The sequence below is a fragment of the Heptranchias perlo genome, chromosome 22 (assembly GCF_035084215.1).
Source record: "Heptranchias perlo isolate sHepPer1 chromosome 22, sHepPer1.hap1, whole genome shotgun sequence".
NCBI lineage: Eukaryota > Metazoa > Chordata > Chondrichthyes > Hexanchiformes > Hexanchidae > Heptranchias > Heptranchias perlo.
In genome coordinates, this window is record NC_090346.1 from 36,720,340 (window position 1) to 36,792,428 (window position 72,089).

At 41.4% G+C, this 72,089-nt stretch overlaps 3 protein-coding genes across 11 annotated transcripts in view; 1 reads left to right on the plus strand and 2 right to left on the minus strand.

Annotated features, from left to right (window-relative positions):
• Positions 1-450: 450 nt before the first annotated feature.
• dcun1d3 (defective in cullin neddylation 1 domain containing 3) lies at positions 451-31,941 on the minus strand. 4 transcript variants are annotated; one of them, XM_068003267.1, is made up of 5 exons: positions 31,538-31,938; positions 11,782-11,866; positions 11,547-11,687; positions 6,205-6,734; positions 451-2,964 (listed from the first exon to the last, which is right to left on the minus strand). In XM_068003267.1, the coding sequence occupies exons 4-5, from the start codon at positions 6,639-6,641 to the stop codon at positions 2,445-2,447; spliced, it is 957 nt and encodes a 318-aa protein (XP_067859368.1). In that variant the 5' UTR covers positions 6,642-6,734; positions 11,547-11,687; positions 11,782-11,866; positions 31,538-31,938; the 3' UTR covers positions 451-2,444. The 4 variants fall into 4 exon arrangements, with proteins under 4 accessions (XP_067859368.1, XP_067859366.1, XP_067859365.1 ...); XM_068003265.1 differs by lacking the exon at positions 11,547-11,687 and having other exon boundaries at positions 31,847-31,941; XM_068003264.1 differs by lacking the exon at positions 11,547-11,687.
• Positions 31,942-32,012: 71 nt separating this feature from the next.
• lyrm1 (LYR motif containing 1) lies at positions 32,013-56,158 on the plus strand. Of its 6 annotated transcripts, XM_068003274.1 has the most exons (6): positions 32,013-32,247; positions 40,746-40,907; positions 45,498-45,558; positions 45,668-45,699; positions 48,655-48,709; positions 55,930-56,043. In XM_068003274.1, exons 2-6 carry the CDS (start codon positions 40,746-40,748, stop codon positions 55,956-55,958), a joined length of 339 nt encoding a protein of 112 aa, XP_067859375.1. In that variant the 5' UTR covers positions 32,013-32,247; the 3' UTR covers positions 55,959-56,043. The 6 variants fall into 6 exon arrangements, with proteins under 6 accessions (XP_067859375.1, XP_067859373.1, XP_067859369.1 ...); XM_068003272.1 differs by lacking the exon at positions 45,498-45,558 and having other exon boundaries at positions 32,015-32,247; positions 55,930-56,158; XM_068003268.1 differs by lacking the exon at positions 48,655-48,709 and having other exon boundaries at positions 32,018-32,247; positions 55,930-56,158.
• Positions 56,159-64,199: 8,041 nt separating this feature from the next.
• Positions 64,200-72,089, minus strand: part of dnah3 (dynein axonemal heavy chain 3) — a 170,403-nt gene continuing 162,513 nt past the window's right edge. Inside the window, exons 56-60 of the mRNA XM_068003063.1 lie at positions 71,445-71,612; positions 69,560-69,702; positions 66,830-67,034; positions 65,615-65,752; positions 64,200-65,001 (exon numbers count right to left, since the gene is read on the minus strand). Coding sequence (XP_067859164.1) covers positions 64,648-65,001; positions 65,615-65,752; positions 66,830-67,034; positions 69,560-69,702; positions 71,445-71,612 — 1,008 coding nt within the window. The 3' untranslated portion in view covers positions 64,200-64,647. The remainder of the gene's footprint in view (positions 65,002-65,614; positions 65,753-66,829; positions 67,035-69,559; positions 69,703-71,444; positions 71,613-72,089) is intronic.

The window sequence follows — 72,089 nt, forward strand, 5'->3', positions numbered from 1 at the left end:
GACAGTTGCAGTCAACTAAGGTACCTTGGCTGTTGATTACTGTCATGTCTTCCTTCTTCCAGTGCCACTGGAGAAATTCTGTGATCAGGATGCCTCCAATGGAATTAGTCTGGCATTCCCATATCTTAGTCTTCTGTCCTAATGTTCTCCCCCTACACTAATTATCTGCCAGAGCAAGGTATTTTCACCTCCATCCCCCACTGCAGTTTTGTAGGTGCTAGAGAGTAGGCATAGAACACCTCTCTTGCAGCCTAATCTATATAAATGCAAGTCTTTCATTAACTTGCCTGGCATCCCACCATGAATCTTTTCTTCCAAACACAGCTGATGGTTATTCTAAAATATTTATTGCTTTCAGCATACAGAAAAAAGTGAAAAACACTTGTGAAATGGTGATTTTTTTTTGTTTAAAACTGAAAAAAACAAAGGAAGTTATTGATAATTGAAATTACTAAGGATGCAATTGACTCATTTTAATTGGAAAATAATCAGTACGTAAAACATACAAAGCATTTCAACTTTAAATAAATCCATTATTTATACAATATTTGAATACATAAAATGTACAGTTGATGGTAACAAGACAGTGCATTGGTAGAAACACACTATTAGCAAAAAGTTGTTCATTTCAGTAAGTTACCTAAAAGTGATGCAAGGTGAGACAGTAAATTTCAGAAATAGAGACAAGTATCTTAAGTATGGTAACACAACTAAACAAACCAACAAGACTCACAACAACCCCACAGACCACAGAATTGCAGCCCCAGAAGTGAAAGCACCAAAACTTATTCTATAAAATATACATGTAGCACAAGCTAAATGCACAGATTATATCAGAGTTTTAAGAATTAAATTTGTATTCCTGCTACAGAAAATTCAGTGTTGTTGGTTCTGTGTAAAATCCAAGGTAGGAAGAACTTGCAATCCAAAATGACAGTAGACAAGATCCAAAGTCCTCAAGTAAGTTTGAAGGAGGAAAATTAAAACATTAGAAAATGTCATTTTTTTAGTTTTAAGATGGAAACCATTCATCTGATGTATTCGTAAAAATCAGCAAGATACACTCAACAGATGTAACACACCCAAAGGTTGTAGAATGCAATATGACATGTACGGTCACAAGTACACTTTCCACATGTCACTCATTAACTATAAAATTCTTTGTAACAAAAATACAGTAAAGTGGACATTTTTGAATTTTCACAAAAATTTGAATGGACACTGGAGGAAAAAAAGCCAAACCTCATCAGATTAATAGAAAGCTGTAGTTCAGTAATAAATTCAAGAAAAAAAAATAAATCACATTTCAGTTGATTTTAGTTAAGGCAACAGTATTTGCAGGACTGATCCCATTCCTTTAAGCCCTGCTGCCTATTGCTTCTTGAATACTCTTGGTGTTAAACCTGTGCCAAGACTCTGAAAATAGTGCAATGAGCTTTGTGAGTAAGCCACCTTGACAAATCAGGGTAGCAATGGTGTTCCCTCTAGGTGAGATGCTAAGACAGCCATAGATTTGATTTTATCCAAAGGGTTGGTCTTTGAACTCACTAGTAATTGAGGCAAGAATCATCAATGGGGCTTTCATGGTACCTGCAGGTGCAATCTACATAAATGCACATTTTGTGCCCCAAAGTGAACTCGTACTGGTGAATATAATCACGACGCGCATGCTCCAGTAGCACAATCTAAATTGTAACAATGGATTGTAAACCTAACAAGCTGAAACATGTTCAATATTTTCAGATAGAGATCCAGATCACTGTGACTTTACCAAGGGGAATTCAAAAGAACCCATCTGTTTATTAGGGTGTACACAAGGAAACAAACTTCACAGAGATGAGCCCACACGTGTAATGTGTGTGCATGTACTGCAAACCCTGGAACCTTGCACAGTGTACTAGAGTACAGTGCTAACACAACTACCAATTAGATGTACTGAAAGACTGCACTGCCATTTGAATAACTGACAGGAGTCGTGCATTTTGAATATAGCAACACTTCTCCAATTCTTGATCAGTAAACTGGTAAATGTTTAATACTGTCTTATATTTTATACTATTTTCACTGCTACAAGCAGTATCACACACAGCAGCCTTTTACTAATTCAATTTGCAGGAGTGAGCTCTGGCACTATTCAACTTTTTAAACCAAGGAATTCCATAACACCACAATTTTATAAGCAAAGACAAAAACTCTGCAATAACGATGTCAAACTACTTCATACTAGTAGTGTTCAAAGGCTGAAACTGATGCTGCTTTTATTAGGGCAACTAGTGAATTACTGCATACTTTTGTGAACAAGCATTTTTAAAAAAGGTATTACCCAATTGCTTAAAAAGTGCCTATAAATTATTACAGCATCTTGGAGCCCTTTTAGCAACAAGGCAATTGAGGGTGGTGAGGAGCAGTAAACTACATAGGCTGTCATGTTCAGTTATTGCTCACTACTCATTATCTGTTACGTGGTAGTCTGTAGCAATTTGTCCTAACATTTCCACATTTGCAGCCTCCGTAACTAAATGCAATGCTTCTTCAGCCAGCCCCTCTTTTCTTCTTCTTTCCATTTCCCACTCTACAAATGTGTCAAACAGGCTTGGCCAAGCCTCATCCTCACTGTAGTTTGTTAGATCGGGACCTATCACCTGAATAAAATTTAAGAACATGTTCCACGTATCTCGAGAGATTCCCTTTATTCCAGGCGGATTCTCAGTTAAGAAGCTCAGCCACTGGTCCAAAATGAATGGTACGTTCTGCGTGAACACCAGTTTCCAAAGGGCAACAGCTATTTCCCTCCGTAGCGATCGCTGGCCTTCCTCAGAGTCTAGTCCAAACTGAAACGTAAACCGATACAAATCTTTGAACTTGTCCTCAACTTTGGCTTCATTCATAAGGCTTGGGAATCTGGCACGGATTCCTTCAATACTGTCTGCATTTAATGCTTTACATCCCTCCACAAATTCTTTCCTATATAAAAAAGGATTAAAAAAAAATCACAAGTCTTGAACCACATAACCAGCCAATACATGAAGCAAATGTTCTCAAGGTGAAAAGAAATGATCCTTCAGATGTATTTATTTTTTGAAAAAGTTAGAAACAGTATACTTTTATCTAATACAAGTGACAATCAGCTTTTTTATACATTAATTAACAATGATTTTAACCTAATATCAGAGCACCTTACCTGTGCAACATACATTCAAAACTTTATCAGCCCAATTTGTACAATAATTCATTAATACACAATGCGAATACATGTTTTAGTGTTCTGAATACACCTCTGGCTGGTGTAATGATTGAGCTCATTGGAAAGTCTACTGTATCATGCATGCAAGTTCATTAGCATCATAAATAAACTCCAAATTTTGTAAAGATTAGGATCACATGGAGAATAGTTTACACCACCCTTTTAACTCTCAGACACCCTATGGTTTCCTCATTTATGTTAAAATTATCAATTTAAGTTTTTTGGCACACCTTTAAAAAAGTGTCCTTGCATTGTCACATCACAAAACATGTGTTTGTGTTACAACATAGTGAATAAAAATGTAAAAACCTGGCAATTCTCTTCTGCCAGTTTTTGAAACTCTCTGGTGTGGTCAAAATAGCAGAGGCGAGAGCGACAGCGCCACCAGTGTCTCATGGTTTTTCACAGAGGGTGCAGTGGAGCAAAAAAGAGTGCGAAATTGGGAAATCCCAGTCCTGATACGATGACACCCGTCGTAAAGTGTACACGTAGAGATTGCAGGCAAGGACAGGATTATGCAGGACTTGGTACCCTGCCTGAACAGCTGACGTTCACAGTATAGGCTCAGGCACAAAAGAATGACCACTTGGGCGAGATACTGAAGAGCTATCCGTGGCTTTGTAACCATATTTCACTGCCTTCAGGAGACGACAGAAGAGAATTGGAGAAAAGGAAAACAACAGTTCATCAAAATGATAAACCATAATCTGGCCACCAATAAGCCCATGGAGAAAGCCTTACTTTTTTTTTGATAATTCACCAATTAATTTTGTTTACTGTAAACTGCACCAAAGAATTTCAAAAACTGGTAGACGAGAACAGCCAGGTAAGAACTATACTGGGCCTCATCTTAACTTGTGTGAAAATTCCACTATCTGGATGTAAGAGCCCCTGACTTGCACTGATGGGGGTGTGAGCATGAAGAGTAGCAGTGGCAGAAAATAAGTTCTATAAGTAAACCATTAGGGAGAAAGAGAGGAAGTGGCTGATCTCGCCCATCAATAGTAACAGCAGAAATATTCCCTCCCAGATCTCAAAGTTTGATAGAAACAGATAGCTCAAGAAAGGGGTCATTCAGATTGAACTATTAGGATCACCAGCAATTTATTGTTTTTTATATATAAAAGAGAGGCACTTGGTAGTGTTCTATATGCTTTGTCTGCTATTTCAGCTAAGTCTTCTACTTCTATTACAACAATTTTATCAATTCTGCTCTCCCTCTCCAGTATCCAACCTAGCTTTCCCATGTTCCAGGACTTGCTCGGGTACCCCAAGAATATGAACCCTACCCTCCTGCAGTGCAGTCATGCAATGACCGTCCTAATCTTCCCCTCCTTAACCTGACACATGGCACAAGACGCAATCCAGAGACTAAGATGTTGTTTTCAGTTTAGTGCCTAACACCTTAAACTCCCCCTGGAAGACATCAAACGTACTTCAATGTCACTGGTTCCAACATACAACATGACTTTTGGCTACTCCCCCTCTCTTCTCAGAAGCTTTCCAACCCATTCTATGATGTTCTTCACCCAGGCACCAGGGAGGCAACATACTATTTGGGAATCCTGGTCACAACTGTAGAAAAGGCTATAGAATCCCCAAATCAACCACTCTCCTATTCTTAGTATGTCTGCCTCTCATCTCCTCCTAGATAGTCCCTAGCTCTACACTGCCACAATGTTGCTCAGGATCACCATCTTCCAAGTTACAATCACTGCTGACCTCATACTTGGTCACCATTATGTATCTATTGGACAGCTGCAGTAACTCAAAGACTTGAAAAGAACTGTTTGTTAGGGGTTTTGGGGAAGATTTCTTTACAATGCATTTACAATTTTGCTACAAATAGTGAAGACAGAAAATGTTCTGCCATATTATTCTATGATTCTTTGCAAAAAAAACCTGAATTGTTGTTTCCTACATTACAACAGTGACTACACTTCAAAAGTACTTCATTGGCTATAAAGCACTTTGAGACGTCCTGAGGTCATGAAAGGCGCTATATAATTGCAAGACTTTCTTTACTTCCAAAATTGTTTTCCTGTGTCAAACAACATGGTGCTCTACCAGAGTATAAAATTAGCTTGAGCAAGATAATGCTATAAGCTTTAGCTCTCACCTCACAATCCAAAATTGTAGTATTATTCCTTCTTGGATAGATTTTACTGATTTTTTACTTGGGTGCAGAGATCAATCAGACTCTGATCCTTGTATAGGGCCAAATTTTCTGCTGTCTTCAGAAAACTCAAGGAAATGTAGCTAGTGGGTTGGCTCTTTCCATTTCATGACTGAATATAGTTAGCATTCTGAAGATGAACATACTCAGTGTCTGTTGTACCTTTTCCAAATGCTGCCAGCATGCAGACCCTGAACCGCTTTTAAAAAGCTGGCCTGCTTCATCATTCAATTTATTCAGAATCACAAATATCAGTAATTCAGTTAGGCTGCTTACAATTTTCTAGGAACTGGGGAAGAGGGGTTTGGTGGAAGGAACTGTACCCCATCAGTACTATTTCAATGGATTCACACAGCAAACAAACAATCACATGGCATGGCAAGTAATTTTTGTGGCAGAGATTTGTCATTGTGCAGATATTGGTATTTTCATTGCTTTCGGGACTTTCTAAGCTTAAATCATAGTACTTAGGTAGCAAATAGCACCACACAAGGGTAGAAATTCACAGGATGTCAAGCTGTGATAAATCACTTGTAGCGCAAGTGCTACTCACCACCAAGCACGTCTCATCCTTTCAGCATGAAGGGGCACACGAGACAGCCTTACTTTTAGTCCTTTCAGTCAGAGTAGAACTACTTTAGCTCTTTCATGTAGTTGATAGATAGATGTTTACATCTATCATGATGAATACAGCATTTACTCACAGTGTCTGCACTGGAATGAATACAATCTTAAAAAATACTTTCTGCAGTGATTATTTTCAAACTTTATCGGAAATTCTTACCTGGTAAACTTGCACATAGTAGCTGCTTGAAATTTCCACGCTAATAACAACACTATGAACTCAGTAGGATCCACAGAAAGGTCATTGCAAAACCACTCCATGCCCTCCTCTAAGATGGCATCCTCATGTGCGTCCTTATACCTGCTAAATAATTCTTCAGCTCTCTTAAGTGAGAACTCCTCACGATGTGAAAAAGGTTCTTCTTTTTTACTGTCTCCAGAATGAGCAAGTTGGGGCTGGGTTGATTCCAATACAACATCAGTTTTCTTTGTTCCATTGGCAAGTATATCTCCAGAAGCTTTTCCACACATCGAGTTAAATTCTTCACCGGGGCCGGCAGTTTTCTTAACATGTGATTTGCTACCAGATTCTTTGTCTCCAGTTTTACTGCCCAGAGAAGAAGGGGGGTTTTTGCACTTGGTGACACACTGGCCCATGTTTCTTAACTGCAGCTCTAAAGCAGTCCCCTTCCAGTCACGCTCCCTCTCTGCTCCTGTTGCTCCATACACTTCAACTTGCCATCAGGAATGCTGTTTAAAAAGAAACTGAAAAGATGAACATAACATTCCACTATTGCTTATTTTACCTTTAAGTTACAATTCTCATTTTAATATTGTAGTACAATTTCATAAGTAGGAGTTATTAAAACAAGTATCATGAGCGTGCTATTGTTAAAAATATAAAAAGGTATAAGCAATTGTAATTTAGTTTCAGATTTAGACCCAAACCCACGATTCTCTCAGCAAGCTTTGTTCTTCAAAGTTGAATCTTGGACCATTAGAAACTCAGAATTTTTTGCCTTGCTCATTCCCAATAAATATACATCACAAATAGCAAATTTTAAAATAACTGACTCCCAAACAGCTTGTCCAGTCTCAATAAGTAGATTTAAAAGTTGAAATGTGGTAAATGCTGCATAAAGAAATATAGTATATTTGTTGATTAAAGTGAAAATTTCAAGCAGGACAGCAACTTCTTTTAATGTGGTGTGCTTGATGAGAGTTTTTACATGTACAGCATCTTTACAAACATTTGTGAGGGTCTGCAGCATGAATTAATGGTTATCACAAGTTCCATAAAAGGATTTGGCAGCCAAAAACACACACCCAGATGTAACATTATAAAGTGTAGACAGTTGGCATAACTGTCAGGATTACACCACTAAAAACTATGGGATACCTACAATAGAGCCATAAATACATGCAAACAAATATGAACCACTTCAATAGGTCACAACTTGCATATCAATACCCTTTATACAATTACTGACTACAACCTTCCCTCAAAAAGTGAAATGAGCACACAGTTAGACTGCCTTATTCTTCAATAAGTATCTATATTTATAAAAATGCACACACCTTCCTGCTAACTTTCTATTATTTCTACAGCCTCTATTTTGTTTAACAAGAAATAACCCTCTCTCCCAATGGAAGCACGTGACTATTATGTAGGCAAACATGAGGAGATGGACAGTGAAAACTACTACCAACAACTGCGTAGAGTCCATGCCTCAAAAGTATTGCAAGTTCATCAGGAGTAGGCTATATTTGGAGAGGGGGAAGACAGACAGACAGACAGACATAAACAGAGAGACAGAAATTTTAACTCTCAAGAACGGGTGGGTTGGAATAGGGTGGGAAGTAAAAATTGCAGAAATTTGAAGTGCGACTGCAACCTGGCTCCAACCCGCCCACTTCCAGGTTTAATGGAGGCAGTTCGGGGGGCAGGCGACCAATCTGCTATCAGGAGCCGGGTCGGTCAATGAAATCTTTTAAAGGAGGCTGTGTGCCTAAATTTTTATTTTTATTTTTAATCCATGGAGGCTGGGTTTCCCGGGTCGTGGAAATCCTGCCAGATAAAAGGAGGCGAGAAGGGCCAGATTCATGAGATAAGTGCATTTACATCACTGCTTGTGGGCCAGGAGGAGCAGGAGTGCTTCCCCTGGCCACCCAAGCAAACCTCTTTACAAGCCCCGCGATTGGACCCCAACAATGTCCAACTTCGTCCCGACTCCCCCCCCCACCACAATCAGCCCCCCCATCCAAACCCCGAAGACCCCAACCTCTCCACAGCTTCCCACCCCACTCCTCACCCCCAATCCAAACCCTGAAGACACCACTTGCTCCCTGGCTGCTTTCCCTGTCAATCTGGCTGGCTGGCGGACGCAAAACCTGTTGAAAAAAATTTAGAAGATGTCCTACCATCAAAATCATCGTGGGTGCAGGAAACCTTTACTTCTGGGTTTCCTGTCCGAAAATCCTCCTCCCCATCCACCTCCCACCCCCCCGCTCTCTTCCTGGCTCCGAGTAAATATCAGGGCCAGAAAGAGACAGACACTAACAGCATCATTAAAGCAAGGAAAAGCTCAACCCCAGTGATCAAATACTTTGGCTAGAACCCTGGCAGCAATTTTGATATGAGCTTTAAAAAAAAAGCAGGATTGAAATAAAACACCCCAAGTTCACTAACAATGTTTCTCTGGCCAAACACAAAGGAATTTCACAATAAAAACTAGTTGCTTATCAACAGCCGTTTTAAAGGATCATTGGCTTGCTATGGTCAAGTGTCATCAGCATCCTGCTACAAGTAAATGGTAGACTCATTTAGGTGGCACAGGCTATATGGTCACATCTGCACAGAATATAGGGAGGGGGAGATGGAGGGTTCACATTAACACGGACAGCTTGGCCACATGTCTTCCTCCTGCAAAGCTAATTCCTAAAAGTTAACACTTAAACAATCAAAATGAGTAAAACTATGACAATTTCTCCCTTAAGTTTAAACTTTAGATCAATGATCTTACCTGCTCAACTAGTTGGTAACAGTATACCATCTACTACACTGTTACCCATTTGTTTGGAGTCATGTTTACCTTATTTTACCACACAAACAATTGAGTGGATATCATGTTATTTCTTTTGACATAATAACAAAGCCAAATTCTCACATCCACATGATGGAACTTGTGTTCCATTTCAAATTTCAGTAGATTGGGTCAGATACCAAACTAGATTGGAATCATGGATATCTAAGAATAGTTTCCTTATCCCAGGTCAGGTAAAGCTGATCAGCAACTAGCAAACGCAGCTCACAACACATTTAGACTGCAGCCTTCCATGTTTATAACCAATTCTACTCAAGTTAATGTCATACCATTGGTTTAAGGCAGTCTAACCTCTGAAACTCATCTATTCAAATTTAAAGGTCAAAGCATGTTCACCATCATAATCCTTTTCTAAGACGTAATTAAAATGGCAGTAACATTATTGCATACATACCGATTGATCTGGGTTTTAGACGATTAGTAAAATAAGTTGGATATTTTCTTATCATGAAATCAGTGGAGGCATGAAATGGGGGCTGTGCCTGCAATTTCCAATTGGCAAGTCTCCAGTCTTGGCATTTAATCCATGCGCTGTCAGGCAGCAACAAAGAACTTGCCTTTGGGGAATGAAGAAGCATTATTCTCTTATTTCTCAGCCAGCCTACCTGGCTAGAGTAATCACTAGTGACATTAATTGCATCAGGTTTGACATGGTGTAGGTAGCACCTGGTGTTACTCAATACACTTGAACAGTTATAAGTTGCTTTAATGTAGCCTTCGAAACTCCAACCATACACTCCCATTTTATTGTGTAATCTCACTCCTCACACAATGATGGAGGGAAGGTCATTGATGAAGCAGCTGAAGATAGTTGGGCCTAGGATGCTGCCCTGAGGAACTCCTGCAACGATATCCTTGGGATGAGATGATTGATCTCAAATAACCACAATAAATTTCCTTTGTTCCAGGTATGACTCTAGACACTGGAGAGTTTTCTCCCTGATCACCATCGACTTAAGTTTTACTAGGGCTCCCTGATGCCACACTCAGTCAAATGTTGCCTTGATGTCAGGAGTTGCCTTGATGTCAAGAGTAATCAGTCTCACCTCACTTCTGGAATTCAGCTCCTGCCCATGTTTGGACCAAGACTGCAATGAGGACTGGAGTTATCACTTTGCTGATGATTGGAAGTAGGCTGTTAGGGCAGTAATTGGCCAGGATGGATTTATCCTGCTTTTTGTGGACAGGACATACCTGGGCAATTTTCCACATTGTTGGGTAGATGCCAGTGTTGTAGCTGTACTGGAACAGCTGGGTTAGGGGCCCGGTTAGTTCTGGAGCACATGTCTTCAGCAATACAGCCGGGAAGTTGTCGAGACCCATAGCCTTTGTGATGTCCAGTGCACTCAGCAGTTTCTTGATTACATGGAGTGAATCAAATTGGCTGAAGATTGCCATCTGTGATAGTGGGGATTTCAGGAGGAGGCCGAGAAGGATCATCCTTTTGGCACTTATGGTTGAGATGTCTTTTGTACTTGTGCTGCGCTCCACCATCGTTGAGGGAGGGAATGTTCATGGAGCTTCCTCCTCCCATTAGTTAATTGTCCACCACTATTCACATCTGGATGTGGCAAGACTGCAGAGTTTTGACCTGATCCATTGGTTGTGAAATCCCTTAGCTTTGTCTATAGCATGCTGCTTTCACTGTTTAGCATGCACGTAAGTCCAGTGTTGTAACTTCACCAGGTTGGCACCTCATTTTCAGGTACGTCTAGAGCTGCTCCCAGCATGCCCTTCTACACACTTCAGTGAACCAGGGTTGGTCATCTGCCTCGACTGTGATGGAAGAGTGAGGGATATACCAGGCCATGAGGTTACAGATTGTGGTAATATAGAATTCTGTTGCTGGCCCACAGATTATCATGGATACCCAGTTTTGAGCTGATAGATCTGTTCTTAATTTAATGGTGGTAGTGCCACACAAATGATGGAGGGCATCCTCAATGTGAAGATAGGACTTTGCAGTGGTCACTCGTACCAATGCTGTCATGGGCAGGAGCATCTGTGTTAGGTAGATTGGTGAGGACGAGGCCAAGTAGGGTATTTATTCCCTTGTGTTGGCTCTCTGCCTAAATACAGAATTATGCAGCTGTAGCGTCCTGGTTTCCCTGAGCTCAGGTTTAAAAAAAAAGTCTAAACCATAATCAAAATGGGCATAAAAAGGCAGGACAAAATGGAGGTAAAATACAAAACGGCAGGCGGACCTGGGAGACTCGCAAAACAATGCCATCTAGTGGCCTGCAATTACAGCACGAGGCGCAAATGTTGGCTTGGCTTATCCCAATTGTATAATATTGACATAAAAAGCCCATGACTCAAAAATTATGATACAAGAACCCATATCAAATAGTACAAAGAATACCAAACCATCAGATATGTATCCTGGCTTTAGAAAATGGCTGTTGAGTGTGATGATAGATTAGCATAAGGGGAATGGACTGTTCAATATGCAACTTACTTGATGAAATTTGTTGAAATGCCATGTGGACAGGAGAATCTGATCCCTGCATAACATCAGTGAGTTGGCAAACAGGGACTGAAACTAGCTTTGTGGTTCCTTCATCCACTACGATTTCCAGTTAGCTTCTGCAGAAGTTTACTGGCAGACCAGAATACAATAAATTCCATTTTAAAACCACCTCAGGAGAAACAAGTTGGAAAGCAGATTACAGAAGGCACGCTGCTGTACTTACGGAAATAAATGCAGGAGTTACGGGTGGTCTCTGTAGCATATCGGTTTGTTGTATACACAGCGATATAGTGTTGGCACATGTAAATCTGTAAAATTTAAGTGGAAAAAACACTTTTCAGCAAGAAACCAACATATAAAAGAAATACATGTGCCCTATCCTTATTCTGGTAATGAGAAGGTACATTTACATACATTAGTTTTAAATCTGGGCATGCTCAGTTTTGCTGCTACAGAATCACTGCCACTGCAAGATTTTTTTCTGAGTCAAATGGCTAGTACCATTTGGACAAATGTACATATCATCTTAGTTTTCCACTTTCTATTCATTCCTTCAGCATTTTTTTTAAACTATTAATGGCTATAACAATTGAGAACCATTTTGGTGGAAATGTTTTAAACAACCATCCATGTATATGGAGAGTTTATGTCAATACTTCATGAACTGTTATAAAGGAGCTCAAATAGTGAGCGCTCCTTGGTATTTATAGAAAGACCATAGCGCCCACTATGGTTTGGTTAAAACAGAGATTAAAGATCAGGAAAGTCACACGTTTGATTCCCTGTCTATGCTGATTTAGTTGACCTCAACTGGGCAGTATGTGGGGAGCTAAAATTGGCTCAGCACTCCCAGTTTAAGAAAAGGAGGTGGGGGGGGGGGGGGCGGGGTGCGGGAGGGAAGCAGTCATGGTTCTGCTCCTAACTGCTATCCAGTGACCCCTCACTATAAGTGCACTGGGTGAAGACAATACCGTGCTCAGTTGCAATTGCCCTGCAGCTGAATAGCCTTCCGACTCTCACTACCTGGGCTCACACATGAAGAACAGCCACGGGGCGGGGGGATGAATACCAGAAGATGATGATCAATACCCATGGAACTACACCCCCGCAAGGAGTCAACATCTTCAGTAGGGTGGAGAGTTGAGGGCGGGGAGGGGAAAGAGAGGAAAAGAAATTGGCAACGTGAAAGGTTAAACTACATTTTAAAACAATAGCTCCAATATTGAACACAAATTATTTCACACAAGCTTGTCATTCCAAAACAACAGGCTGGTTGACTTTACATATACTACTTATTATAACAACAAACAATTATATAGCACCTTTAAAGTAAGAAAAAAAATCCCAGAGGTGTATGGAAATAGGGGGCTCTGTGCCAAAGGAGTAGATATTAAGAAAGGGTGACCAGAAGCTTGGTCAATGAGGTGAATTATAAGAGAGGGTCTTAAAAGTAGATGGAGGAGAGGCAGAAGGGAATTCCAGAGTGTGGAGCCTAGATACCGAAAGCATGCCCACCAATGCTGGGGCGGGGTGGGTGGGGTGGGGGGGGAAAGAAGGGCTGCACAACCGGCTAGGGTCAGAGGACCACATAGTTTTGGGGGGGGGGGGGGGCGGAGGAGGTGTGGGGCTGGGGGAGGTTAAGGAGAGACGAGAGCACGGAGGGATTTAAACACAAGGATGAGAATTTTAAATTTGTGGTGTTGGGGACCAGGAACCAACGTAGGTCAACGAGGAAAAAGGTGAACAGAACTTAGCGTGGAATAGGATATGGGCAGCAAAGTATTGGATGAGGTGAAGGATGGGAGACTGACCAGGGGTGCATCAAAATAGTCCAGTCTGAAGGGGTCAACGGCATGGATGGGGATGTCAGCAGCAAATGGGCTGAGGTAAGGACAGAGGTGGATAATGTTACGGAGCTGGAAGTAGGCAGTCTTTGTGATGGAGAGGATTATGGGGTCAGAAACTCCAATCAAGGTCAAATAGGACTCAGAGGTTGCAAACAATCTGATCCAGCCTGAGACGATGGCTGAGGAGGCAAATGAAATCGGTGGCAAAGGTACGGAGCTTGAGGTGGGGGCCAAAAGACAATGGCTTTGTTCTTACCAACGTTTAGCTGGAGGAAATTGCAGTGCATCCAAAACTGAATGTCGGACAAGCTGTCTGTCAACACAGAGGCAGTGGAGGGATCAAGAGAGCTGATGAAGAGGCAGAGCTAGGTGTTGACAGCATACATGACCTCAAGGAGCATCATGAACGTGAGGAAGAAGGGGTCGAATAGATCCTTGGAGGACTCCAGAAGTAATGACATAGGGGTGGAAGAGAAGCTATTGTTAAATATATTCTGGCTACGATCGGATAGGTAACAGTGGAACCAAGCCAGGATAGTTCCACTGGGCTGGACAACAGAGGAGAGGAGTTGAAGTAAGATTGTATGGTCGACCGTGTCAAAGACTGCAGAGAGATCGAGAAGGAGGAGGTGAGATATTGCACCATGGTCAAAAAGAGTGTCATTTAAGACTTTGGTTAGAGCCATTTCAGTGCTGTGGCAGGGGCAGAAACCTAACTGAAGAGATTCAAACAGGGAGTTGCAAGAAAGAAAAGCACACATTTGGGAAGTGAAAACATGTTCAAGGACTTGAGAGGAAAGTGAGATTGGAGATGGGGCGGTAGTTTGCAAGGATAGAGGGATCGAGGGATGATTTTTTGAAGTGGGGGATGAAACTGCTCTCTAAGCATTATAGATTATAGATCTGTTTTAGATTACATTAAGGGACATAGGCAACAATCATTGTTTGTACTTCAATACAATCCACAAATACCAGTAATCATGCAAGCTGCTGAAAAAAATACAATCACTAAGAAAAATTAGTGTTCTTACAAAATACGCACGAATACTTGATAACATATGTACATTGATTAGTGATAGATATCTTGCATGTCAATATTTTATTAAAATTGCCTCCAAAATCTCAGGTCACCTTTTACTGAACTCTTGACTTCCTTTCTGTGCATGTAGTACTGCTGGAAGGATCATGCACGGTATCAATGTACTTTACATTATGACAGACATTAATTTGATCAGAAGCAGCTCATATCCTATAAAGCCCCAGATCCTGTATGATGTTAAAACACAAACCTATTTAACACCATTCCATGCTATGTTGCCCAAACTAAGTTTTGAAATATACTATGAAATGAAAACCTATATTGCAAAGAAGACTTAAGATTATAAAGAATACAAGATGTCGGGATTTCACACAAAATGTGCTGGAATAATCAATTCAAACACTAAAATTTGTTTTAAAAAAACATTTGATTCAACAATTAGTACAAAATTCAAAATACTGTTGGGGTGTAAGGTTAACACCTCAGTCAACAACTCACACAATTACTGTTTCAGGAGTAGTTTAATATGGTATGGGGGCAGTGTTGAAGTTTACAGACCCCTCAAATTCTGGGTACATAGTATTTCAGGGCTTCCCAAACTCTTTGCAACTAAAAGTTAGCATTTGACAACAGTAGCTTGAGAGTTTCTGTACCATTTTTACAAGACAATTTGAGTGAGGCGAGTGAGTGTTTAAAAATATAAATATTTTCTTGAACTTTCTTTTGAACGAAATATGCAGATATGCTTTAAAATGAGAAAAGGGCTCCCCTGATATCTGAGGTGGTTAAGGCAATGAGTAGCCAAGCTATGTAAACAAGGAAGGTCCTAGGGCTGATCCCAAAGATGTTCCAAGTTAGTTGATCGTGGCCACAGCCACATTTGGGGCACTAAAATTGGCCTTGGCATTTCCGAGTTAGGGAAAAGGAGGAATGACTGTTAGGGTTTCCTCCCCTGATCATTATCCAGCAGTTCCCGTCATTAGAACTGGGGTTGGCAGTGATTCACCCAGCAGTTAAAAAGTTTGCTAACACTCAAATTGGTTTACACGTGAAAAAAATTTCCATTTATGTAATGTCTGATCCCATCTCTCAAATATCTCAAAGTGCTTCACATACAATGACTTAACTTTGAAGTTCGGTAACTTATTTTGTACATGGCAATATGCCACAAATAGAAATGTGTTGAATAATCAGTTAATTTGCTTTTTAATAGCGTTAGTTGAGGGAGAATTGTTGACTATGACATCAACAAAACTCTGCTCTTCAAATAGTATCATGGGATTTTTTAACGTACACCTGAACCAACAACAGAGTTTACATCGCATCAAAATGATGGCACCTCTGGCAATAAAGCACTCCCCCAGAACTGTCCTGGAGTGTCAGCCTAGCTATGTGCTGAAGTCCTGCAGTGGAGCTTAACTCACAGGCTTCTGAATGAGTGGCAAGAGTGCTATCAAGTAAAACTAACATTTGGGTGAGGTACCAGAATACAACCAGCTCTTGTGGTACATTATCCCATCAAGGAGCCAATACCTTTAGGAGAGAAAAATTGACAGAAAAATTATGAAAGGAAAAACCCCAAACGGGTCACTGGTTACTCAAAAGTAAGATTACTGCTTTCCGGTTTCTCCACTCCCCAAGTCATTTACTGTTTGTCGCCATTTATGGTAAATATCAGAAGTGGACCTACAGAACATACTTCAATATCCTAATCACTTTACAGCCTCAGCATTTCCAGTGATTTTAATATGTTTTATAAACAATTTTTTCGTTAATTATAATTCATTCATTCATTCATTCACCTCCACATAACTATTTTTAAATGATATATCAACTAGCAATGAATTTTAAAATATTTATCTTCAGCTTTACATAAGCTTTCCATAAATTGACAAAATTTAGGCTAATACAATTAACTGATGAACCCTTTTACAGTCAGTCATAATTCACTCAAATTTATGGCATTTTTTTTGTGGGGGGTGGCTTTTGCATTCGAGAATGAACACTACTGTGATATTCTTCATATACACCGTGAATTGCTTGGTTATAACTCATTTGCATACAGTGCAACCATCTGAAATATGGCTATAGACCACAATGGTTCCAGGTTTTAAAAAAAAAATTCCCCTCCTAATCCAGATTTTCAAACCTAATTATCAGTTTAGAACAAAAAAATGCACGACTATAATCTGATTCAAATATTCTGCTTACTTGGTTAAAATTCAATACCAGAACCAGTTTCAACAAGAATAAAATGAATCATCCAACAGATGTTAAAATGATTTCCTTTTTAACAGACCTCGGTACCCACTAAACTTTGAATTGGTCATGGTTCCTTCTGTCACAGGCATCTACTTCATGCGGAATAATCTAAATATGGGTTCAGATACCATTTGAAATTGGTTGTTTATTGGTTTTGAAGTCCATTTTACAAAAAAACATTCTCTCCAGCAAAATGGCTGTGTGAATGTCAAAGCTACCTGACCCCACTACGTCAGTGCCATTTACCAGTGACCTACCGATAGCCTCCAGCAAAGAACATTGGCTCTCACAAAAATTCTATACTAGATAAAAGTTTGCAATAAAACGTAGATGCTTTACCTTTTAGAAGGAGTAAAATAACACATGCACACGCACCCCTAGAAAATATAGGAGCAATGCTATTATTGAAAGTAGCTCCAGCCCATCAACTCCAAATCAGTGGAAGTAGTTTTACATAAATTAGAGTTAGGATATAATCTTTAAAAAAAGCTTTAAGTGAGCAGTGATTTTTTTTTAACACCATCTTAAATTAAATGCCATTATTGAACTTGTAATACAATTTTTAATCCAACTATTTTTGGGATGCTGCCATTACAGTACTATATAAATGGGGGAAATTGCATGATGGTCACTTGTAATTTTCACTCATTACTGTCTGTAACCTAACAGTAATAAATTTGTGTGAATACTTAGCTGCAAGAGACTATCCGACCTTTCGAGATTACAAATGCAACATTTCGGCTCAATTGTGACTGTTAGAAGCATGCTTGTAAAATAAAAACAATAAAGCCAGAAAAAGCTAGAAACAGACAGCAGGTCAGGCAGCATCTGTGGAGCGAACAGAGAAGTTTACGTTTCAGGTGAGGGCCCTTCTTCAGAACTGTAAATTAAAAACAATAGTCGCCATCCAGCGCAGTCTTTTCTAAGTAGTATCAGAAGTAATATAATGTAATGATACATGATCTGGAAGGCTTGATTTATTATATATATATATATATATATATATATAAAATATATATATATATATATATATATATATATATATATACATACACACATTTTTAAATTCAGCTTTGAAACTCACTCCTGGACCACTTTCATTCCCCTAGATCTTCACCTAGTGTTAATCACCTTCCCCCGATCATTTTCCACACAATCTTACTGCAGCATTAAAATGTTCTACCATTATAGACAAATGCTCTTTCCTTCTGAAAGTCATGAGTATCTGCTTTCTTTCCTAGCCCACCTGGTGTTTTGGGATTGTTGTAGGTGAATACAATCAAATTAGTGGCTAATTTGAGATGAGTCATAGCATGTAGTTGACCAACTTAAACTGAGCTGAAAAGATTAGTGGCATCCTAACAATAAACTGAAACACAAATTGCTAGCAATTTTTGTAGAACTTGTGGAACGCTGTCCTTCAGAAACACAAACAGATTGGAGTTGATGAAAAAGTGCCGTTTGACCGACAGTCAAGAATCATCCAATTGGGTAATGAAGAGTCTATTTACTTTCCGATTGGCGTAGGAAGGCCCCTCACTAGGAGGATGGACATGTCAGATGACCAATGGTGAGGGCGTGGGGGTGGGGACGGCGACGGCAGGAGATCATGTGATGAAACCTCCATGAATATGTCCAACCAGCGTTGGCAACCCTATGACACATCTTGGGGTACGCTTTCATGGGAGCTGACTGCCCTCTGTTGTTTCGCCCAAGTGCCCATTCATCAAGTACAACAGCTCTCAGCAGGAACCTTAGCTGATTTTCCCCTCTCTAAGGAGGTGCCGTTTCTCGGATGAGACGTTAAAATAAGGCCCCATCTGCCCTCTCAGATGGATGTAAAAGATCCCATGGCACTATTTCAAAGAAGAGCAGGGGAGTTCTCCTGGTGCCCTAACCAATATTTATCCCTCAACCAACATCATAAAACACATTATCTAATCACGTATCTCATTGCCGTTTGCACTCAGATGCCAAATTGCCAATCCGACACTGAGGGTTATTCTGCTGCTTCTGTACTTACAAAGAGGAAACTGCTTCACATCAAAGCAAAAGCAGTATACCAACAACTTGCATTTTTATAGTGCCTTTAACATAAGAAAATGTCCCGAGGCACTTCACAGAGGTGGAATCAAAAAACGGATGACGAACCAAGCAAGAGAGAATAGGATTTTTTTATTCATTCATGGGATGTGGGCATCGCTGGCAAGGCCGGCATTTATTGCCCATCCCTAACTGCCCTTGAGAAGGTGGTGACCCAGCGACAATGAGGGAACAGATGGGTGACCAAAAGCTTGACCAAATAGTGGGTTTTAAGGAAGATATCAAAAGGAGGAGAGGGAGGTGGAGAGGTATAGGGAGGGGATTTCAGAGCTTGGGGCTCAGGCAGCTAAAGGCATGGCGGCCAATTGCAGGGCGACGGGAGGGGGTGATTCACAAGAGGCCAGAGTCAGAGGAATGGAGAATTTGTGGGAGTTTGTAGGGCTGCAGGATAGAGATAGAGAAGGGCAAGGCTATGAAGGGATTTAAACATGAGGGTAAGAATTTTAAATTTGAGGACTGGAAGCCAATATAAATTAGGAGATCTGGGGTGATAGGTGAGCTGGACGATGCGGGATGGGATACATGCAGCGGGGTTTTGGATGGGGTAAAGTTTACAGAGAGCGGACGATGGGAGGCCAGCCAGGAGAGCACTGGAAGAATCAAGTCTGGAGGTGACAAAGCCATGGGTGAGGGTTTCAGCAACAGATGGGTTGAGGCAGGGGTGGCGAAGGGCAATGTTATGGAGGTGGAAGTAGGCGGTCTTTGTGATGGAGAGGATATGAGGTTGGTAGCTCGGTTCAGGGTCAAATAGGACGCCACGGTTGCAAATGATGGGGTTCAGCCTGAGGCAATGGCCAAGGAGGGATATTAGAATTATTGGCAAGGGTACAGGCCTTGTGGCAAGGGCCAAAGACAGTGGCTTTGATTTTACTCACGTTTAGCTGGATGAAATTGCAGCTCATCCAAGATTAGGTGTTAGACAAGCAGGCTGACAACAGAGGGGCAGCGGAGGGGCTGAGAAAAGTGGAGGAGAGGTAGAGCTGGGTGTCATCAGCAGTGGAAAGTGTTGCCATGTCTGTGGATGATTAAGCCAAGTAGGTGAGGAAAATCTAAACCTCCCATTCAGGATAATTTCCTATTGAAATGTACAAATACCTTTGCTATCAAATTGATAATTAAGATACAGTATAGAACCTATGGGAAGGCACAATTAACTATTGAACAGACAAAAAGGATCAGAACAGGCTATATGATTAACCAAGTATTTTCAAAAATAGATATATTTTGGTAACTATATTACATGCATCAGCAGGTCTAATTGTCTTACCTACTGAATTGTAAAGTTTACACACTCATCACCGTAACAGTAACAAAGTTTAGGGACACAGGACAAAAAAAAAATTGAGAAAAAGCCCCAGAGTGTTGTCCAAAATTTCCTCCTCGTTTGAGCTGCCGGATGGCAAAAAAAAGTGCTTACTCACTATCACTTTCCCCATTCTTGCTGTAACATTCATACTGAAACTGCTTTGCACCAAGACTAAAATTGAGTAGTATAAATAGAATGTCATGGCCTGAACTGATTCTAAAGTGACACTTGCTCCAATATCAGTTTGGGCCTTGACTCCAGTTTCAATCTGCATTTACACTATAACTGCAGCAATGGCGCAAAGTGAAACCACTCCCCACTAGTACTAAGTTGTAGTGTGAATGCATCAATAGACTCCACTGGAGACCTAATACAAGTACAGCCCACCAACATCCATTTCATCCAGGATTCCTGTCTCAATGCACCACTGAATGACTACAGTAGTATTGAAAGTTCCTAGGTTATTTTCATCTCCCTCAAGTTCTACCTTTAACACAATAATTGGAAAACACAAGCTGACCATTGGGTACCTCAAACCTACTTTGTTCCCCAACCTCCCCCCCAAATAAAAGTATTGGAACGAAAAAGATAAAACACTTGTCAATTCCATGCCACAAAAGCATTTGGTGAAAAAATGTTATCAGTAACACCTCGACTGTTACATTGTGGTCAGGATGACAGTTTCCCATCTTCTGAAAATGACAATTTCTCATATACTGAGAGCACATTACTCAATAGTTGGAATGCTTCAGAGCAGTATGACACTATATGAAAATTCAGAGATTGCTGTGACAAGCACAAAAACATAATTAGAAAAAGAATATTAAAAAGTAATTTTGCAGATCCAGCACAAGTACAACACAAGTTTCAAGGGCCAGTTCTGATCTGCATAATGGTCTGAGTTGACCTGTTTTCATTCAAAACTGCCAGCATTGGCATAACCAGTGGTGCATTCAAACCACAGCCCAGGATCATATTGATCTACTGGCAGCACAGAAATCAGATTTCTACCTGACAGAAGTGCAAAACCTTTTTACTTTTTTTTCCCCCCATCATCAGTCTCACAGCCACAGCAAACTGATCCACAAGTTCAGCACCCCAATGCCTGACTGACCAAACCACAAGGTAAAAGATGAACTATTCCTTCCGTCCTGAATATGCCCCCCATATTGGCAACACCATTAAGAGGAGACTGGGACAGATAGGAAGATTCTAATCATAAGTCTCTAATAATTTTAGTATTTTGTTATGAGACGGAGCTGGTTACTTTAAATTTTGTTTGCTACAACATGTAGCTGAACTGAAATATATGAAGTCACCACGTGACATCCATGGCCTTTCATACCCAATTGGGAGGCAAGGCATTATTCATAAGCAAATACATTTTGATTTCAAAGCAACCAGAAACCACTTAACACAGGCGGTTTCTTTAATCCTGAAAGCCGCCAATTCATGGTCGAGGACTTGGTAACACCTGCAAATGAAAATTTGTCCAGCAGCAAACCATCGCTTAAATTTGATAAGCTTTGTTCAACTGTGAAAGATATTTTTTGATTTCCTGTATCCCAGGTTAAACTTCAACGGGTACAAGATGAATCTCTCAGGCAGTGTGCTTCAAGCACCATTGAGATACAATTGTAAACAATTTTACAACACCAAGTTATAGTCCAGCAATTTTATTTTAAATTCACAAGCTTTCGGAGGCTACCTCCTTCCTCAGGTGAACGATGTGGAAATGAGGTAGCCTCATATGAGGAAGGAGGTAGCCTCCGAAAGCTTGTGAATTTAAAATAAAATTGCTGGACTATAACTTGGTGTTGTAAAATTGTTTACAATTGTCAACCCCAGTCCATCATCGGCATCTCCACATCATTGAGATACAGGCATGCCATGGAAACAAATTAATCCTGTGTTACAGACTCTAGTCCGAGTTTGATATTATGAGTTAGAAAAGCATCAAGTCTTATTATTTTCATATCCGAGAAGGAAATAGAAGTTAAGAGTTCTGCAATCAAGTGAAATTTGCTATATTGATTTACATTTACTGTCTACTTTTTACATTCACAAACTCAATTTGTAGTTTATGGCTTGACTGGCACGTCTTGATTTTTTTTTTATTCGTTCATGGGATGTGGGCGTCGCTGACGAGGCCAGCATTTATTGCCCATCCCTAATTGCCCTCGAGAAGGTGGTGGTGAGCCACCTTCTTGAACCGCTGCAGTCCGTGTGGTGACGGTTCTCCCACAGTGCTGTTAGGAAGGGAGTTCCAGGATTTTGACCCAGCGACGATGAAGGAACGGCGATATATTTCCAAGTCGGGATGGTGTGTGACTTGGAGGGGAACGTGCAGGTGGTGTTGTTCCCATGCGCCTGCTGCTCTTGTCCTTCTAGGTGGTAGAGGTCGCGGGTTTGGGAGGTGCTGTCGAAGAAGCCTTGGCGAGTTGCTGCAGTGCATCCTGTGGATGGCGCACACTGCAGCCACAGTGCGCCGGTGGTGAAGGGAGTGAATGTTTAGGGTGGTGGATGGGGTGCCAATCAAGCGGGCTGCTTTATCTTGGATGGTGTCGAGCTTCTTGAGTGTTGTTGGAGCTGCACTCATCCAAGCAAGTGAAGAGTATTCCATCACACTCCTGACTTGTGCCTTGTAGATGGTGGAAAGGCTTTGGGGAGTCAGGAGGTGAGTCACTCGCCGCAGAATACCCAGCCTCTGACCTGCTCTTGTAGCCACAGTATTTATATAGCTGGTCCAGTTCAGTTTCTGGTCAATGGTGACCCCCAGGATGTTGATGGTGGGGGATTCGGCGATGGTAATGCCGTTGAATGTCAAGGGGAGGTGGTTAGACTCTCTCTTGTTGGAGATGGTCATTGCCTGGCACTTATCTGGCGCGAATGTTACTTGCCACTTATGAGCCCAAGCCTGGATGTTGTCCAGGTCTTGCTGCATGCGGGCTCGGACTGCTTCATTATCTGAGGGGTTGCGAATGGAACTGAACACTGTGCAGTCATCAGCGAACATCCCCATTTCTGACCTTATGATGGAGGGAAGGTCATTGATGAAGCAGCTGAAGATGGTTGGGCCTAGGACATTGCCCTGAGGAACTCCTGCAGCAATGCCCTGGGGCTGAGATGATTGGCCTCCAACAACCACTACCATCTTCCTTTGTGCTAGGTATGACTCCAGCCACTGGAGAGTTTTCCCCCTGATTCCCATGGACTTCAATTTTACTAGGGCTCCTTGGTGCCACACTCGGTCAAATGCTGCCTTGATGTCAAGGGCAGTCACTCTCACCTCACCTCTGGAATTCAGCTCTTTTGTCCATGTTTGGACCAAGGCTGTAATGAGGTCTGGAGCAGAGTGGTCCTGGCGGAACCCAAACTGAGCATCGGTGAGCAGGTTATTGGTGAGTAAGTGCCGCTTGATAGCTCTGTCGACGACACCTTCCATCACTTTGCTGATGATTGAGAGTAGACTGATGGGGCAGTAATTGGCCGGATTGGATTTGTCCTGCTTTTTGTGGACAGGACATACCTGGGCAATTTTCCACATTGTTGGGTAGATGCCAGCGTTGTAGCTGTACTGAAACAGCTTGGCTAGAGGCGCAGCTAGTTCTGGAGCACAAGTCTTCAGCACTACAGCTGGGATGTTGTCGGACCCATAGCCTTTGCTGTATCCAGTGCACTCAGCCGTTTCTTGATATCACGTGGAGTGAATCGAATTGGCCGAAGACTGGCTTCCGTGATGGTGGGGATATCGGGAGGAGGCTGAGATGGATCATCCACTCGGCACTTCTGGCTGAAGATGGTTGCAAACGCTTCAGCCTTGTCTTTTGCACTCACGTGCTGGACGCCGCCATCATTGAGAATGGGGATGTTTGCAGAGCCTCCTCCTGCCGTTAGTTGTTTAATTGTCCACCACCATTCACGACTGGATGTGGCAGGACTGCAGAGCTTTGATCTGATCCGTTGGTTGTGGAATCGCTTAGCTCTGATTGTGTTTATTCTTCCAAATCTTAGGAGAGTACAAGAGGGCTTGTGTCAAATGAGGAAACTAAGTATAGTACCAAGAGTTTCTGTTTGAGTCACGGGCACCACCACAACACCACATTATTTTCTATTTGAGTAAGCTCTTCCTTTGTCCTCTTTTCCTCCTCTTCAATTTTCCTCCAGAAGCGAATCAAGTGCAGCGGTGGAACTGGCAAGAGATATACTGCTCAGGCTCTACCAATATTCTCTTAGTGAGACATCAAGAGCATTGTCACAGTAATGCAGAAAACTGGCAACGATCAATTTGCGGCCCACCAGTATGTGCTAAATAGCACCTGCTTATTTTGCATTTTTCCCCCTTATAACCATTTTTTTAAATGGTCAAATTTCAAAAACACAGTAAGGGACTAAAAAGGATGCGCTAAAAGTTAGGTTTTTAAAAAATAATAGCAGAACATATTGTGGCTGAATATTCACACCTTCACGTATATTTCAAAATAAATTAACATTGATGTTCCATCACTGTGGCCAATATATCCAATATGTAACAGATTACATTTTCGTATCTAAATATCTACTCTCGTCATTTTACATGAAAAGTTAATTGAACTAATGTTTCAATTAATTTAGAACTTTGTGAATTGGTAAAACAGGCAAACTTCACTACTATACTGCAACCAATAGAGCCATTCCCCAACTGAGAGTTGGTAGATAATCACAGCACATTCATATAAAGGAAGTACAGTATTTAGAACAGTAGTAAACATCCTGCTGTCTTGAAATTTAGTTTTACTTCTGCTATCTTTGTCACATTTACGATAACATTTTACACTATATTTCTACAGTGAAAGTAGAAGGACCTCTAACTGCACTTCCACATTCTCAAAACATTAATTAGCATGTGCAAAAAGGGTCAAACTCCTCTTCTACTCAATTCCTAATTCAAAAAGGTTAAATGGAGAAGCATATTTTCTTTTTTGTTTTTGAAAGACCAACTAGTCGAATATTTCACATAGCCAGACACTTTGGCCCCGATATTTATGGGGAGGCGGGGAGGGTTAATGGCCAGGAAATACAGGTTTCCTGGAGGTTCTGCCGAATCTAACGGCAGGACATGATTAACACTTTTGGACTCCATTTCCCGGTCGCAGCCAGCCAGATTGAGAGGTCGGCTGGCTGTCGGGCGGAGAGGAGGAAGAAAGAAAGAAATCGTGAGTCGGGGTGTACAACAGGGGGTGGGGGAGGGGTGCAGGGCGGAGAGATCAGTCGCAGAGGACGGGGGGGGGGGGGGGAAGATCGTGCAGAGAGGTGTCGGGGGTCGGAGAGTTTGCAGGAGGGGCGACCTCTCAGGTTGGGGGGGGGGGGGGGGGGGTCTGATCCCAAGGATGGAAGCAGGTTAGCTTGGGGGAGGCGTTGGACATATGCACTCCTACTCCTCCTGGCTCACAAGCAGAGCTGGAAAGATGCTTACTTACTGGATTTGGCCGTTCTCACCTCCCTTCAGCTGCCGGTTTCCCGAGGCCTGCGAAACCTAGCCTGCAGGCGTTAAGCCTGAAAGACAGCTAATGCTTGAGGCAAGCAGTCTCATTAAAATATTTAAATTAGGGACCTGCCTCTGGACAGCAGGTTAATCACCCGGCCCCCCAACCCACTTCCATTAAGTGGGCACATTTTTGAAATTTTAACCTGTCTCTCTTTATAGCTCAATGATTTTGCCCTTTTTGACCCCTTCCCTATATTTGTTTGTAAGTACAGTGATGAAATCACAATACTTTCAAGTGTAATCTTATCAATGCTTTACAATTTGTCAGGATCATTCTTTGTTCTTATACTGTATGCAGCATTTATGTACACATCCAAACATTACAATGGTTGTCATTCCCATTGTTGCAGAAGCTTCATATCTAAAATAGTCACCTTCTCCACTTTATTTAATGCCAAACCTTCTTTGTCATCATTTCCTATTTTGTGTACCAACATATTAGTCATTTTGCAATATTAAAATGGAATCTGTCTAGTCAAACTCTGAACAATATCTTGTCAAACTCTGAATAACCCCTTCCTCACAATACTTTGTTAAGTGTAATGTACACATTAGACTGACTGATACAAAACTGAAATAAATTCCCATAAACTTTAGTTTGTGTCATGAGCAAAAAAAATTATCCATATCAACTATATCCTTTGCTGCATCCAAATTTATTCTGCAAGCTGTAAATATCACAAAATGTAGCAATGCAGTAACATTTTGTGGTTTATGTTCCAAACTCCTCAGTGCATTACTACCTTGAAACACAAACTTAGGGATCTATTCTGCTGCATGCACCTTACAACTTAAACCTTTTATTTTCTTACCTCACCCAACTCATGAGAGGGATACTCCAAGGACAAGGACATGTAGAACCTTATCCCTCAGTATTCACCTGAAAGACAGCTACAGGGGAAAAATAAAGCTTCCATTGTGTACCTGGTCTCCCAACTGGTGCCCTACTTTGATCGAATTTTAAGGCAAGGTGCTGAAACTTATTAATCTTTGTTTACTTTCTGTTTCCAGCATTCCTTGGTTTCTTCCACCAATTTCCTCCCTTTCTCACCTGACTCTTGCTGGTATATGATTGCACAAGCACTTGCAGCCTTCCTTTACCTCAGTCAAATGGGATCATTTGATGGGTATCGGAAGTGATTTCCCCCTCCCCCATTTTACTACAGTTGACTTTAACCCCCAGCACCTGAGGTAACGAGAGCAACTGCACTGCAGCAGACACCGGATATTGAAAAATAAATGTGCTTTTATTTTTAAAAAATGGGAACTTACGCTCCAATTAAGTTTTCTCCCAGATATATTTCTAGGTTCCTCTCAGACCAGGCATCATCTTTACCACTATCTTTCCTGACCAGCTTCAGAGATACATTCAACATTTTAAATTCATCTCCATTTAATTCCCCCACACCTCCATCCAAAGGGACACCACAGCCTCCAGCTCACATCCAGCTCTAACTGGAGTGGAAGATTCAACCTGTACCTTTTAAAGCAGAAGGACAAAGATGGCTGTAGATAATTGAATCCCAATGATATAAAAGAAGATTCTCATGAATAATACTTAATAGATGTTTTGAATGGCATCCATAATGGTACTTTTGTATTGTATCCAACTTCTCTCAATGTGCTGGCTTCAATAGAGAGCTCTATTCCATGTGTGATTGGTACTCCATCACCCACAGCATTACTTCACACGTGAAATCAACAATTGTAATTCACAGTTGTTCAACAAGAGCTAATGGCTGGCGGTAACATGGAATGCTCAAATTAAAGACGTGTTTAATTTTCCACTAGGAAACATGTGCCTCTAAAAACATTTTATCAGGGTAAATATTTTACTTTTTGATGTTTTCATGTTTCCTTGCAACTAAAGAATTCATATTACATTCTACAAAAGTTAGCAAACAATACTGTTAAACGTTAAGTTTGTGTTAGAGGAGCTAGTTGAATAATGCAATCTATTTTATTAGTTAAGAGATTCAACTCAAGTTAAAACTCCAAAACATTACATACAGCAATGACCATCCATAATTCATGAATGGGATTAAAATCTTTGGTTCAGTCAAAATGAAGCACCGTAACAGTCTTTGCATTTTGCGCTATACATCCTCGAGGGTTCAGCGACATCTGTCAGTCCTTGCGGCACTGTGATCCAGAGCGCACCTTTATTGCTCAATAGTTAAACAATAGCATGACCCGAGAATCACAAGAGAACCCTTAGGGCAGCTTCTGAAATATCTCATGCACATCTCCTTCCTTTATGGAAGGGGGGAGGGGGAGAGGGGTCGAAAAGCACAATGAGGCATAACTTTAACCAAAAACTGGCTCATTTTTACATAAAATACCCAAATGAATAGAATGCAGTTTTCACATCGAGAACAGTAAATTTCATATGGTTATTGGTTACAAAAACAACTTGCCTTTATTTAGCACCTTTGACATAGAAAAATGTCCCAAGGCGCTTCACAGAGGTACAATCAGATAAAAACGGTCGTCAAGACGAAGAAAGAAGGGATGACTAAAAGCCTAGTCGAAGAGGTGGGTTTCAAGAAGAAAGTGTAGATACAGAGGAATTTAAGAAGGGAATTGCAAAACGTAAATGGGTAGGGCAAATGGGCCGTGGATGCACAAGAAGTCACAGTTGGAGGAGCGGAGGGGGGGGGATGGCTAGTAGGGCTGAAGAAAGTTAGAGATAGGGAGGGACAAAACCAAAAAGGCACTTAAACACAAGGATGAGAATTTTTAATTGGCGGCATTGGGAGACCAGACAGCAAAAGAAAGAGCAAGCGAGCAAACACGTAAAAGAGTGAGTGATAAAGAGAATGCAAGCAAAAAAGGACGGACAATGCACACACTCCCCCAAGTCTGAGATGGGGGTTTCACCCACCAAGCTGTCAATCAAGGCCCCACTCTGATTGAAATGCCTCCCCTTTGATATGGGTGCACAAGGCTTCCAAATGTCTGCCCCAGCCAAGCCTGACTGCGCGAATGGAATGAAATGACGCCTGACCCCTTGAGGTATCACAAAGGAGCCAATTTTTCACAATAGCGCGAAATGCTTTAAACTGTATATAACAACCTAATCTTCACTGACTAATTAGCACACTAAATTATTATGGCGACTTCAGCCTGCTGGCCTATTGAGACAAAATACTGAATTTAACATTACAGACATTAATAGTTAAAAGATTTAACTCAGGCAAAACTCCAAAACATTACATACAGCAATGACCATCCATAACTCACGGGTGGGATTAAAATCTTTGATTCATGGTCAAAATGAAGCACGTCAGTGAAATGGTTTAGCTAACTTTTGTGGTTTTAGTACTAACCTATGGTGTAGATTATAAACATATTTTTTATTCCTTCTCCCATTGAGTTCCATCCAGTCTATCATCAGTTTACCAGAAACAAATATTCTCAGTAGTTTGTCTTTATTGACAGTGCTCATTTATAGCATTTTATTTTCCATGCATATGCTACTCCTGAGAAAACTCAAGACATAAGCTCAAGTTCTATACTTGAATGAAATTCATTGTTTTGTATTGGTATTTCTGTTATAATTTAATACACCGCTATTAGTCTCTGATCAAACAAAAAAGTTATTTATTACAAATTATATACAGAATTATAAACTGAGAAATTGGCTTGCTTTTCAACTACAAATAGATGCTCTTTCTCAATGTGTGTTCAAAGTGAGGAGCGGTGCTTTTCAATTTGGGTCATTGCCGCAGCGTCAAACACTCCCAGGTTAAGTGTAGCATGACAGATGGGTCAGAATAAAGCTCTCTCTCTTCTGTCCCTTAACCCCAACCTAAAGAACTTCCAACTGCACCAAAGTGAATTCTCCATTTTCCACATTAGCCATGCTTGGGAGTCTCTGCCAATTCAGTCCCCAACACTGAATTATGGGTAAATTAGTTCTGTGAACTTTAACCCAAGAGAAGTTGAATTGAGATTGACCAAACTCAATTTACTTAGGACCCTAACATTCCACTGGTCTGCAGTGTATTTGAACCCAGAAAATAAAATAGTTTTCTAATACAATGTGCCACCCAGTCCCCACTCATAACAAGGTACTGTCAGAATGTAATTGTGCATTCACATCCATTTCTTCTACATCACCTCAGTAGGAAAGAGGCCTCCAAGAAAGAGGGCCCTTCATTATGACCTGTCCAAAGGCAGGAAATCATACCGCAAGAGGGAGTCAAAGTTCAAATACCAGTTGAGACTTGGACTTACTGAAGTTGAGAGGCGAATGCACTAATAGTGCAGTTACTGGAGCACTGTATATATTAATAAATCTTAAAATATTTCACAAGTTCCAAAATCTATCCTAATATATTAATGTTCACAAGAATTCAGTACATTTTACTGAAATCTAAACCTACTGCAAAAAGTAATATTGTAACACATTTACATACTTTAAGACATATACCACATCTTAACATCCCAAGGCAACTACAAAATGATTTTATTGTACCATATAGTGTTAGCCATGGCTCAATGGGAGCACACTTGCCTCTGAGTCAGAACGTTGTGGGTTTTTGTCCCACTATGGAGACTTGACCACTTATTCAGACCGGCACTCCAGTGCAGTTTTGAGGGAGTGCTGCACGGTCAGACGTGCTTGTCTTTCAGACGAGGCGATAAACCGAGGCCCCGTCTGCCCTCTCAGGTGGATGTGAAAGATTCCATGGCACTATTTTGAAGAGCAGGGGAGGTCTCCCGGTGTCCTGGTCAATATTTATCCCTCAATTAACACCCCTAAAACAGATTATCTGGTCATTATCACATTGCTGTTTGAGGTATCTTGCTGCGTGCAAATTGGCTGCCGCATTTCCTACATTACAACAGTGACTACATTTCAAAAGTACATCATTGGCGGTAAAGCAATTTGGGCCACCCTGAGGTCATGAAAGACACTATATAAATGCAAGTCTTTCTTTTCTTATAGAAGTAAATAATTTGCAGCAATGTCTACAGCATACAGGCACAATATACATGAGCACGTGCAGGCAGACCTTAACCATTTTAAAATTACAATGATTTTGAAACCTAACTAAAAATGCTTTTACTTCAGTGATTACATATTACGTGTATAACATTTGTATTATGAATGACAGGTGGAAAAAGCACAGATTCAAACCAGATTAGATTATTGTACAAATGAGATTTATGGACAGGCACTAGCAATCCCAGGAGCACAAAATTCTCAGCTGAAGTATAGGTGTGGCTAGGTATTACACAAGTTGAAAACAAACTGCTCAACATTACTTGCTCTCTTCCCTCTTTTTCAATTTGTAACTTCATTTTAGAATATAGTGATTGTGTGCAGGACCACTGTATACACCTGTAATAGAGGCCATTGATTACAGCCATGAAAATTAACCTACCAATAATCAACAAGAACTATGTTCTTTAATACTGGAATTCAGACAGGAAGAAATAAGACTATCTGAACACGCTGGTGAAGTGAACGTTCTCTTTTTACAAAAACGCGAGACGCCCTTTACTCTCTAATTTTCCACTGAGGAATTTTCAAGAACTGGAGCTTAGAAACATGCAATTTCTGTGAACGTTAATTCGCTATTAATCGAACAGAGAAACATTCTTTTTTTCATTAAAAGGGAAATTTCATCCCCTTGATTTCAGACAAACACTAAATTAAGGCTATTAGACGTTAGTATACAAACCGGATTTCAATACCGAATCCAGGAGAAAAGTTACTAATCAGGCAGACCTTAAATAAAAATGTGCCACGTTTGAGGACTTTAGGGAGCTAATTTTGACTCAGACTTGTGTTAATTGTTACAAATTGTCATCGCTATCCTACTATATATAATAATAATAATAATCCAAGCAAATATTAAATCTGAAGGAAAACAGGAAACTTACAATAATATGAACGTAATCAAGTCATCATCCTGTTTGCCAGAACAGTGAACAAAACACAGATGCTGTTGAGTTTTAATTGCATTCAGGGTTAGAGTCAGAGGTTGTGCGCAGGCACAGAAACAACGACGGGCTTCCCTTCGCCCACTTTAGTCGCCCCAGAGAGAGAGAGAGAGAGGAAAGACAGCACTAGGCCTTCTTACGACATCACTGTCGATAAACCCGATCCTTTCAGAGACATCCCTTTCAAACAGCCATCAACAGACAGTGTCGCTTACGATTTTGAGAAAATGTATGGACGAAAACACCCACCGTTCCGCGAATAATTTAAGGAGACAGAAACTTCCCCTCATCACTTCCTACTGCGCCGGGCACCAGCTTTTCGCCTGCGCATTACCTCATCAAACCTTGTGGTCAGACAACAGTGACGCAAGACGTAGGCGGCGCTTGTCCTGGGGAAGGGAAAGTGAAAACAGTCACTTTTTTTTTTAAAAAGCGGTGCGGAACGTAAGAGGGGCGCGTGCGCGGCGCTCGCGCCTCCTCCAGCCCGGAGGGTGTCCGTTGACATCCTCTGCTTGTCAACGAGAGATTCTTCCGGCTTACTCTTAAGTTTAATATACCGCTTATTATTCGCTGTCTGTGGTGCGACAGCTTACTTGGCAAAAGCACTGAATTTCTTACACGATTATCCTCGGGAGGAGGAGGAGGAGGAGGTAGGGGGGGTGGGGCTCGCGCTCGCGCTCGCGCTCTCTCTCTCTCTCTGCGAAATGTGAGTTATCCGATGGGGAATTGCATTAAATGTCCGAGAGCCGAGCTCTTCCTTTTAGTGAAGATAAACAGATCTTTTGCTGTGTGATCGGCGGCTTATTTTTCTATTTAAAAAGAAAGAAATGAAGAGCGGATGAATGTTTGGAGAGTGAACCGCCGGCAGAAAGAGAGATAGATGCGTCACCTTAAAGGCGAGGGCCCTCTGCTCTGATGTCACCGTGTGGCTGATTTTTTTTTTGGAGGGAGGGGATCATTCCTCGAGTCTTTTGCACCAGTGGATATCAGGTGAAAGTTACGTCGGTTGGCTCTCGACACAAATCCAGGCCTAACCCCGGGCAGTGCGGTGCTTCTGCAGTTCTTGCGATGCACCCGGTGTCTGATTGAGGGTGACCGCAGCCGCACTAGCGCCAAGTTTAGCGTTGGATATCAGGTGCGATGTACCAGTGGCATCACTTGGATTTTCGCATTCCGCAACTTGATTTTTTTTAAAAACAAAAGTTTAAAAACAACCCCGCTGGACGATCTTTAAGTTTCTAATATTAAAAAAAGAGCTGTCCGCTTATCTAAGATTAGAAATTGCAGCTATTAGTACGAACATTGCTTTCCCCTGACTAGATAGCGAGGCAGTACAATGTTCGCTCACATTGCTCTAAAATTAATTGTTAAATGGTAGTATAATTTCTTCGCTTCGGTTTTCCCTCAAGAGTATAACAGACTTTTGTGTTAATATGTAGTTATGACAATTTTAAGCAATACTAGTACATCCTCCTTGAATGTTTCTCCTCCACAATCCACCTCTGGCACTGCTTTCTCATGGTTTCACTCTACATCAACTTGCATTTATATAGCGTTTTAAGATTGTAAAACGTCCCAAGGCACTGCTCAGGAGTGTAATTAGACAAAAATTGACACTGAGTCAAAGGAGGAGACATTAGGACAGGTGACCAAAAGCTTGGTCAAGGAGGTAGGTTTTAAGGAACCTCTTAAAGGAGGAGAGAGGTGGAGAAGTTTAGTAAGAGCTTGGCAGCTGACGGCATGGCCGCCAATGGCGGGACGAAGGAAGTCGGGTATGCACAAGAAGACAGAATTGGAGGCACGCAGAGTTTTTGGAGTGTTTTAGGACTGGAGGAGGTTACAGAGATAGGAAGGGCGAGGCCATGGAGAGATTTGAACACAAGGATGAGAATTTTAAATTTGAGGTGTTGGTGGACTCGGAGCCAATGTAGGTCAGCGAGCATAGAGGTGATGGGTTAATGAGACTTGGTGCGAGTTAGGATATGGGCAGCCGAGTTTTGAATGTGCTCAAGTTTATGGATATGTACTAGGGGTGGAATTTTTCAAGACCCTGCACCAGATGTTGCATGCAGCAAATGATTTATCAGAAAATTGTGGCTGCTGTGCCTAATTTTGGTCGAGCTTCTGGTACACGCTTCCAGCATGCAGCCTATTCTGCACTTGCAAACAGACCAAAACAAATTTTTATCCCACTATCTTAGCTTCTGGGGCATGCTGCCCCCCTGAAATTGCTCCCAAAACCCAGCCTGCCTCCAATAGCTCCAGCACCACCTGTTTGCTGACGGACCCCAGACTGCCTGAGTACTTCCAAACTTCATCCTCTTTTCAAAGTACTCTCAGGGTCCCCTCCCCCAATTTCTCCAAGCCGAAAATATTCCGAGATTAACTAACCATAAGCAGTTAAAGCACAGAAGCAATGGGATCAGAAGTTGGGGAAGTCAGTTGATCTGCCATTTCTGATGTTGGCTGAGCCTGTCAGTCCTGTTAAATATAATACTGAAGGTGTACAAAACCACCCCATTGAATCAGCTGCTCCCCTGGTTCCCAAATACAAAGAGGCTAGCATTTACAAAAAAGGCCAATCCCCCAACATCTTTATCTTTTGCTCACTGAATCCCCGTTCCATCTTCAAGCAGCAGATCCTACTACAGCGCCTTCCCACTCTAACTTCAAAATTCGGGCACCACTATGCTCCAATTCATCCCATGGTGTTCCCCCCCCCCCCCTCCCTTCTGCAGTTTCTGGTTCTGCCCCTCCCCACTGTAGGCCCCAGTAACCCCTTCCTGTCCAGGCTCATATCCCCAATTTCTACAACAAATAATGACATTCTGCATCTTTAGGTTTCACATCACCGTTCTCTGTATTACCCTATCCGCTCCATCATTTGATAATTTAAAAACAAATTAGTCATACTGGTAAGGAAATGAAACCCACTTTTATAACTGGAAAACAGCATCTAACTATAATTAGTCTAGACTGCAGATTCTACATTTGTATCTGAGAGTCCCCCTTCATACTTCTGAAATTTCTGCCTCTCGGCAAGGCCCTGCCTGAAAACCACCTGCCAGTTTCTGTTACTTCATCTTTCTCTCCATCACCACTGCTATTGCTATTGCTCTCTGCTCTCTCAAAGTAATGGTGGAAACACTTTGTCAACCATTCTATCTTGTCATTCTCAAAGCCATTATAGGCTGTCTTATAGAATCATAGAAGTTTACAACATGGGACTGAAGTGAAACCATTATACAAAGTTTTATGTCTGTAGAAACATAGGGTGCCAAAAGCATTGCTTTTAATTAGCCATGTGATCTCCAGTCCTCTACTATAGGATCATCCTGGAGGGCAAAAATAACTCTAGGCTCCTTTTCTGTCAAGTAATCTCCTCCTTAAAGCTCCCCTCTACACCCCCCTCCACACTCAACCTCTAACAAGTGTGAAATGCTCATAAATTTCTTTGTCACCAAGATAGAGACCATCCATTCAGCTGTCTTTGCTGCTTCCCCCTTCCCTATGCCTACCAAGCCACCACCCCCAGTACTCTTTCTACACTAGCTGCAAACCCCAGTAAACTTCTCTATCCAGCCCCCCCCCCCCACGTCTTTTTTTTTATTCGTTCATGGGATGTGGGCGTCGCTGGTGAGGCCGGCATTTATTGCCCATCCCTAATTGCCCTTGAGAAGGTGGTGGTGAGCCGCCTTCTTGAACCGCTGCAGTCCATGTGGTGATGGTTCTCCCACTGTACTGTTAGGAAGGGAGTTCCAGGATTTTGACCCAGCAACGATGAAGGAACGGCGATATATTTCCAAGTCGGGATGGTGTGTGACTTGGAGGGGAACGTGCAGGTGGTGGTGTTCCTATGTGTCTGCTGCTCTTGTCGAAGAAGCCTTGGCGAGTTGCTGCAGTGCATTCTGTGGACGGTACACACTGCAGCCACTGTGCACCGGTGGTGAAGGGAGTGAATGTTTAGGGTGGTGGATGGGGTGCCAATCAAGCGGGCTGCTTTGTCCTGGATGGTGTCGAGCTTCTTGAGTGTTGTTGGAGCTGCACTCATCCAAGCAAGTGGAGAGTATTCCATCACACTCCTGACTTGTGCCTTGTAGATGGTGGAAAGGCTTTGGGGAGTCAGGAGATGAGTCACTCGCCGCAGAATACCCAGCCTCTGACCTGCTCTTGTAGCCACAGTATTTATATGGCTGGTCCAGTTAAGTTTCTGGTCAATGGTGACCCCCAGGATGTTGATGGTGGGGGATTCGGCGATGGTAATGCCGTTGAATGTCAAGGGGAGGTGGTTAGACTCTCTCTTGTTGGAGATGGTCATTGCCTGGCACTTATCTGGCGCGAATGTTACTTGCCACTTATGAGCCCAAGCCTGGATGTTGTCCAGGTCTTGCTGCATGCAGGCTCGGACTGCTTCATTATTTGAGGGGTTGCGAATGGAACTGAACACTGTGCAATCATCAGCGAACGTCCCCATTTCTGACCTTATGATGGAGGGAAGGTCTTTGATGAAGCAGCTGAAGATGGTTGGGCCTAGGACACTGCCCTGAGGAACTCCTGCAGCAATGTCCTGGGGCTGAGATGATTGGCCTCCAACAACCACTACCATCTTCCTTTGTGCTAGGAATGACTCCAGCCACTGGAGAGTTTTCCCCCTGATTCCCATTGACTTCAATTTTACTAGGGCTCCTTGGTGCCACACTCAGTCAAATGCTGCCTTGATGTCAAGGGCAGTCACTCTCACCTCACCTCAAGTTCTCCAAGTTCATCTCATCCAAAGATCAAGCTTCTACTCCCTTGACTCCATTCCCATTAAACTCCTGACCATCAAACTTTCCATCCTCGCTCCCATAGCTAACATTTAAAATGGTTCCCTCCTCAGGCAATGTCTCCCTCCCTTTCAAAACCTCTCATCGCCCATCCTCCAAAAATCCATCCTTGACCCCTCTGTCCTCGCTAAGTACTATCCCATCTTCAACCTCCCTTTCCTCCTCTTCTTGAAAATGTTATCGCCTCCCAGATCTGTGCTCATCTGTCCTGCAACTCCCAGTTTGAATAACTCAAATCAGATTTCCAACCCTCCTACAGCACTGAAATGACCCTAACCAAAGTTAAAAATGACATGCTCGGTCACCATTCTGTGTTATCACTTCTTGACATCTCTACAGTCTTCAGCACAGTTATCGCGCCATTCTAATGCCTCTATAATTTCACCATTGATGTCTGTGCCTTCAGGAGTTACCTCCCAAACCCCTCTGCCTCTCCACCTTACTCTCTTCCTTTAAGGCCCATGTTAAAACTCATCTTTGTTTGCTCCTCTCTTTTTCCTTACATCTCTGAAGTGTTAAAGGCACTATAAATGCAAGATGTCAGAGGCGGATTAAGAAGTCTTGGGGCTCTGTGCCCCAATAACATTCAGGGCCCCTCCGCACCCCTGCAAAACATCACCTCTGATCCATTAAAACACGAATGTGTAGAAAAGTGTACGAGGAAATAGATCCATAGAATGTTTACACACTATTAATAATAAAGCAAATTAAATCACAATATATTGCACTTGAATGATTCAGGCCCCGTGGGCCAATGCCTTAATCCGTCCCTGGTTTTACTTGTCAAGTAGTCATCGTGGCCCGATCTGATCCCAATAATTCCTCAGAAACAAACAAGGCAGTCATGTCGGCTTTTGTGCTTTGCAGATTTTAAAATTTCCCTCTACTTGCATCTTATTTTAAAATTATTTTTCCAAGTTATTTTTCAATATCCCTGTCTATCCTTGCTCTGCTCCACCGTACTTCTCCTCACCACCTGTCCTTACTTAGAGTTCAGCCCCTGCCTCACCCTCATCCTGGCTTACAACCTCTAGCTCAACTTTGATTTTCATCACTGGTCTGACTTCAACTATATCTTTTTCAGCTCTGGTATGAATAATTATATTTTTTGTTACAATCTGTTCCCATGCACATCTGGCCCAATCGGATCTTGACCCTCACCCTTGTTCCTGCCCACTACCCCCATGCCCAGCTGACGTATGTTCTGTAAACAATTTATATTTACAAGTCCATATTTCTAATAACAGTTCTAACAACTTACATTTCTATAGCACTCATTATGTACAGAGATCTTAGTGCTCTATAGGGTGGTGAATAGTGAATGGACCTAGAGCATAGCTTGGGGGAGAGGAAGAAGGTCAGGAGAGGTATCAAATTGTATATTTATATTTACCGTTTATAATGTCTCAAGTTAGATATTTGCAACTCATTTATACATAATTTAATTTGGTATTTATGCAATTACGCTATTAGATCTGCCTTGACATTGCTCACGGTGAGCCGTACGCTTTATACGAATGGTGGTGTTATACCAGGTAGTATTCCAGCAATATTGATTTACCAGCATTAGGAATGTCCCTGTGAGCACTGGGATAGGGTTCAGGGGTCTGGCAGTACTGAGATGGGTTGTTAGGATCCAGCAGTATCCTGAGAGGGGACCCAGGGTCTGGGAGTGGGTCCCAGGATTCTACGAACTCTGGGGCAAGTCCAAGAATACCTAGGGGAGGGATGCTGGTAACCGGTGACATCAGGGAGAGAGATCTGAGGGCCTGGGATCATTGAGGTGGTTCTGGGCTCAGAGAGCGGTCTCATGTTTTGTGATCACAGAGAAGAGGGTCCCAGGATCTGGGAAGTGTCAGGAGCAGTGGGATCCTGAGGATCAGCAGGCCTTAAGTGGGGGTTTTGGACCATGGCGGCGGTGCGGGAAGTGGGGGGAGTGCAGTATTGGGGTTTGTTGGAATCTGGCAATATTTGGGGGAGCAGTATCTAACACTCTTGTTGGAGAGGGGAGTCCAAGTGTTGACATGGATTGCTTCATTCCTACCCCGTATTATTCTCGATGTGTGCATCAAGAAAAGCACTGAGCATTTAAACATCCTGTATGACAGCCAATTAAATGAGTAAATCTTTTACTATCAAAGATGGTAACCAAGATGTAAATTCACTGCGGTTTGGCTAGCAATTTAGTTTTTTATCAAATTGGATAATGTTCTATGAAGATTATGCTTTTAAAATATTCCTGATTTTTGCTATTTAAAGAATTGTGACAAATTCACCTTCTTGCTGCCATGTTTGATTTTTACTGATGCATTGCCACAAAAGTAATTATTTATTTTTAAAAAGCTTGCATCAAGGCAATTTTGTCCTCTATCAAATTATGCAATTGGTGTAAATGGCTTACCAACTTTTGGCCTTGTTTAATAGATATCACATTGCTGACGATAAGATTGAATTAACAGATATACAGTACCATGTGCAGCCATTTATATGGCAAATTATTAAAATCTGTGACAATGGCTTCATTGTTCCATTTGAACCAGTAAACTTCACAAATTATAAAAAAAAGCAAATATAGCAACTGTTGGCTCAACAGCAGCAATGACTTGCAATTGTATAGCATCTTTAGCAGAAAATATCGCAACGCACTTAGGAACAAGAGATAAGTGGACATCAAGTCTTAGTTATTAGAGATGACTGAAAACTTCATCAAAGAGTGGAGTTTTGAAAAGGCTTTTAATGATGGAAAGAGATGTAGAGAAGTGGAGGAGATTCAAGAGAGTAGGATCAAGATGGCTGATGAAGCTGTCACTGGCATTGAGTGGACAGAAAAGGAGATGCAAAGAAAAATAGAGTCACAGGCCTTTTTTGACGGACATTAAGAGTGACACTTGGGTTGCCCCAGGGCCACCAAACAATGATCATCACAACAAGTGCCCATTTTAGGGCACCATTAATATAAGATGGTCCAATCAAACTAAAAGATGCCAAAACAGGCATCAAAGTCCCAACAAAAGCAAAGGGATACCTTCCCAACTAAATGAAAATGTTATTATCTGTGTCTGTAAGACATTCTATACCCTGCGGTGCCCACCGGTAGCGGAAGGCATCAAACCTACCAGCGGACTCCGCAGGCTCCATCTCCAGGGCCACCCGGACATGGACAAGCCCATGGAAGAGAGGCAGACAGCCAGATTGACCCCCGCCCCCCATTGGCCCCGTCCATCCTGGATCTACAAAATGCTGTTTTAGCCAGGTCCACGAGAAGATCCTCCAACTTATCCCCCTCTGCACCAGGCAGCCAAAGATTAGGAATGTGGAGCTAAAGTCAAACCAAAAATTGAGGAGCAACCCCTTTGGATAACTATACAGGAGCTGCAACCTCTCACTATATATAGACATGGGCTGCGGACTCCTCTAGGCCGCAAAAATCACATGCGGCCTGGGAGTGCTTGAAGGTGCTTAAAAACCTGTTGTACACTACTGCTCCGGGCAACACTCTTCACCCCTGATCCCCAATAGAGTCACAGGACCAGTCAGCATGAGAGGGGACATAAAGCTGAAAAGATAGTGTGGGAAGGCCATGGAGCAGTTTATAAATGACTATCAGTTTAGGGTAATGAGGATGGGTTTGATGGGTGAGCAGGATTTTGTGAAGAACAGGATATGTGTGGCATATTTGGAGTTGGAGAATGTGGCGGTTGGGAAGCCAGGAAGGACAGCCTTGGACAAACTGAATCTAGAGTTGACAAAGACATGGGTGGGGTGGGGGAATGGAATCAATGGAAAGGGAACTGATGTTTTATTGGAAGAAATTCTGGCAGTCTGACATCACAGAGGCAGTTATGGGTCAACGTGGAGAGGTGCGAACTGGTTGTTATCAGCATATATATGGAAGCTGACTCCATGCCTACAAACAATGTCACTGGGGAGGTCAGCATATACTGTAGATGAGTAAAGCAGATTCTTTGGAGGAGGGGTAAAAAATTATATTCAAAGGAATTCGTAAATTTCTTCTAGCCTTCCAATTCTATTATGAATAATGGCATTTAGCAGTCATTTTGAATATTTTTTTTTGCCTCCATCCCTCCTCCCATAAACACATGTAATTTTAACAAAGTGAGATATGCTTGTTTGATTGTAATGTAATTTGTGTGGTCTGACAATAGAATTACTTAGAATGCACAGCACAGAAACAGGCCATTCGGCCCAACTGGTTTGTGCCGCTGTTCATGCTCCGCATGAGCCTCCTCTCAACCCTCTTCATCAGCATAACCGTCTAAATTATTATTGCAACTTTACAGATTTTCTCTTCATTTCAATAGATGACAGCAGCAGCAACTAGATGTGACGTGCTTGGTCTTTATCGAAGAATCTTCAGGATAGCAAGAACATGGCAGTCACTGTCAGGCCTATCAGATGACACTCTGAAAGAAAAGCAATACATCATCACTGAGGCCAAAACGTTGTTCAGAAAAAATAAAAATGTAAGTCAAAATGGTTTAGTTTATGGCATGTTTAATGATTTTTATGGGGAAAAATATATACTAAAGATACAAGTATACTTAACAGATAGTGTTGCCATTAGTACCTCTTTGTGGTGGGGGGGGAAGTCAAAAGTATTAGCTTAATCAGTTTTATTCTGTATTTTTATTTGTTTGAATATTTTTGTTTAAACCATATGTGCTGACAACAATCGGGAGTTAGCTGGGAGAAGTTACTGAGCCTGTCAGTAGATAGTCATTAACACAAAGTGTTACTTTTGTCTGTCATTTAACAGTGTGTGTTAATTAAGCACCCTCACATTTTAAATTTATATGCTAATTAGCCTCGCTCAATAATCCTTTTTAAGACAGTTCCCAAATGATGGCTCCAGAACTGTTGGGATTACATGAATGTCATTTGTAGAATGCAATCGGTGAAGATTGAATGTTAGATTGATATGGCAAGTGTTCGCTGTATTTACATTGGGTAGTGTCATCGAGACATTTCAAAGTTTTATCTCCTTGGAGATTTTATCTTTTTTTTGTCTAAATGAAAGTAATTTGGATAATTCCATAACAATACTAACTCTGCACATTCTATTCACAAGGGCAGGTTCAGTGGGTATTAATATCCTCACCTCTGCGCACTGAGTGGTCTTTGGTACTTCGCCCAAGTGGCCATTATTCATCTGTCAGCCTCAATATAGTGTTGGAGGCTATTCAACCATACTCACAGATGTCTACACAGATGCGCATATCCAGCAGGGGGTAACTGGATAGAGAACAGGAGCCTTGGCTGATTTTTTTTTCCTAATTGACCCTGAGCTGTGCTTCCGACCCCATATCCTCTCCATCACCAAGACCGCCTACTTCCACCTCCATAACATCGTCCGTCTCCACCCCTGCCTCAGCTCATCTGCTGCTGAAACCCTCATCCATGGCTTTGTAACCTCTAGACTCCACTATTCCAATGCTGTCCTGGCCAACCTTGAACTCTCCGTAAACTTGAGCTCATCTGCAACCCTGCTGCCCATATCCCAATTCGCACCAAGTCCTGTTTACCCAGCACCCCTGTGCTCGCTGACCTACGTTGGCTCCTGGTCCGCAATACCTCGATTTTAAAATTCTCATCCTTGTTTTCATATCCCTCCATGGCCTCATCCTTCCTTATCTCCCTACAACCCTCCGAGATCTCTGCGCTCCTCCAATCCTGGCCTCTTGCGCATCCCCAATTTTCTTCGCTCCACCGTTGGCGCTGTGGCTTCAGCTGCCTAGGCCCTAAACTCTGGAATTCCCACCCTAAACCTCTCCGCCTCTCTACCTCTCTCTCCTCCTTTAAGATGCTCCTTTAAAACCTACCTCTTTGAACAAGCTTTTGGTCGCCTGTCCTAATATCTCCTTCTGTGACTTGGTGTCAAATTTTGTTTGATAATCGCTCCTGTGAAATGCCTTGAGACGTTTTACTATTTTAATGGCGCTATATAAATGCAAGTTGTTGTTCCTGTGATGTGATACTGGGGTTCTATGTTCAGTCTAATTGTATTGTGATATGTATACCTGCATCCAAGATGTTCTAATTTTTGCTTCCAACAACTTGCAATTATATAGCACCTATAAAGTAGAAAAACGTCCCAAGGCACATCACTGAAGCGTAATCAGACAAAAATTGACACTGAGTCAAAGAAGAAGCTTTTAGGAGTGGGTGACTAAACACTTGGTTAAAGAGATGGGTTTTAAGGAAGATCTTAAAGGAGGTGAAGAGGCAGTGAGGTTTTGGGAGGGAATTCCAAAACTTGGGACATAGACGGCTGTAGGCACAGCTGCTAATGATGGGACGAAAGGAGTAGAGGAGTAGGGGATGCACAAGAAGCCAGAGTTTGTGGAATACAGAGTTCTCAGAGGGTTGTAGGGCTGGAGAAAGTTACTGAGATAGGGAGGGGTGAGGTCATGAACGGACTTAAACATGAGGATGAGAATTTTAAAATGTAGGTATTGTGGGGATTGGGAATCAAAGTAGGTCAGCATGCATTGGAGTGATGGATGAGTGGAACGGTGCGGAGTAGCATAAGGGCAGCAAACATGCGATGTTACGGAGGCGGAAGTGGGCAGCTTTTGTGATGGAGAGTATATGAGGTCAGAAGCTCAGCTCAGGGTCAAATAGGATGCCAAGGTTGTGAACAGCCTGGTTCAACCTTGGTGCCAGAGGTGCTGGCCATAATCTTCTAATCCTCCTTAGATATGGGGGTGGTACCAGAGGAGAATCGCAAATATTACACCCTTGTTCAAAAAAGAGAGTAAGGATAAACCCGGCAACTACAGACCAGTCAGTTTAACCTCAGTGGTGGGGAAGCTTTTAGAAACAATAATCCGGGACAAAATTAATAGTCACTTGGACAAGTGTAGATTAATAAAGGAAAGCCAGTACGAGTTTGTTAAAGATAAATTGTGTTTAACTAACTTGATTAAGTTTTTTGATGAGGTAACAGAGATCGTTGATGAGGGCAATGCAGTTGATGCAGTATATGGACTTTCTAAAGGTGTTTGAATAAGTGCCACTTAATAGGCTTGTCAGCAAAATTGAAGCCCATTGAATAAAAGGGGCAGTGGCAGCATGGATACGAAATTGGCTAAATGACAGGAAACAGAGAGTAGTGGTGAACGATTGTTTTTCAGACTGGAGGAAGGTATACAGTGGTGTTCCCCAGGGGTCAGTACTAGGACCACTGCTTTTCTTGATATATATTAATGACTTGGACTTGGGTGTACAGGGCACAATTTCCAAATTTGCAGATGACACAAAACTTGGAAGTGTAGTAAACAAAGAGGAGGATAGGAATAGACTTCAAGAAGACATAGACAGGCTTGTGGAATGGGCAGACACATGGCAGATGAAATTTAACGCAGAGAAGTACGAAGTGATACATTTTGGCAGGAAGAATGGGGAAAGGCAGTATAAACAATTCTAAACGGGGTGCAGGAACAGAGACTTGGGGGTATATGTGCACAAATCTTTGAAAGTGGCACGCCCGGTTGAGAAAGCGGTTAAAAAAGCATACAGAATCCTGGGCTTTATAAATAGAGGCATGGAGTACAAAAGTAAAGAAGTTATGTTGAACCTTTATAAAACACTGCTTCGGCCGCAACTGGAGTATTGTATCCAATTCTGGGCACCACACTTTAAGAAGGACGTGAAGGCCTTAGCGAGGTTGCAGAAAAGATTTGCTAGAATGGTTCCAGGGATGAGGGACCTCAGTTACGTGGATAGACTAGAGAAGCTGGGGTTGTTCTCCTTAGAGCAGGGAAGATTAAGAGGAGATTTGGTAGAGGTGTTCAAAATCATGAAGGGTTTAGAGAAAGTAAATAAAGAGACACTGTTCCCATTGGCGGAAGGGCCGAGAACCAGAGGACACAGATTGGCAAAAGAACCAAAGGCGACATGAGGAAAAACTTTTTTACGCAGTGAGTAGTTATGATCTGGAATGTGCTGCCTGAAAGGCTGGTGAAAGCAGATTCAATCATCACTTTCAGAAAGGAATTGGATAAATACTTGAAGGGAAAAAATTTGCACGGCTACGGGGAAAGAGCGAGAGTGGGACCATGGGACTAACTGGATTGCTCTTACAAAGAGCCAACACTGGCTCGATGGGCCGAATGGCGGCCTCCTGTGCTGTAACCATTTTATGATTCTATGATTTTAATCTGAGACAGTGGCTGGGGATTAAGATGGAATCGGAGGCAATGTTAGGGAGTTAGTGGTGGGGCCCAAAGACGATGGCTTTGGTCTTCCCAGTGTTTAACTGTAGGAAATTGTGGTTCATCCAGAACTGGATGTCGGACAAGCAGTCTGACAACACAAAGGCAGTGGAGGGATCGAGAAAGTTGGTGGAGCGTTAGAGCTGGATGTTGTCAGTTTGCATGTGGAACCTGACCTCATGTCTTCGGATAATGTTTCCAAGGAGCAGCATGTAAATGAGGAAGAGGAGGGGCCAAGAATAGACCCTTGTGGGCTTCTCTTCCTGTCCCCGCTCCGTAGGTAATGGTGCGGGGACAGGAAGAGAAGCTATTGCTGAAGATACTCTGGCTACGATTGGATAGGTAAGAGTGTAACCACTGAGCTGGACAATGGAGGAGAGGAAGTGGAGCAGGATGGTGTGGTCCACCGTGTCAACTGGCTGCAGAGTGGTTGAGCAGAATGTGGGGGGATAGTGCATCACAGTCACAGAGGATGTCATTTGTGACTTTGATAAGATTGTTATGAACAGTCAGCTTAAGTCCTAATCAATGGCTAGTTTACCCTCCCTGATTTGCCTGTGAATCTCATTAATCTTGACAATGGTTGATCTGTGAATAAAAGTTTCTACTTTTGACTTTTTCCATATATACTTGTACATTCTAAATCAAAGGTATTCTATCTGAAAGTCAAAGATCCCACTAATTGTCTCTTCTGTGCATGTTAACATCAAGCACTTTCTTAAGCCTGAAATGAGGTTATCACAACATTTAAAATTTTAATTTAATATGTTTAGGTGGATGGTGGCATGTACTATATGCTTTGGCCTTTTTTCATTACCTATTAATAAACCTCTATTACAGTTAACAGATGTAAAAGCAATTAAACTCTGCATACTGGAATGCCACGCAAGGATAGAAATGGGTAAAAATCATCATTTAAGAGTTCATTAATTTTTTAATGCTAATTTTTTAGATGAGTAACTTATGGAGTCTAATATTTGGTTTTTGAATTATCTTGATTACTTTTGCAGGACTACATTATAGAATTCCTTATCCTAGACCGGTAAGTTACCATCTTTACATTACAAACATGTTCTGAAACTGGTTTGTTAAATAAATCAATGCAGTGAATTATCACATTGCTGGGCACTGAGAATAATTCAGTAACAGCCACAAAATAATTGAGCGTTTTCTTCAAATTATAGTTTTGCATTATCAGTGTTCCTTTGATGAACTTGCAATTATGCCCACTTTAGAAATAAAGAGCTCTCACTTATTTATCACCTTTCACGTCCTCAGGACATCCAAAGTGCTTCACAACTAATGAGTTACTTCTGAATTGTAGTCACTATTATTTTGGAGGCCAATTTATGTGCCACAAAGTCCCACGAATACAATGAGATAAATGACGAGGTAATCTGTTTTAATATGTTGGTTGAGGGATAAATGTTGGTCAATTTATACACTTGATCAATTTATACAGAGATAGTAAAAACAATTACTATTTAATTCAGAACTGTAAATTATAATCCTTTCCTATATTTCCAGGATGGTTTATAATTTTCTGTCATGTAAATTGGGATTTTATTTCCCATTTTGAAACTTTAAGCCAAGTTGTGCCAAAACACGTGAATAACAAATAATTTTCCTTACAATGCAGTCCAATAAAAAGTTTAAATTATTTTAATCCAATCCTGCAGAACATTAATGGCATATCTGTGGAACACACAGTCTTAATTACTAACGCCTGCAGTCATACTACAGCTACTAGTTTCAGATTGGTATTTGTATAATGTGATGTACATCTTGCAAATCCAAGTTATACTTTTGTCTGAACCTCACTCTGAGCTTGGTGAATGTCCAAACTTATATACTTGTGCAGAGCTCTGCTCCCCAGGCAACTGCTTTTCAAGGTTAGGAGAGCACTTTCTCCCATCATTAAAAATATTGAAAAGTAAATTGATAAATTCCCAAAAGGTCCAATAGAACCCATCAATCCTTATAGATTGAGGATTTGCATCTGGCTGAAATTATACTGTACCCAGTGCAAAGTCAGAACATTGTGAGACAACCTCTATCTCTCATTTTAGTGCTCTTGGGGCAACCCAAATCCTGAGTTATACTGCCATTTTAACACCAATGCATACCTGAAACTGCCTCATTTAGCTACAAAAAGTGGCAGTACAATTGCAGCCTAGAAAACAATGGAAACTACTAAAGGGATTGTTCGATGGAATCAAAACCCTCATGTCTTTTTTTTTCCTTGCTGCATTGTTGATTCTCTCTGATTACTCTAACGTGATATGGTAGAACTAAATACGTACAGTCCTCAGGACAGTTGAGATCACTCCCAGATCAATTCAATTCTTTAGCCTAAGACAGGAAGGTAGCAGATTGCTTGGGTTTTCTATAGGATCCTTTTTAAAATAATCTTGTTATCTAACACCCTTTGTAATCTTCTCAGCTATGAAAAATGGCAATTTTTCATTTGAGAATTTTTTTTTAATATATTTTTTTCAGTTAAATTTTTGTGGTCACTGAAGTGATCTATAATTGAGTTGGCCAACAATGTAATTGGGTTGAACAGTGTCAGAAATTTAGAACAATCAAATGTAAAGTACTGCAAATGTATAATATATTAAAAATCTTACATCTGCATCCACTTCCTGTCAACTTTTTCTGTTATAAATTCTTGGCTCTACATTTATAATGGAAACTGCCTATGTAAAATTGTCACACTGTAATAACACCCTCCCCCACAGTGGAGACACTGCAGCACCACCACCGATGGGCGGGTGACAGCATGACAAGTTTTACATAGACAGTTTCCTCTATAAATATGGACATAGGAATTTACAATGGAAACATAAAAATATGGACACAATATATGACTTTAAAATTGAGACTGAATTACATCTGCGTGCCTTGGTCCAATTATCCCCTGCCCTGTAACCCCACTTCACCTGAAGACTACACTTAGTCTTGAGAAAATGGGCAATGCAAGTATTCAATGAATGGTATTGAAATAGATAGGGATAAAGCTGCGAAGATTAAGGGTTTTAGTAGATGTAACACTCAACTTGTCTAATCACTGCAGAACAGCAATCAATAAAGCAAATAGAATGTTGAACTGCATAGCCAAAAGAGTAGAGTATAAGCCAAGGAAAGTTATGCACACACTGTATAGTGCTCCGATAAGACCACACCTTGTCCAGTTCTGTTCAAGGGAGACATTCAAACCCCAGGGGTAGTTTGAATGAGAACCATGGGACTGCACTGTAGCACCAGGGAACTGAGTTATGAGGAAAGACCGGAGAAATTTGGGCTCCTCAGCCTGAAAGGAAGTGATCTGAGTAGTGACCTTAGAAACAATTTAGAAAAAGTAATTCTGAAACACTACTTCAAACTAAACCAAGACAAGGGGACAACGGTTCAAACGAGTAAAAGGAAAGTATTGAAACATAAACAGAAAATGCTAAAAGTACTCAGCAGGTCAGGCAGCATCAGTGGAGAGAAGAGACAAGTTAGCATTTTGGGTGCAGACCAATGTCAGGATGTTGTTATTTACACAGAGAGTGATCGATACATGGAATGGACTTTCAAATAGGGTAATGGAGTCAAAAACCCTGGAATGATATTGTCATTGGGCGGGGAGTGGTGGATCAGCTAAGTTGAGCCAAAATAACTTACTCATCTTTTTGTGAGGGATGTTGGAACCAGGCATCAAAACACTTTTTCATTTTAGAGAGAAGATTTTAATTTGCACTCTGCACGAATAGACAAAAAAAAGAAAGAAAAGGACTATCTGGTCCAGCACCCACATCACATTCAGGCATTTTGCAGCTTCAAATACCATTAACTCCACCTCCAACCCCCAATAATCAGTCGTACAGTCTTCTGGGTATGACACAAATTCAGAAGTGTAAATTAGAATCCAATTCTGGAATACAAACAAAATATTAGTTGACAAGTTTTTACACCACACAAATTGGAACTACATTTAACTTTGAAATTTCAGGCCAATTTGGAACAAAAACGTCAGTCGGGACAGGATTCCAGTCCACATTGCAGAGGTGAAATGAGCATACTGGCCCACTGTATGACTCAGCATATCTACCTAATATATTAATCTTGCATCTGCATGCAGTTACTGTGCTAACTTTTGCCTTTATAAATTCCTGTGTCCACATTTATAATGGAAAATGCTTGTGTAAACTTGTCACACTGTAAAGTCAAGCACCTCAGTTTCGCATCTCTCTGCTTTTTAGCCTGTACTGCAGAGAAACTGCTATTCTCCAATCAACTCTAGTTCTCTGCTTACCAAATTGCCGTACATTTTGCTATTTAACCATAAATAATACAAAATCAAGATATTATCTAAAAATAAGACAATATATGACTTTAAAATGGGGACTGAATTATGTCTGCACACCCTGGTCTAATTATCACCTGCCCTCTTACTCCATTTCACCTGTAGACTGCACTTGGTCTTGACTCTCCACGTGCAAAACAACAGAAGGTCAGCTAGTAATATATTAAAAAAATTTACATCTGCACACGCTGCTTGTCAACTTTTTCCATTGTAAATTCCTATGTGTATATTCATAATGGAAACTGCCAATGTAAACTTTTCACCCTGTAATTACACCTCCCCCATTCATTATCACATCCCTTCATAATATTGAAAATGAATAAATGAACTTGCGTTTATGTAGCACCTTTCATGACTTTGCTGCTGAGTTTCAGCTTCCCTGTGCACAAAGTGCTATGCTATAGCAGAACTGCGGGAATCTCTGCTTGGAGCCTGCATAGTGACTCCGTGTTTACCATACGAACATAAGAAATAGGAATAGGAGTAGATCATACAGCCCCTCGAGCCTGCTCCGCCATTCAATAAGATCATGGCTGATCTTCTACCTCAACTCCACTTTCCCGCCCTATCCCTATATCACTTGATTCCCTTAGTGTCCAAAAATCTATCGATCTCAGTCTTGAATATACTCAATGACTCAGCATCCACAGCCCTTTGGGTAGAGAATTCCAAAGATTCACAACCCTCTGAGTGAAGAAATTTTTCCTCATCTCGGTCCTAAATGGCCGACCCCTCATCTTGAGACTACGACCCCTAGTTCTGGACTCTTCAGCCAGGGGAAACGTCCTCTCAGCATCTACCCTGTCAAGCCCTCTAAGAATTTTAGGTGTTTCAATGAGATCACCTCTCATTCTTCTAAACTCCAGAGAATATAGGCCCATTCTACATAATCTCTCCTCATAGGACAACTCTCTCATCCCAGGAATCAATCTAGTGAACCTTCGTTGCACCCCCTCTAAGACAAGTATATCCTTCCATAGGTAAGAATACCAAAACTGTACACAGTACTTTGGGTGTGGTCTTACCAGAGCCCTATATAATTGCAGCAAGACCTCCTTACTCTTATACTAGAACCCCTTGCAATAAAAGCTGACATATCATTTGCCTTCCTAATTGTTTGCTGAACCTGCATGTTAACTTTTTGTGATTCATATACAAGACACCCAAATCTCTCTGACTACCTACATTTCTTAGTCTCTCACCTTTTTAAAAATTACTCTGCTTTTCTATTCTTCCTACCAAACTGGATAATTTCACATTTCCCCACATTATACTCCATCTGCCACCTTCTCGCCCACTCACTTAACCTGCCTATATCCCATTACAGCCTCTTTGTGTCCTCCTCACAGTTTACTTTCCCACCTAGCTTTGTATTGTCAGCAAACTTGGATACGTTACACTCGGTCCCCTCATCTAAGTCATTGATATATATTGTAAAAAGCTGAGGCCCAAGCACTGATCCTTGTGGCACCTCAGTAGTTACAACCTGCCAACCCGAAAATGACCCATTTATTCCTCTGTTTTTTGTCCATTAACCAATCCTCAATTCATGCTAATATGTTACCCCCTATCCCATGAGCCCTAATCTTGTGTAACAACCTCTTGCGTGGCACCTTATTGAATGCCTTTTGAAAATCCAAATATACTACATCCACTGGTTCCCCCTTATCTACCCTGCTAGTCACACCCTCAAAAAACTCAAAGATTTTTCAAACACGATTTCCCTTTCATAAAACCGCTTTGACACATATTATGATTTTCTAAGTGCCCTGTTACTACGTCCTTAATAATAGATTATAGCATTTTCCCAACAACTGATGTCAGGCTAATTGGCCTGTTTTCTCTCTCCCTCCTTTCTTGAATAGCAGGGTTACATTTGCTACCTACCAAACCACTGGGACCGTTCTGGAATCTAGAGAATTCTGGAAGATCAAAACCAATGCATCCACTATCTTTGCAGCCACTTCTTTTAAAATCTTAGGACGTAGGCATCAGGTCCAGGGGATTTGTCGGCTTTTAGTCCCATTAATTTCGCCAGTACTTTTTCTTTACTAAAATAATTACATTAAGTTCCTCACTGTTATTAGACCTTTGGTTCCCCACAATTATGTTTTTTGTGTCTTCTACTGTGATGACAGATGCAAAATATTTGTTTAACGTCTCTGCCATTTCCTTATTCCCCATTATATTTTCTCTTGTCTCTGCCTCTAAGGGACCCACATTTACTTTTGCTAATCTCTTCCTTTTTACATACTTGTAGAAACTCTTACAATTTGTTTTTATATTTTTTGCTAGTTTACTCTCGTATTGAATTTTCTCCCTCTTTATCAATTTCTTGGTCATCCTTTGCTGATTTCTAACACCCTCCCAATCCTCAGGCTTACTACTCTTTTTGGCAACTTTGTAAGCCTCTTCTTTTAAGCTAATATTATCCTTAACTTCTCTTATTAGCCACGGTTGGAACACTTTTCATGTGGAGTTTTTATTCCTCAAGGGAATGTATATTCATTGAGAATTATGAATTATTTCTTTAAATGTTTGCCATTTTTTACCTACCATCATATCTTTTAATCTAATTTCCCAATCTACCTTAGTCAACTCGCCCCTCATACCTACGTCATTGGCTTTGTTTCAATTTAAGCCCCTTGTTTTGGACTTAACTACATCACTCTCAAACTCAATATGAAATTTTATCATATTATGATCACTCTGCTCTAAAGGATGGTTAATTATAAGATTACTAATTAACCCTACCTCGTTACACAATATTAGATCTAAAATAGCCTGTTCCCTAGTTGGCTCCTCGATATATTGTTCTAGAAAATTGTCTCGCAAGCATTCCATGAACTCATCCTCCAAACTACTTTTGCCAATTTGGTTTGCCCAGTCAATGCGAAGATTATAGTCCCCCAAGATTATTACATCACCCTTGTTGCATGCTCCTCTAATTTCCTGATTTATACTCTGTCCAACACTAATCACTACTGTTACAGGGCCTATAAACTACTCCCCACCTGTGTTTTCTGCCCCTCTTAGCTCCACCCATACTGATTCTACATCCTGATTTTCTGAGCTAAGATCCTTTCTCATTACTGCCTTTATCTCATCCTTTATTATCAGGGCCACCCCCACTCCCCTGTTTTTCCATTTTGCCTATCTTTTCTAAAAGTCAAGTACCCTGGAATATTTATTCCCAATCTTGGTCACTCTGCAACCACGTCGCAGTAATGGCTACTAGATCAAACCCATTTATCTCTGTGCCATTAATTTGTCTATCTTGTTATGAATGCTTTGTGCATTCAGATATAGCGCCTTTAATTTTAACATTTTACAATTTTTCCCTGATGTGACCCTAGCCACTAATGCTCTATTAACTTTGTCAAACCCTCTGTCCCTTCCTGACACACTCTGCATGTTTTTACCCAAATCGCTACTCTGCTCTACAGCCTTGACAAAGAGATTGATTAAGAGGGGAAAAATAGAGTATGAGAGTAAACTAGCAGGGAACATAAAAACTGACTGTAAAAGCTTCTATAAATATGTCAAGAGAAAAAGATTAGTGAAGACAAATGTAGGTCCCTTACAGTCAGAAATGGGGGAAATTATAATGGGGAACAAAGAAATGGCAGAACAATTAAACATATACTTTGCTTCTGTCTTCACAAAGGAAGACACAAATAACCTCCCGGAAATGTTAGGGAACCAAGGGTCTAGTGAGAAGGAGGAACTGAAAGAAACCAGTATTAGTAAAAAAAAAAATAGTGCTAGGGAAATTAATGGGGCTAAAGGCTGACAAATCCCCAGGGCCTGATAATCTACATCCCAGAGTACTAAAGGAAGTGGCCCTGGAAATAGTGGATGCATTGGTGGTCATCTTCCAAAATTCTATAGACTCTGGAACAGTTCCTACAGATTGGAGGGTGGCAAATGTAACTCCACTATTTAAAAAAGGAGGGAGAGAAAAAACAGGGAATTACAGACCAGTTAGCCTAACATCAGTAGTGGAGAAAATGCTAGAGTCTAATAAAGGATGTGCTAACAGAACCCTTGGAAGGCATTAATGGGATTGGACAAAGTCAGCATGGGTTTATGAAAGGGAAATCATGCTCAACAAATCTACTGGAGTTTTTTGAAGAGGTAACTAGTAGAATATAGGGGAGAACCAGTGAATGTTGTGTACTTGGAGTTTCAGAATGCCTTTGATAAGGTCCCACACAAGAGGTTAGTGTGCAAAATTAAAGCACATGGATTGGGGGGAATATACTGGTATGGATTGAGAATTGGTTGACAGACAGGAAACAGGGAATAGGAATAAACGGGACTTTTTCCGGGTGGCAGCTTGGACCCCAGCTATTCACAATATATATCAATAATTTGGATGAGGGAACTGAATGTAACATTTCCAAGTTTGCAGACGACACAAAGCTGGGGTGGAATGTGAGCTGTGAGGAGGATGCAAAGAGGCTCCAATGTGATTTAGATAAGTTGGGTGAGTGGGCAAAAACATGGCGGATGCAGTAAAACGTGGATAAATGTGAGGATATCCACTTTGGTTGTAAAAACAGAAAGACAGATTATTATCTGAATGGTGATAGATTGGGAAAAGGGGAGGTGGAACGAGACCTGGGTGTCCTTGTACACCAGTCGCTGAAAGCGAGCATTCAGGTGCTGCAAGCAGTTAGGAAAGCGAACGATATGTTGGCGTTCATTGCAAAAGGATTTGAGTACAGGAACAGGGATGTCTTACTGCAGTTGTACAGGGCCATGGTGAGACCACATCTGGAGTATTGTGTGCAGTTTTGGTCTCCTTTTCTGAGGAAGGATATCCTTGCTATGGAGGGAGTGCAACGAAGTTTTACCAGACTGATTCCTGGGATGGCAGGACTGACATATGAGGAGAGATTGGGTCGACTAGGCCTATTTTCACTAGAGTTTAGAAGAATGAGAGGTGATCTCATCGAAACATATAAAATTCTAACAAGACTGGACAGACTAGATGCAAGGAGGATGTTCCCGATGGATGGGGAGTCCATAACCAGGGGTCACAGTCTCAGGATACGGGGTATGCCATTTAGAACCGAGATGAGGAGAAATTTCTTCACTCAGAGGGTGGTGAACCTGTGGAATTCTCTACCACAGAAGGCAGCGGAGGCCAAGTCATTAAATATATTCAAGAAGGAGATAGATATATTTCTTAATGCTAAAGGGATCAAGGGATATGGGGACAAAGCGTGAACAGGGTACTGAGTTAGACGATCAGCCATGATCATTTTGAATGGCGGTGCAGGCCCAAAGGGCCGAATGGCCTACTCTTGCTCCTATTTTCTATGATTCTATGATTCTCTTTAAACTTATAAATTTACCCTTATCTGAAACCCTACCCCCTCTTATTACCATATTCTTGTACAGTTTCCAAAAGAAAGCTCTTGAGGCTTTCCTGTCTGCTTGACACCTCTGATTTTCCTAACATATACTGACCTAACACTGTAACCTCTGAATTACCATAAGCAACACCGTAGGTGATTCACTCTATTATCAATATAGACCTGTTGATTGAGCATTCCATTGAATCAATTTTAAAAAAGGATAATTTATTTTACACCTACTGCTGCACACAAAACAGAGAAAAATGTGTAGGACTTTGTGGGAATGTTCTATTTTTGATTATACTGTGCAGTGTAAAAGAATAGCCAATACAATTTAGGTCAGACTGATGTCTTCTGAATTCTGAAAAATGGAATCCAACGACTTGTGTTTCTGTACCGCTCCTTACACACAAAAAACATTTAAGCTTTTTCCAGGGAAAGAAAAAAAGTGAACACAGAACAAGAGGAAAAAAAGAAAGAACAGAAAGTTAGGCAATGGGTGCAAAAGCAAGATCTAAGAGAATGTTTCACAAGGTTTTTGAAATTATTACTAACTTTGGAAACATTGCTGGTCACTTTTTCAGACCAAATGCCTGAAAAACAAGTAAGGTGAAACTTCCAGTTTATTCAGTAATCTGTCTTTATGTCTAAAAACAATCATGACAAAATCTAATTTTCTTCACTTGCTTAGGAGCCACTTGGCATCATGCTTAATATTAGTAAGAAAACAGTGAACAGGCAGGAGGCAAATGTGTTTTACCGTGTATGTAGTATGCAACAATTAAAGTAACATCCTGCAAATCTCTACACTTAACCCCATGTACTACAATTTGCTTTCCAAGTACAAATTTGCATAAAATATCCCAAAGGCAGTGAGAATGCCAATCTGATCAGTAACAAATCACTTGCCACAACAAATCACTTATACTAATAATTTCTAAATGTGATCCTAAAAGCCTACCTAATGACTACTGTGACTTCACACCTTGTTGTCATAGGTTCAATTCCCAACTGAGAAACTGTTTATTAGTTTTGTTCTTTTACAGCCATACTGTTTTGTGAAGGAAAATTGTCTTAAGTGCTTACATTTGCTGGAAAATTAGCAAAAGAATTTTAATCGAACACTATGAGGAATCTGCAACCAGCTCTCCCTGTTCAGGCTAGTGCACTGATGAGCAACTGTGGAGATTTTATTTTTAAAAAACTGCAGGGGGAAGCTATATAATTTGGAATATATCATTGGGTAAATTTGGTGATCCCATGCCCCTAAAAGGAAGCTGCATTTAAGGGAGTGCAGGTCAGAGATGGAGCTATAACACTGTCGCACCAATTCTCTGACCTGCACTCCTGTTGAGTGAGGTTCCCTTAGGGAGCACAAAGCAGTTATGTGCTTATGTACAGAATATATCAGTCAAAAAGCTGGATTGAAAAAAATTAAGCTGCATGCTCCAGAAATCTTGTAAGATGTTATTTGTGAATTTTATCACAATGTTATTTTTTTAAATATAGTTTCATCATCTCAATTTACCTTTATCTTGCTCCACCTTATTTGCAGGTACATTTACCTCCTATGGGACTTGCTGATAAAAAGGGACGCAAGTTTAAAATGCAAGAGAGGTTGAGGAAAACTGCCAAACCAATGTATCTACAATCACATGAGGAGACGTAACGGTGGCTGGGGTCAACAACTTTTAAACTATTTTTTTTGATCACATGATTTGTTACTTAAGTGGTTTACATTGTACTTTATTTCTAGAAGTAAAATTTCTGATATGAAAAATAAATAGCTTCCAGCAAACTCTTTGAATTAGGAAGTCGGTGCAGTAAGTAGACTGCGGGACTATCCTGGGCCAGAATTTTTTCTAACTTTGTCTATTGGAATATTGAAGAATTCTTTTAATACAAGTACGTTTTGAAAAATGGGACACCACAGTGCTTACTACTGCACTGTGGGCTCTGCCTCATCACTTCTGGGGCAGAAGTCCAAGGCCTGCTGTGCTCCTGTAGAAAGCAAGAAGTATAATGCAGTGGGAAAGTGAATATGGTACTGAGGGTTTGCACGTCATTCAATCAACCTCATTAAGGCCCCAGATTTCATGCAAAAAATATTTTAAAAGCACAGATAGCACCACAATGTAGTATTTGCCTGACTTTGTTTTATTTTCCCTCAATGCTTTTTTAAATTTATTCTTGGATGTGAGCATCGCTGGCAAGGCCGGCATTTATTCCCATCCCTACTTGCCCTTGAGAAAGTGGTGGTAAGCCTTCTTCTTGAACGGCTGCAGTTTGTGTGGTGAAGGTGCTCTTACAATGCTGTTGGGTAGGGTGTTCCAGGACCCACCGACGATGAAGGAACGACGATATACTTTCAGAATGGTGTGTGCCTTGGACAGGAACTTATGGGTGATAGTGTTCCCACACACCTCTTGCCCTTGCCCTTGCCCTTGTTCTTCTAGGTAGTGGAGGTCATGGGTGGTGGAGGAGATTGATGTTTAGGAATGTGAGCAAGAGAAACTCCATGGGTGTAGGAGTTTTTAAAGTGGGAAACGCTTTGTATTTTTTTCACTGTTTACATTTTTGATATTTTTAAAATTTTGGTGGGCCAGTTTTTTGTTACTGCTTAAGATAAGTTTGTTTCTGAAGTGCCTTAAATATAGTATTTTGTAGTTTAGGTGGTACTAAGGCAAAATAATAATGCCAGAGAGATCAACAGACCCCAAATCCTACTTTCAGGTTTTAGCACCCCTATCTGTTATTGACCGAGGATAACTGCCTGAACTTTCTGTGGGTTAAGCAGGGTGCCAATTGTAGAGCTTTGTCATCTGTAGCAAGCAGACCTGCACGTAAATTGCAACATAGGAATAGTTTTACCCTCAACTGTTTGTCACTCATTGCTGGTACTACTAGCACTGCAATATTAGCTAATCTGCTATTCACTGATCAAACAGGTGCCTGATGCCTGCACTTTCATCTCCTTTCCCACTGAACGACATGATGCATGTCACCGCCCTGTTGCATATCCTAAAGTACAAGAGATCAATAATAACTGCTTTGTGTCAATAAGTGACCATTTTTATGTTACAATAGTTTGATGTGTGAAATCCTAAGATGTGTGTGTGGCAAGACTTTCTACTATGAGTTGCAATTTGAATATATGCCCTACTAAAGTATCAGTATGCATGGGATGAAATGAAAGAGCTCTGAGGCTATATGATGGCACCATTCCCCATAACATAATTTGTAGATCACTCCCCTTCCCCCAGCACATACTTTGGAAAAGTGAATGATTCACCAGTCTGCATGAGACTGCACCTACACCTTTCCCAATGCCTTCTTTAATACATTTTGTCCTATCTCTCTCCACAAATAAAATGTAGCTATTATTTCATTAAAGGTTCTTTAGTCCAGGTTGATTCGGACAGTAGCTTTTATAATACTTGTAATAATAAGGAAAAAAGTAATAGGACAAAATGTCAAGTACAGCTTTGTGAGGTGTCACCTTGTTATCATCACTTTTTTGAGATGCATCTGAAGTAAATTATACAATAGTAACCCACTGTGCAAATTGTGGCGTTTCGAATAAGGTTAAAGTTATATTAGAATATCCTCTGGGCGTATCATATGATAAAGGTTGGGAGTTGTCTTTGTAACTTCTATCATGAAAGTAAATGATGTAGAACAATAATCTGGTACAGTCTCCACCACTTAAAAAACGTCCATTTTTAAAATGGACAGTCACTTATATCGGCCAAAAAGTGATGACCATTATCCATTTGCATTAATGTCAATTTCAATGTTGCCGGTTATAGCGTCTTAAATGCTGTGTTTACTGCGGGCAGAAACAGAAATGCTGTTTTTTTGCTGCTCTAAATTTATTTCTAATTCATTCTGATACCCTCCAAGAAAAGCAAAAAGCAATTCTTTCACCAATTAAGTTCAACCTTTATTAATTTACATCATGGTCTGCAAATTGTAGCTGGCATAATTACCACAATGCTAAATCAGCCCAGAATGTGCTGCTTCTTTAATTATGTTGTCTGCTACAGACACTTAACAGCGGCTTTCAAGCCAAAGTAGAAAGCTCTAGCAGCTGTGGCAACATCCAGCTCGAGACCTTAAACATCCTTCAAGCAAAAACGTTTTATTAAAAGTGCGCTCACCTGCCATAAAATCTGTCAAACATTAACACTGACCCTGCTCTACTCTGAATATCAGTAGTCAGCGTCTGATCCCTGCAGATTGATGTCTGAAACCATGTCCCGAGATTATAAACTGATTGTAGATTAGAATTAATGGGTAAGAGGAGAACAAACACTGCCCAGTGGCAGTTTTATATAAATTACTCATTGATCCCTAAAGGATGACCCAGGAATAAGGATTGGGGGAAATTCACAGACTTGTCTTTCTTTTAAAGTTTGTTTAATTTGAGTTTCTCTTCTGACGTGACAGTGTGGGAACAATTTAAATGAGATGTCCCAAAGCTTGGTGATTCTAACACTTCACACAGTCCTTTTTAAAAAAAAAAGTTTTATAAAAGTATGTTTCAAATATTTATTTCCCGTTACTGGCCATCGCGTACATACGAATGTGCCCGCTATAAACAATGGGGACTGTACTTTCAATGGCACCAGCCTCGCCGAGACCCCCACCATCAACATCCTGGGAGATCACCGTTGACCAAAAGTTTAACTGGACCAGCCATATCAACACAGTGGCGATAAGAGCAGCTCATGTCCTAACCTCACAGTGCCTCTGAACTATATACAAGGCACAAGGAATATGACGGAATACTCACCACTCACCTGGATGGGTGTAACCACAACAACATTGAAGAATCCAGACATCATCCAGGACAAAGCAGTCTGTTGATCAGCACCTCTGCCGCTGAATTCAATATCGTCCACCACTGCCACACACAGACTGCGGGCTCTATTTTCGCACCTGCAACCGGGTGCGTTCGTGGCGGGGGGGGGGGGGCTGCGAAAATCCAGGATTCCCGGGGCAGGTCCGGAGCCCGGCTCCAACCCGCCCCATTTCCGGGTTCCCCAGTGACGCGCTCACATGCGCGCGCAGCCCCCGCATGTGGGACTCCCGCCAGCAATTAAAGCCGACGGAGTGCCACTTAAAGTACTTGAACCGGTACTTTAGGTTGTTTACAGACCTGATTGACCTGATATTTTAGGAGGGATCGGATTTTGCAATTAACTGAGACTGTTTCCCGTACTGGGCGAAACACTCCCAGTTGAAATGGATGTGTTGCAGCCACCAGCCTGTGGCAGCTGCAGAGGTCCATTTGACTCATTGCAGGAGGCCACTCTGTCACTTTGGACAAAGTTTGGCCTCCACCACCCTCCTCCTAACAATCAAATGCATAAACTTGCACATTTACCCCAGTGTCCAGACACATTTACCTACCTTGCGGACCCCCTCAAACTTCCGGATGGGGGCCGCCGTAGCTGCAGTCATGACCTCGTAGGGCGAACAGCATCACCAGCCTCGCCGGCCACGCCATCCACCTCTGACACGTGGAGCCCCACAACACAGTGCTGTGACACATCCACCTGCACAGCAGGAGGGAGGGCAACCGCAGAGGGCACTACCCTCGCAATAGGGTCTACAGACAGAGGCTCAGCTTCCTAGACCTCTCTGAGCAGCAGTGCACATGGAGGCTCAGAGTCACTCAACATGTGGTCGTGGACATCTGCAGCCTCCTTCATGCCGAGCTGCTGCCGGCTGGCCCGAGCACCATCTTCTTACCTGTCACTGTCAAAGTCACCACTGCCCTCAACAACTTCTCCTCCTTCCAGGGTGCCACCGGGGACATCGCCGGCGTCTCTCAGTCGTCTGCACAAAAGAGCCCTGCAAATACACCTACACCCACTCTGCAGTGACACAATGGGTGGCATCAAGTGTGCGTGTTCATGGTGAATCCCATGAAAGGGGCTTATTCCACAAGCCAGTCAAGAATGGGCAAGACGTGGCAGTAGTGGTGATAATATTTATTGTGCATGTGAAACAAAACAAATATAAATGAAAAACATGACAAATTGTCAGACACCCTTTGTGCATTCCCTTTGTGCTCACAAAACCTTCGCCTTGCGTTTCTGGGAACCCCTACGTGGTGCTACCCCTGTGGCTTCAGCAGAGGTAGTGGCGGGTTCCTCTTGTCCATGCCCTGACCGATGAGATGCTTTGAGCCGACGCCCTCTGGGTTTGGGTGCCTGTGAGGGCCCCTCCAAAGACTGCTCCACCTGTGCAGGGGCAGACTCGGCCACCTGGAGAGGGGCAGCATTGCGGGTACTGGTTGAGAGGGGGGCAACGGGTGAGACGTGGGAGCGCTTTGAGTGGCGTCCCCACTTCCATGACCCCTTTCACCATCATCCCTCTTGTGGCCCAGGCCCACATCACTCCTTCCACCCTGCTGGACGGCAGTTTGGAGGACTTGTGTGAGGCCTTGGAAGGCCACCTGTAAAGTATCTGTCAGCCTGTTCAAGGCGGCAGAATGTTGCTCACCCTGAATCCGAACGGCCGTTGTCAGGGCCTGAATGGACTCATTGTTGAGCCGTGCTTGACGCTCGAGGGAGGCTAGCCTTTCCTCTACCGCAGACATTCCCGCACCTACCCGCGACACTATCTCAGAGATGCCTTCACGTCCCTGCGACACTATCTCGGAGATACCCTCCTGTACCTGTGCCACCATTCCCCTCATGCAGGAGTTGGACTCCTCCATCCTCTGCGCGATTGTGGAGAGTGCGCGTGGCACCTGTTCCAGCACCTCGGCAATGTGCTGCTGCCCCTCGATAACTCTCCTTTTCATTGCTGGCCCCCAGGGTTCAGCATCTGGGTCCAGCTGAGCAGAGCCTGGAGAAGAGTGCTCCACCAACGCGGACTCTCCACGGCTGCCCCTGCCATCAGGGTCTGCTCGTGCTCACATGTGCGTGGTGACTCACCATGTGCAAGCCCAACTAATTGAGGACGGGGACCCACCGAGGTGTATGCATCTGCGCTGGTGGATGCATAGCTCAGATGTGACGATGGACCCTCAGAGATAAGCAAGTCCTCTGAGGAATCGCCCTCCACGTTCACGGCACTCGCAGATGGCCCTGCAAGAGAACAGAACGCAATATTAGGCATGTGGACAGATGTTGAGGTGCTGCAGATGCCAAGTGATGCTAAGATCATTCGCTATCACGAGTGCGGAGTGTTAGCTTTCTGTCACCGGCCGCTTGTGCAATCCCAGCCTCGGCATCCGCCACGGACAGGCACTCCAGCGTGCGGCTGATGTCCAATGCCTGCTGCTCCGCGTCCGTTAGGACCACCTGGTGTGGTGGGCCCCCTCCGGTCCGTGCCCTCTCCCGGACGTTCTGGCATCTCTTCTCCTATCAAGGCAAAACACAGAGGTGTGATTGAGTGATGGTTGCATGGTGAGCCGCTGCATGCATTGGTATGGGTGGGATTGAGCTTGAGGGAGATGCATGGGAGGGTGCGTGTGCAACATAGCCATGATATTGTATGAGGATTGGGTTGCGTGGTAGTGTTCAAATGGGGACAGGGGCGGTGAGTACGTGCAGGCAAGGTGAGGATGATAGTTGTGTGGATGTGAGGAGTGATGCGAGAGCGTTGTGGTGACAGTGCAGCAGGGGTTGTGTGGTGGTGGAGGTGATGTGGAAGACGGAGTGTGGGAGAATGCGTAAGTATACTCACTTTGCCTAACCTGGTTAGATCATTAAATCTCTTCCAGCACTGGACCCAGGTTCATGCCACATTGCCACAGCTGCTGACCTCCTCGGCCTCCTCCTGCCATGCCTTCTTCGTGGTGGAGGGAGGGCACTTCCTCCCATCAGATGGGAAAAATATTTCCCTCCTCCTCCTCACCCCATCCAGCAGCAGCTGGAGTGAGGAGTCTGAAAATCCTGGGGCAGCCTTCCCTCTGGCGTGCTCCATGGTGTAGCATTGGTTGTTTGCTGCAGGAGGAGCATTGGTGGACTGCCCCTTTAAATAGAGCTCCTCCAGCTGACAGACCTTACTGCGCATGCGCAGTCCGCCCGCCGCGCAGCTTAGCAGCGGGAAACCCGGAACCAAAGATAAGTGGCTTCAATTATCCTGTAATTGCATGCGGAGCACACTGATTTCACCAGGTGCGTTACCCACGCACCCAGTCGACCCCCCGCTGTGAACCCGCCGCCCTGCTAATATCGAGCCCTGCAAGTTTGCCTCTCTAAAGTACCACACAATATTGGACATACTCAGCCCTTCCTTCCTTCATTGTTGTTGGGTCAAACTCCTAGAATTCCTTGCCTGTCACTGTTGTGGGAGCACCATCAACATAAGGACTGCAGCAGTTCAAGGCAGCTCTCCACCACCTTCTCAGGGCAAATAGGGATTGCCAATAAATGCGGCCTTGCTATTGCACGCACAGCCTGAGAACAAAAATAAAATCTATAACTTATTTACCATGAACTACATTGGAGATCTGTGTATATTCTATATATATTTTAGGCATTTACCTATGGCATCGTTTCCCTTGTCAATGTACATATTGAGATGAAATTCTGAAAAATCTGTCTATAAATAAATTGACCATTCCTTTGTGATTTTTCTATTTTAATCACTTACATATTGCAGATATATTTGATAACCTCAATAGTTCTTTATCAGTCCTGAGCTGGCTACAAAAGGACATTTATTGTTATGACAGTTTAGCAGCTTCAGAATAAGGTCATTGACAAAATTATATATGCCAGAGTTCTTTATGAAAAGGTGGATTGCATTTGCTTCTCAGAGTACTTCTGGATGCCATTTTGGGACTAGGAGGCCATTTGGCACCTGAAAAATGAGTGCTATGTGGCCCAATTTTTAGGCCTATAACTGAGCAGACAGACTGTCCTCCTTTCTCAGGAACAGAAGCCTCTTAAAATTTGTAATGCAGCTGTACGCAAGTACAATATGGGTTAATTCACTTCCCACACCTTCCTAACTCTAGGATCTTCCATCTTCTCACAGTCCAGCTAAGGCAGAATTCACTTGTAAAATATTATGGGGACACACCTGCATTTTATACAATCAGCCTTTGTGTATAAGCTTTGTTTTCCGCAGAGACATGGCAAATACAGACTTGCCCATATTTATCCAAGGAGTGGAACTGACAAAAATAATGCTTGAGCGATAAAGGATATCATCATATATCATCTGACAGTCGCTCCCTTACACATTGTATTAAAAAGATGTGTTTTGTTTTAAACATCAGACTTGAGGTGAACGGAAATGCTGAGCTATTTCATCATGAGCTGTAGCAGGTGGTGCGTAGTATGCATGGTTCTATTGGCTTTGTAATTGCGTTGATGTATGTGCTTAAAGGAATTATCTTGATTGGTTGCTTTCTCTCAGCCATTAGTGCATCCATTGCTTTAAGTGGTGTTACCAAGGGATTGTTTCCTGTGTTACACACAAACATGGTGGACAAAATAAAGGTATTTCTTATTAATGTTCTGTGTATTGTAGGATGCTTACGTAAACACTAAGGTCTTGCCTAATGGGTACGGCTCATAGGTTGAACTATATGCATTTTGTGATATAAATTAAGATTATTAACGATCAGTTAGCCAGCTAAGTGTACCATAATAGGAACTGAATGGTGATCCTTAAGAGTTCAATTCAATCTTGTAAACAGACGTGATTGATATTTGTAGATATATTTTCCAAACTCATTCTGTATTAATGTACAGGCACAATGAGCCCAGTGGTCTCCTCTGCTGAAATTTCTATGACCTTATAGTTCAGAAAATGTAGTCCAGAAATTGGAAAGAAAACATTTTATTTGTGTCTCATTCTAATATAACCCACTCAGTGAATGTATTAAAACAAACATTTATGGCCTTCAGCCTGAAAGACCAGATTGTGCAAAATAATTGAATTAGTTCTTGCATGCAAAATATGCATATGGCTTCTGTGAAACACTCTTCATTTGAACAAAGTGCATGAAAACAAAATGTTAAAATCAGGGATAGATGAAACTCAGTGTAATACTGAAGGGAGAAAAAATACATTATCAGCTTTCACAGGACTTTTTTTGTTAAACATGAATCATTTAATATTTTGTTATTGATGACAGATTCATCATTGCTTTAAGATCTCAGAGTAAATGTGCAAAAATGCTATTTGACTAAAGGCATCAAATTATTTTCTTCCACTTCCCAGCCTCAACTAGGTGAATATTCATGATCAGTTCTGATGTATTTGGATTAGCAAGACATTTAGTCATATCAGAAAGTTCTTAGTCATCCAGCTGACAAAGAGCTGCCACTCCACGATTTATCCAGTGCTGTTCTGGTTGATCTGATGAAAGCTCTATTGAAAGAACGTAATTTGTTGAGTGTCCAGTTGTGGATAAGGTACCTCTGCGAGCACTGGTTTTATAGACTGGACAATAATAGATATCTTGATGCAGAAATGTTGCACTGTCTCCTGGTTTAAACCAGATAATGGGCATAGTATCAAACAAAATTTTGGGAAGTGACTCCCCAATAACCATCTTTACCCTATCCCAGCGAGCTCCTTCCAAAAATAGACCCTTAATGTAGGTTCCATCAACTGGTTTTTGGTCCATATCAATTTCTTCTTTCATGACCTAGAAAATACAACAGAAACAAGTCTTGGGTAATATGCTTCTGCAAAAACAAGTAGTTTTGGCTAGATGCCAAGAAAATAGTCTTACATAATAATAGGAAAACTTTACAGAGCAAAGAATAACATGTTCACCGAAGATTATTTTAATTTCAAAACATGTTTTGAACAAGTACGCAGGGTATTAAAATGTAAACATGCTATCACAACTACAAATGTAGAAAAAATGACTCCAATAATGGCTCAGCTAATTAACGCAATGGATAACAGAGTCATACAGACGAGGAAGGTCCCTGGTTCACTCCCCAATATGTGCAGTGATAGCTGGTCAAAGCAGGGAATGGTAGGGGCATAATTGGTCTCCTGAACACTATCCAAAGCCCCCCTCCAGAAATGTGCATGTGAAGTGAGATTAAGCCTGCGCTTGCATATGATGCAGTCTATGATTGAATATCCTGCTCATATTCACTAGGCTTATAATGGAAAGCGACTGGCTCCATCAGAACCATACCCAAGCAAGGATTCAACGCCTTTAGGAGAGAGGGAATGAGGGAAAATTTGGCAGGAAAGGGAAGAGAGAAATCTAGAACAAATAACAAGTAGAATGCCTTTCTTACCTCAAATTCAAATCCAATGTGGTCAATGGGTATGGTGTATTTTCTTGCATAATTCTGTGAGACACCAGTCAAGAAAGATTGAGTAAAATAGAATCCAGATAACCAAAATACATGGGGCGGTCCATTATTGATCCAATCCTATATATGAACGAGATTTTCATCAACAAAATGGTACTATTACCACATTTATATCATAAATGATGAAGTAAGGCATTTCCATCAAATAACGTGTTACTACTCTACATGCACGGTGGAAATATCACATCTGTGCTTTTGAGATTTCACTAGTTCAGCATGTTGAGGTACATTTGAAAGCAATTCCTCAAGGATAAAGTCTTAACCATCAATACCTATTTCTTTAAAAAATATAATTTTTTTTCTTTTAAATGGTGCACTCTGCGAAATTGAAATAACATTAACACAATAGAGTTGCAGTCATTAACCCAGGATCCCTTAGCAATATATTGTTCATTCAGCTCCTTGCATTTAATCCCAATGACTATTCGAACCCAGGTCCCCTGTTGTTATTGCCATTTACTGTCCAAACAAAAATTTTCAAAATATTAACATATATACAGAAAAACAAAACAAAGAGCTGTTAATTATTTTCGCTGCATTTGATTTTTAAAAAGAGCCTTGGTGAGGGGAGTCCCTCTTTAATCTTTTTCTGCCACAAGTGGCTAAGTTCCCACTAACAGGAGGAATTCATGAAATTTCAGGGTGAAAAGGGGCTAGTTTATGATCTTTGCTTTTTTTCCCTCTAGCATAAAACAAAATACAATGGGTAAAAATTAGTTATGATATCTTAGTTGTGTATCTTATATACATTCTTATTGTAATTCTTGATAAGGTTCTTAGTTTGCCACTAATATTGAATGTTTTATATAAAGGGTTCGTTATGTACATCTAGGCAGCCATATTGAGATGCAAAGCTATATTCTGGTAATGCTGACATTATATTTGAGGCATCAATTTTGACAAACTATATCTGTATACATTTTATAGTAGATCATACATTTGTATTAAAATAGCCCAATATTTAGACAACTTTATTTTTTTTAACGCATTTGCATTTAAGATCGACAAGCATATCTCTTCAGGTAGCCTGCAATGTAAAACAATTAATACACCATATCTCAATCTGAAAATAGAGGTCCTTCACTCAAGCAAGACATTATACAATATTTGCTATAGTTTTAAGTAAATCTATAGTACCTGGAAAAACTGTAACCTTGTAATAAGGTCTACCACATAACTGCCAAGGGGTTTCAGAGATGGGTAGGATTTGGCTGCCCACAAGGTTGGAACTTTGCCCACCAGCATACTGTCAAACACATTCTCCAGTTCAGCAGACATTACCACAAGACCTTTAATAGCCTTACGTATGTTTCTAAGACTGCTACGCACAACTTCTGTGAGTCTGAAAGAGAAGATGCTGCAGTGTGTAGAATGTTTTCACAACAAAATATTTCAACACAAATGTAGTCTCATTAAATCCTTCATGACAGAATTATTATTTAATTTGTCCTTAACAGAATTTTCTGATTTTCTTATCTTTTCTGATGCCACATCTTGTCACCATTGAAATCAACCGAAGAAACTCTGTTGGTTGCAGATTTCCTCAGTACCACCATAATTGACTTCATAACTTGCTAAGAGGAGTTAAGTGTGTGAGATATGCAAGGGCTGATTTTCCTTGCCTTTCCCCCACAGCCATGCCTGGGCTGTAGTCAGTCAAAGTGCACCTAAAGTTTTTAATCCATCTGTATTTGCTGGCTCAGGTGATTACCCTAGAGCCAATGCACACTAGGCACAGGCCCGCTGCTTCACATCTCAGGCCTACAGGTCTTCAGGGGCTTCCTGCTGCTGTACATTAAAAGCAGCCAGAGGGCATTAAGCGCCGATGCTTGTCCCCCTCCCATGTTATTAGCACAGCTGGATCTTCTAGGAGCATAGCCGCTCCACCTGTGCCCCCTTGGGGATTCCCCAGGAAATACCTGGGCAAAATAAAGGGGGTAGAGGCATGCGTGATAGATCTTCTCCCCTTTTTCCTTTCCTTTGCGCCTGGGAACAGCATTCCCCAGGATAACAGGAGAAAAATTGGCCCTCCAATGTCAATTTTTCCCTTGTCGCTGGTGACAGGTGCATACTATCCTTGAAGGTACTCTAACAACCAGCACAGCTAAGAACTGGTACAATGGTTATAGGCAAATTCAAATAGCATGCAGCCTTGAAAATCAAACCTATTATCACTATATAGGAAAGCAACAATTGTATATCTTATGCTAACGGTTTACCTGACAGTTTGTAAATTTGAACAGCATTAGGTTGAATGCAAACCTCTCATCTCTACAAAATGTCTTTACAAGTTTAAGTACAAAGTTCCTAAAGATCTCTGTGATCTGAAAACTTCTGCTCATTTTCTTCCCATGTCAAAATTCACTTTCACCCTTATGTTTCAGCACAATGTTATGGAGCTCCACAGAGTTTGAAATGCCATCATAATTGAGAGTGACAGAACTGTCAGAGCTACTTGGAATTAGATCAAATGGGCCAAAGCACCTTTACCATCCAAAATGATTATGATCCAGTATTTCGATCACCAGAGGAAGTCATGTCTCCAGTTCAGCAGCTCACCAAATATGCCATCAGGATTGAAAAATATTTTTTTTCCACTGTTGTTTCTAATATATTCATTTCCCCTTTCATGCTTGTTTTCCAATTCCAATATCTACATAGATTTGAACCCGTCATCATCTTTGTTCATGCTCCTAGGTGAAACATTTCAGGTTCTGTAGTATTCCTTTGTCCTGTGAGTCCTGCATGTATTGTTATCTTCACATAGAGGATGACTTGGCTTGTACCAATTATAACAGATGTATTATTTTTTCCACATAAATGTTGCACTTGCTTCCAAGAGTACTGCACTAAGACAATGTGGTGCAAATTGGTTTACTACATTGATGCATATTCGTTTCAGTCTCGTCACTGGTAATAAACCTTGACCTGAATGTGGTTTGTACAGCTGGTGGCGTACATCACTTTTAACATTTGACATACACAACATTAATTAAATTCATTAGATCTGTTCCTAATAATTGGCTAATTTGGTCTTCTCAGTTCACTGATAGGAATATGTTAGTACTCTGTTAAACCTACATTGCAATAATGAACTTGATCTGGGAGTCGATTTTAACCCTACCCACCTGGCGGAATCCGGTACGGTGGACAGTTAAAACCTAGCAGCTTAGTTACCCATTTGGAACTCACCTCATTCCCGCAACCTGTGATCTTAACCTGCAGGATTCTGCAGACAGCTGAGCAGGAGTGATCCTCTAGGCCCCACAAGGATAGTCACTGCCTTCTCTGTCCTGGAACCCTCCCCCCCCCCCACCACAACCTCGAAATGCCCTCCCCGTCACTTACCTGCAAGCCTCTGGCCAGCCTTCAGCAGCTGAAAGCCGCTCTGGGCCCTCGCCCGCTCTACGCTCGGGCAGTAAGTGGATCAGCACTTAAATGAGACCCGACAGTTAAAGTCACCGATGGCCTGCTGCAGCCGCTGGTGTGAGGGAAATTCACTCGTTGGAGTGGTTTCCTACTCAGTTAAAATTCCACCGAATATCAGCCGGTACCCCAAGCACCTGGACTGCCATTTTGTAAATGGCAGCAAGTTTATGTAAAATTTACTCACGCTTGGACTACTTAACCTGGAGAAATGTATTATCTAGAGAGGAAATAAAGAATGGATTTGATTCAAAATTCAATCTGTTTACCACAGATCCTCTACTTGTTTAAAATTTGCACAATGACAGATGAGGAGATTTTGCTCATGTAATAAATCACCATCATGAAATAATGTTTTACTAAGTGCAGCATTAGTTTTCAGATAAAACTTGGGTTCTGAATGCCATATTTTTGTACAGAAAACACATTTTTGTTGCACACCTGTTGAATCTAATAAGTTCCTGTCTGAGTACTGTGTTCATGGACTCCTCATACACCACTGGATATTTCTTCATCACTGCTTCCAAATTAAAGTCAACAGGTAGTTTAGACATAATGTCTGCAGCAAGGTCTTCAACAACTTCCTGAAATTATCATGCAGATTCATTAGAAGATGCTTTTTTGATACAATTTTCAATATAAATAATATAACAAGTCACCGTAGCATTGATTATTAATTTTGTTATTAAATCTTTTGGAAATTCAAATCTCCCAAACTTTTGGTTTGCATACTGTGCCCCTGAAACAAATCCTAATATCACAGTAATAAAGTTACTCAATGTCACGAGTACACTTATTACAGTAATATTAACCCTAAAGTGGTCAAAAAAATGTGAACAAAAATTGTAGACATTTTAATTTCACTTTATTTCTATGCAATATACCCCATTTTATCTATAATCTTTATTTTTTTTAAGTTTAAAGTACTTTACATAGCCATCTTCCTTTGACTTCCAGGTCACACTGTCCATTTGAGAGGCAGGATCCACAATGAACAAATTGATTCAAAACTGACATATAATTTTTTTAAGAATGATGTAGTCAGATCGTATAAACAATTCAGGTTAATCTTGGATGTAATATTCAGGCCCAAACTACCACTGAATGGAGCAGGCTCGATGCTGTGGAAGAGCAGAGGGATTTGGGGCTACAGATTCACAAGACATTAAAGGCAGCACCGCAAGACAATAAGGCTGTAAAAAAAAGCTAATGGAATTGTAGGTTTTAATCACAAGAGGTACAAGGTATAAAAGTCAAGAGATAATGATGAGCCTATATAAAACCCTAATAAGACCTCAATTAGAATATTGTGTGCAGTATTGGGATGCACACTATAGGAAGGATATTGAGGCTATGGAGAGGGTACAACACAGAGTCACTAGGATGCTGCCCAGTATGAGAAAATGCAAAGACTTGAAACATTGTTTTTTTTCATGAGAATGACACAGATTATTGGGCAATATGATAGAAGTGTTTAAAATTATGAAAAGATGGGACAGGGTAGATGGAAGCAAATTGTTTCCAGTAGTTGAGGGGTCTAGAACAAAGAGCTATAGATACAAGATTAAATGCAAGAGATTTAGATTAAAGAGTAAGATAACCTTCTTTACAAAGGGTGTTGTGAGGCTGTGGCATTCAATTCCAGGGGTTAGTGTTCGACATCCAAGATTAGATTGAATACATGGATGAAGGAAATGGGGATAAAGGGAAATGGGAACATGGAGGGTAAATGCGAATCGGAAAATGTTCTCACATGAAGGGTAAACGTTACGCGGACTGGTTGGGCCGAATGGCCTGTTTCCATGTTGTAACCTCTATGTATACAAACTAACTATCTTGCCTGCAGATCCCAGTAACCTATATGCACCGAAGATGAGTTAAGTCAAAGAAGTCTAATCATTGAGAGATTTTCTTTCAGGATAAATTTTTCGTATTTTTACTACTTTATGAACATGAACAAAAGTTATTCCTAAAAGAGTGTCATAATACATGCATGATCTAAAATTGCACCTAAGCATGCAACAATTGCTAATGGGCTTGCAGAGCAAATCATGAAATAACATCGACAACTCAATATGGCTATACAAAAAAGGAGAGTGCTCATCTCTAAATTCAAACTTCTGCAATGTCTATTTGCTAAACCATTCATTGGTCAGTAAATATATTTCAAATATAAACAATGAAGTTCAAAAATATTTTTAAACTTAAAAAAAAAGTTAAAGTTGCAGCATTTTTCAATGTGATGTAAAAATGCAGCTAGCTAATGGTTTTAAAGAGTAAAAATACCAAATCTTTCATTGCACACCTTCTCGTTTGTTCATCTTACCTGAGGAGATTTACCACCACCGCCAGTCTGTCTGGGAAGAGTCAGCAGCACCCCATCAAAAAGCTGATTCGTCTCCTGGTTATCTTTTGTGATATCAGCATTTTCGTGAAGTCCAAAGACCTCTGGATGGGCTACAGTTGGTAGATTACGTAGGTAATCAATGTAAGACTAAAAATCAAAAATAAAACAAATCGTTAAAATGCATTCAAGTGGAGGTACACATTATCATTTAAAATGAAAGGATAAAAACATTTCTATTAAGTACAGCATGTGTAACTGAAATAACAACATTTTGGAGGTTATATTACCCAGCAATATTCACTCCCCCCTCCATAGTTTTCTCCCTTGGTCATCTTGATCTAAACACCTTAGACAGTGGGTGGGCAAATTAGTATGTTACCTTCAGGAACTTAAGTCACTGACAGTTAATATTAATGTTCTTTTCTATGATTCTATAGAGGGATATGGGCCAAGTGCAGGCAATTGGGACTAGCTTAGTGGTATAAACTGGGCGACATGGACATGTTGGGCCGTTTCCATGTTGTAAACTTCTATGATTCTATGATTCTAATCTTGCTTGCCTGTCTGCCAAAGAGTAGAACCATGCAGAGGCACTGTGCTTATTTCTTACATTCATGATTCGCA

Coding starts and splice junctions, on each gene's coding strand:
- dcun1d3 (XM_068003265.1), bottom strand. CDS start 6,641: ATGGGCCAGTGTGTCACCAAGTGCAAAAACCCCCCTTCTTCTCTGGGC. Junction 2,965..6,204: donor ACTATGTGCAAGTTTACCAG/GTAAGAATTTCC, acceptor TTTTTTATATAG/GAAAGAATTTGTGGAGGGAT.
- lyrm1 (XM_068003268.1), top strand. CDS start 40,746: ATGACAGCAGCAGCAACTAGATGTGACGTGCTTGGTCTTTATCGAAGA. Junction 45,559..45,667: donor CCACGCAAGGATAGAAATGG/GTAAAAATCATC, acceptor TTACTTTTGCAG/GACTACATTATAGAATTCCT. Junction 45,700..55,929: donor GAATTCCTTATCCTAGACCG/GTAAGTTACCAT, acceptor CCTTATTTGCAG/GTACATTTACCTCCTATGGG.